This window comes from Alligator mississippiensis, chromosome 15 (assembly GCF_030867095.1).
Source record: "Alligator mississippiensis isolate rAllMis1 chromosome 15, rAllMis1, whole genome shotgun sequence".
In the NCBI taxonomy this organism is placed as follows: Eukaryota; Metazoa; Chordata; order Crocodylia; family Alligatoridae; genus Alligator; species Alligator mississippiensis.
The window spans coordinates 29822765-29890997 of record NC_081838.1 but is presented as its reverse complement, the minus strand read 5'-3'; the positions used below and the strand labels follow the sequence as shown (position 1 = coordinate 29890997).

General features: G+C 53.4%; 6 protein-coding genes across 14 annotated transcripts in view; all 6 read left to right on the top strand.

Moving 5' to 3' along the window:
- The window catches only part of PPP2R1A (protein phosphatase 2 scaffold subunit Aalpha), a 10933-nt gene extending 7011 nt beyond the window's left edge, over positions 1–3922 (top strand). The window contains exons 11-15 of the mRNA XM_006262479.4: positions 658–718; positions 1122–1276; positions 2097–2239; positions 2571–2662; positions 2967–3922. Coding sequence (XP_006262541.1) covers positions 658–718; positions 1122–1276; positions 2097–2239; positions 2571–2662; positions 2967–2983 — 468 coding nt within the window. The 3' untranslated portion in view covers positions 2984–3922. The remainder of the gene's footprint in view (positions 1–657; positions 719–1121; positions 1277–2096; positions 2240–2570; positions 2663–2966) is intronic.
- A 9991-nt stretch (positions 3923–13913) lies between these two features.
- On the top strand, positions 13914–15011 carry LOC102571165 (chemerin-like receptor 1). The gene has a single exon (XM_006262478.4). It carries the CDS (start codon positions 13914–13916, stop codon positions 15009–15011), a length of 1098 nt encoding a protein of 365 aa, XP_006262540.1.
- A 3100-nt stretch (positions 15012–18111) lies between these two features.
- Positions 18112–26340, top strand: LOC132245578 (chemerin-like receptor 1). Of its 3 annotated transcripts, none has more exons than XM_059718169.1 (2): positions 18112–20203; positions 24654–26340. In XM_059718169.1, the coding sequence occupies exon 2, from the start codon at positions 24687–24689 to the stop codon at positions 25713–25715; it is 1029 nt and encodes a 342-aa protein (XP_059574152.1). In that variant the 5' UTR covers positions 18112–20203; positions 24654–24686; the 3' UTR covers positions 25716–26340. The 3 variants fall into 3 exon arrangements, with proteins under 3 accessions (XP_059574152.1, XP_059574151.1, XP_059574150.1); XM_059718168.1 differs by lacking the exon at positions 18112–20203 and adding an exon at positions 22973–23172; XM_059718167.1 differs by lacking the exon at positions 18112–20203 and adding an exon at positions 22974–23176.
- A 7199-nt stretch (positions 26341–33539) lies between these two features.
- On the top strand, positions 33540–44069 carry LOC132245502 (chemerin-like receptor 1). 3 transcript variants are annotated; one of them, XM_059717938.1, is made up of 2 exons: positions 33540–35597; positions 40045–44069. In XM_059717938.1, exon 2 carries the CDS (start codon positions 40078–40080, stop codon positions 41104–41106), a length of 1029 nt encoding a protein of 342 aa, XP_059573921.1. In that variant the 5' UTR covers positions 33540–35597; positions 40045–40077; the 3' UTR covers positions 41107–44069. The 3 variants fall into 3 exon arrangements, with proteins under 3 accessions (XP_059573921.1, XP_059573920.1, XP_059573919.1); XM_059717937.1 differs by lacking the exon at positions 33540–35597 and adding an exon at positions 38366–38563; XM_059717936.1 differs by lacking the exon at positions 33540–35597 and adding an exon at positions 38367–38567.
- A 2793-nt stretch (positions 44070–46862) lies between these two features.
- LOC132245500 (chemerin-like receptor 1) lies at positions 46863–52199 on the top strand. 3 transcript variants are annotated; one of them, XM_059717932.1, is made up of 2 exons: positions 46863–47759; positions 50513–52199. In XM_059717932.1, the coding sequence occupies exon 2, from the start codon at positions 50546–50548 to the stop codon at positions 51572–51574; it is 1029 nt and encodes a 342-aa protein (XP_059573915.1). In that variant the 5' UTR covers positions 46863–47759; positions 50513–50545; the 3' UTR covers positions 51575–52199. The 3 variants fall into 3 exon arrangements, with proteins under 3 accessions (XP_059573915.1, XP_059573914.1, XP_059573913.1); XM_059717931.1 differs by lacking the exon at positions 46863–47759 and adding an exon at positions 48935–49061; XM_059717930.1 differs by lacking the exon at positions 46863–47759 and adding an exon at positions 48991–49057.
- An 8398-nt stretch (positions 52200–60597) lies between these two features.
- On the top strand, positions 60598–65920 carry LOC132245501 (chemerin-like receptor 1). 3 transcript variants are annotated; one of them, XM_059717935.1, is made up of 2 exons: positions 60598–61480; positions 64234–65920. In XM_059717935.1, the coding sequence occupies exon 2, from the start codon at positions 64267–64269 to the stop codon at positions 65293–65295; it is 1029 nt and encodes a 342-aa protein (XP_059573918.1). In that variant the 5' UTR covers positions 60598–61480; positions 64234–64266; the 3' UTR covers positions 65296–65920. The 3 variants fall into 3 exon arrangements, with proteins under 3 accessions (XP_059573918.1, XP_059573917.1, XP_059573916.1); XM_059717934.1 differs by lacking the exon at positions 60598–61480 and adding an exon at positions 62656–62782; XM_059717933.1 differs by lacking the exon at positions 60598–61480 and adding an exon at positions 62712–62778.
- The last annotated feature ends 2313 nt before the right edge of the window (positions 65921–68233 follow it).

Sequence of the window (68233 nt, the reverse complement as noted above, 5' to 3'; positions counted from 1 at the left end):
GGGGCACTAGAGCATCATCATATGGTTAAGGGCTTGCAGACCAAGCCCTACGAGGGGAGACTAGAGAACCTGGACCTTTTCAGCCTCCGCAAGAGAAGGTTGAGAGGCGACCTTGTGGCTGCCTATAAGTTCATCACGGGGGCACCGAAGGGAATTGGTGAGGATTTATTCACCAAGGCGCCCCCGGGGGTTACAAGAAATAATGGCCACAAGCTAGCAGACAGCAGATTTAGATTGGACATTAGGAAGAACTTCTTCACAGTTCGAGTGGCCAAGGTCTGGAACGGGCTCCCAAGGGAGGTGGTGCTCTCCCCTACCCTGGGGGTCTTCAAGAGGAGGTTAGATAAGCATCTAGCTGGGGTCATCTAGACCCAGCACTCTTTCCTGCCTATGCAGGGGGTCGGACTCGATGATCTATTGAGGTCCCTTCCAACCCTAACATCTATGAATCATCAACCCAGCTGCAGTGACCAGTGTGGGCCAGTAGGGGGTGCTAGAGCCCCTGCAATACCTCCAGGGGTCATTACAGTGTAGAAAGTACTAAGGGGTGCTGTAGGCCAAGTGGGAGCTAGGTGCCTGAGTTCCTTCCTGGCCTTGAGGGGGGGTCTCTGGGGAGGGGGTCCTGGGGCTGCCCTTCACCCCCTCCCCCCCCTGCAGGGTGTGGAGTTTTTCGACGAGAAGCTGAACTCGCTGTGCATGGCCTGGCTGGTGGATCATGGTGAGTTTCTTCCCCCCCCCCCCCCCCCCCCCCCCCCCGGTGGGGGCAGATCCCCTAATTGCCCTAGGCAGGTGGGAGGGGGCAGATGAGGCTGCTCTGGGGGGCTGGTGTTAGAACAGCAGGGTCTGGGTGCCTGGGTTCCCTCCAACTGTGGGAAGTGGGGTTGGGGGATGTGAGCTGGGCCAGAGGCTGGTAGACATCCTAGGTCTGGGAGGTGGTGAGCAGAGCATGCTAGAAGCTAGGGTTCCTCTCTTCTTTGTGAAGGGTCTGGCAAGATGGGAGAATAAGAATCCTGGATGCCTGGGTTCTCTTCAGACTGCAAGGGAGAGTGTGGGTTAGAGTGGGGTGGGGAGCCCAGGTGCCTGGGTCCCTTCGTGACCCTTCTGCTCTTCCCCTTTTCCAGTTTATGCCATCCGGGAAGCGGCCACCAGTAACTTAAAGAAATTGGTGGAGAAATTTGGCAAGGATTGGGCCCACGCCACCATCATCCCCAAGGTGCTGGCCATGGCTGGGGATCCCAACTACCTACACCGCATGACCACGCTCTTCTGCATCAATGTGAGTCTGGGTGCCTGGGTTCTCTGCGGGGAGGGGAGCGGGGGTGGGGGCTAAGGGCCCGCACGCCTGGGTTCTTCCAGGCTCGAGAGGTGAGAGCATTGGGGAGCTGGGAGCCCAGATGCCTGGGTTGTCAGGGGGGGTGGGATGACAACCCAGATGCCTGGGTTCCCCCAGGCTCCAGAAGTAGACAGGTGAGCATTGGGGTCTAGAGGAGCCCGGACACCTGGGTTCTCTTGAGCACCATGTCTCCTGGGGGGGGTACTAAGGGGTGCTGTGTTGGGGAGGAATGATTTGGGGGGGGGGGCTGTGCAGTGGCCAATAGGAACCTCCAGAGGGCACCAGACCAGCATCAGCTCAGCTTCAGTGGCCTGTGGGGCTCACTAGGGAGCTCTAGATCTACTGCAATGCCTCTTGGGGGTGCTGGGGCCCTTTTGGGGGTTGTTACAGTGGGGGGGCACTGTAGGGGCAGGCTGGTGTAGAGTGGGGTCAGGGACCGTAAAGCCTGGGTTCTCTGGGAAGGGAAGGGGGCTGGTGCTGAGAGCAAGGAGCTGGGGATCTGGACTCCTGGGTTCTCTTGGGAGGGGAGGGCGAGCAGGGGAGCTAGGATTCCTGGGTTCTCTCCTCCGTGAAGGGCAGGAAGGTGAGGGGGGCTGCGCCTGGGCCCCCTCCTAGGTCTGGCAGCTGGGGGTCAGGGCAAGGCTGCGAGCCTGGATGCCTAGGTTCTCTTGGAGGCCAGCGGGACTACAACAGAGGAGCTAATCACCCAGATGCCTGGGTCCCCTCACCACCCCCCCCCCTTCCCGCTCCCTCCTCCCCCCAGGTGCTGTCAGAGGTGTGCGGCCAGGAGATCACCACCAAGCACATGCTGCCCACGGTGCTGCGGATGGCAGCAGATGCTGTCGCCAATGTGCGCTTCAATGTGGCTAAGTCCTTGCAGAAGATCGGCCCCATATTGGACAACAGGTGTGGGGGGGGGGGGGGGACAGCCTGGGGCTGGGGCAGTGTGCTAGGGATGGGGCTTAGCAGGGGGTGGTGGGGTTAGGCTTAGGGAAGGAAGTTGCTGATTGGTGCCAGGTCAGGCTGTGGGGGTTTGGAGGGAGGGGTGGTAGGAGGGGCGGAGCTAGGCCTCAGAAGGAAGTGGAGGGGAAGACTGGGCTAAACGGAGGGGTGGGGCTAAAGGTTGGAGCCAAGGGACTGAGCAGGGGTGTGGGGAGGGAGAATGATCTGGCCTGAGTGCCTGGGGCTCCGGTAGTGGGTGGGCCTAACCCCGCCCCCTCCTCGGCCCCACCCCTAGCACGCTGCAGAACGAGGTGAAGCCCGTGCTGGAGAAGCTGACGCAGGACCAAGATGTGGATGTCAAGTACTTTGCCCAGGAGGCCCTGACAGGTGCGGGGGTGGGGCCAGGGTGGGGCCCAGACACCTGGCTTCTCTGAGATGGGGGCGAGAGGATTCTCCCCCAAAACCCCTGATGCAGCCTCTTGGGGGTCATTAGGCCCTGCCCACCAGGCTGGGGATCCTGCATCAATTGAGTGGGTTGAGCCCTTGCCAGCCATTGGGGAGATCCATAGGGAAGGGGGCAGGGCCTCAACCACCCTGTCACCTGGGGGCTGGGGCTTCTGGGTCAGTGGGGATAGGGCTAACATCCCCCAATAGTAGGCAGGGCTCTGATCACACCTCTTCCTTCCCACAGTGCTGGCCCTGGCCTGAAGCTGAGGACTCCTTCCCACCCTCCAGGGATCTCCAGGCTCCGCCCCTTCCCCCATTGGCTCCTCCCATCTCCATGCATGTGGATGACTTCTCCCCCTTCCCTGTCTGGCCACCAGGGGGAGCAGCAGCATCAACCCTGACCCCCAACTTGTCCTGCCCCAGCTGCACCCCCACCTTTGGGGTGCAGCATCTCCATTCCCAGCATGCCCTGGGCCCTCCCCCTTGTGAGTGTAACTCTTGATCCTTTCCTTCATGGTGGAGGAGGATCAGTGGCACCTCTAACTCCCCTGGGCAGGTTTCCCAGCTGCTAATTAAGTCTCCTTAATCCTGGGATTGGGTTGGCCCCAGACCCAGGCACTGCTGGAGGGAGTGGGGGTCATTTCTCAGCTCAGGGTCCTCCCATGATTCTCTATTCAGGGCTTCTGCCTTCCTTTCTGGGGGTCCCTAGCACCAGGATGCAGCTAGTTCTGGGGTAGGGGAAGCAGAATAGAACAGGGATTCTCCTAGGGCTGAGTTGCAGCTAGTTCTGGGGTGGCAGAAGCGTGGCTGAGTGTAATGGGCTTGGTCTGTAGATACAGCCAGTTCTGGGGTGGGAGAAGCAGAGTAGAACAGGGATCCTAGGCCTAAGGTGCAGCTAGTTCTTGGGTGAGCTTGGCCAAGTACACCATGGACCTGGTGCTGGGATGCAACTGCCTCTGGGCTTGTCTGTGCAGGGGAAATAGGTTGAATAGTGCATCCAGGGCACCGGGAATCTGCCCCTTCCCTCCCCCCGCTGCCCTGGTGGCCACACACGGAACAAATGCGTCACAGGGGCCGTTCTCGGTCCCATCCCCACCATTAGTGAAGTGTCACTTTTTACATTTGTTTGGTTTTTTTTGTGTAACTTGAGTTTGACTATTTTCTGTTTCTCTCCATGGTCAATAAACTGCTCGGCCCGTCTCTACGGGGTCCCGGCTGTTGGAGTGTGTAAGCGCAGAGCCAGCCACGCACTGCAGCTGACTCGGGGGCGAGACTGGGGTGGGTGTAACGGTGCTGGGGGTGGCTGGCCCTGGGAGGGGGCTGAGCGTAACAGTGCTGGGGGAGGCTGGTTCGGTGCGGGGCTGGGCTGGGTGTAGCAGCATTGGTGGTGGCTGGCTCTGGGCAGGTGTGGGTAGCTGAGCTGGCATTCCCCCACCAGCGTCTGGGGGGCAGGGGAGGGCAGGGTATAGGGACTCGGGACTTGGCGGCTGATCCCACTACTCTCTTGTGTAGCTTCCTGGCACAATAAGTTCTACTTGGGCCTGGGCTCCACCTCCGTGTGCGTGTCACTGCTGAGGTCCCTGATTTTTGGCCAACTGGGGAGCCATGTTCTTCATGGGAGGGGGAGGTCAGATTTTTCTTTAAATACTGTGTTTTCCATCCATGGAGTAGCGTGTGCACTCTTTTCACATCCCCCAGGTCCCCCATGCAACTTTTTCTCCCCTCACCCCTCAAAAACCAGCTGCTGGAAATCACAGGGTGCATTACCTCTGAGAAATATGGTAAGAGTAGTTTTTAACCACTCTGCTGAGCTGTAGGCATCTCTACGGATCCAGGCTGGAGCGGAAAGTCATCCTTAATGAGGGGAGGGTCCCTTGAGCTGCCCTTAATTAGGGGGTGGATTTGGTGGGACTTCAAGCTGGCACAACCCTCCCAGGAGCCTCATCCCCAGAGGGACCACGACCCCATGGCTACATGAGCTGCCCCTTCCCAGTTTCCTTGGGGGGGGCAGGGGGACCACATCTCACCCACCCCCTGCTCAGGCAGGGTCGTCCCTGACCTTGACTGTCCCATGCAACCTGCTGTTGGAGGTCCTATGATCTTGGGTGTATAAATGACTGGCAGGGAAGTACTGTCAAGAAGGCTCCATTTCACTGAATTCATAGATTTCATAGACATTTGGGCTGGAAGGGACCCCGGAGGATCACCGAGTCCAGCCCCCTGCCCCAGGGGCAGGAAGTCAGCAGGGCTCATAGAATCCCTGCAAACTAAATGTCCAAAAGTGTCTTGAAGGCGTTCAAAGTGGGTGCTTGAACCACCTCTGGCGGCAGTCTATTCCAAACCTTGGGGGCTCGGACAGTAAAGGAGTTCTTCCTTATGTCCAGCCTTAAACGGTAATGGAGCAGTTTGTGACTGTTTGACCTTGTCATCCCTTGAGGTGCTCTGATGAACAGACGTTCCCCCAGGTCCTGGTGAACACCCCTGATAAACTTATAGGTGGCTACCGGATCACTCCTGAGCCTGCGCTTTTCTAGACTAAAGAGTCCCATGGCTTTCAGCCTCTCATAATAAGGTCTGACCTCTGATCACATGCATGGCTCTTCTCTGGACTCTCTTAAGCTTCTCCACATCCTTTTTGAATTGTGGGGCCCAAAACTGGACGCAGTACTCCAGCTGCGGCCTCACCAAGGTTGAGTACAACGGGAGAATGACGTCCCAGGATTTGCTTGAGAAGCATCTATGGATGCAAGCCAGCATTTTGCTTGCTTTACTAGTTGCAGCATCACATTGAAGGCTCATGTCCATCTCATGGTCAATGATGACCCCCCAAGTCCCTTTCATCTGTAGTGCTAGCCAGTGTATCACTGGCGAGCCTATAAGTATGCTGCAGGTTTTTCCTCCCAAGGTGGAGAACTTTGCATTTTTCAGTGTTAACCACCATCAGGTTTTCAGCCACCCATTTCATGAACTTGTCACGGTCAGCCTGGATCAACCTCCTGTCCTCAGGTGTGGATGGTTTACACCAGAGTTTGGTGTCATCGGCAAACTTGGCCAGTCCACTTCTGATACCAATGCCCACATCATTGATGAAGATGTTAAACACTACAGGCCCTAGGACAGAGCTTTGGGAGACCCCACTGGTCACAGGGCACCAAGACAACTGGCTTCCATCAACCACCACCCTCTGGGTCCTACCGTGGAGCCAATTCCCCAACCAGAAGATCATGGTGAGGTCAAGGACGCAGTTAGCCAGTTTCACCAAGAGGTGATCATGGGATACCAGATCGAAGGCTTTTTTAAAATCAAGATATATGACATCAATCTCTTCCCCCTTGTCCCGGTGATAGGTCACCTGGTTGTAAAAGGAAATGAGACTGGTCAAGCAAGACCTACCCACAAATGGTAATCTTGTGGCTACGCCAGATGAGAGAGCTGAAATTTTTAACAAGTTATTTGCCTCTGTCTTCTTGGAAAGGGATCAGGACAGCTTTCCCATCACAGGTAGGAGCAATCTTGGGGATAGCACTGCCAGGCCTCGGGTCTGTGCAGATGTAGTTAGGGATCTGCTGAAAGGGCTGGATGTTTTTAAATCTGCAGGCCCTGATGCCCTCCACCCACAGGTGTTGAGAGAGCTGGCAGGGGTCATTACTGTGCTCTTGGCCCAGCTGTAGGAGCAATCGTGGTCCAAGTGCCCAGAGTCTGGAAACTAGCTAATGTGGTCCCCATTTATAAGAAAGGGAGAAAGGAGGACCCAGGGAACTATAGGCCCATAAGCCTCACATTGGTCTTGGCTAATTATTTCAAGCCTGGGGAAAATCCTTGAAATAATTATCAAGGATCACATGTGTGAGGGGCCGGCAGGGGCGATCATGCCCAACGGGAAATCAGCATGGGTTCATCAAAGGCAGGTCCTGCCTGACCGACCTGATTGCCTTTTATGACCAAGTAACTAAATCCCTGGATGATGGTGTTGCCATGGATATAGTCTTTCTGGACTTTAAGAAGGCCTTTGACACTGTCTCTCACCCCATTCTCATTAATAATTTGAGTGACTGCGGCATTGATGCCTCCACAGTTGGATGGGTAAAAAATTGACTGATGGGGCGCACCCAGAGAGTAGTGGTGGACGGGGTCGTACTCAACCTGGTGGGATGTAACTAGTGGGGTCCCCCAGGGCTCAGTCCTGGGGCCTTCATTCTTCAACATTTTCATCAGCAACTTGGACGAGGGGGTAGAAAACACGTCCAAGTTTGCCGATGACACCAAGATGTGGGGAGAGGGAGGCACGCTTGAAGGGAGAGAGAAGCTGCAATCAGATTTAGATAGACTACAGAACTGGGCAGATGGAAATAGGATGGGATTCAATGTAGATAAATGGAGGGTGCTGCACTTTGGGAGAAGGAATCCACAGCATACGTACAAGCTGGGGAGCTCCCCACTTATAAGTACAGAGGGGGAAAGGGATCTTGGATTCATTATTGACTCCAAGATGAACATGAGCCACCAATGCCAGACCACAGCCGGCAAAGCCAACCACACCTTGTCATGCATCCAAAGGTGCATCTCAAGCCAGTCCAGAGAGGTGATCCTCCCCCTCTACGTGACATTGGTCAGGCCACAATTGGAGTACTGCATCTAGTTCTGGGTGCCGCACTTTAAGAAGGATGTGGCCTGCCTTGAGAGGGTTCAATGGAGGGCCACCCTCTTGGTTGGAGGGCAACAGGGTGTGGCGGCCGAGTACGCGTGGGGGGCTGTGGCCAGTAGCCCGAAGCGGCAGGTGGGTACTTTTCCCCGATGGAGCGGAATTAGGCACAGAAGCGTATTGGTTAAACTAAAATTGCTTTACTTACACTGTCGATGTACACAGCGTAGGCAGAAAGTTAACTTCAGTTACAGTTGCAAACCGAGATGAGAGCTCTAGAAACCGAGGTGAGATGTCCGTGAACAACTCAATGAGCATGCAGGGCACGGGGTACGTCAGGACCGGTCGGTGACGGGGAGTCATTGGTGGGTGATCAGTCTGCCAAGTTCACTCCGAGATGTGCGCGGAGTTCTCCGACTTGGGCGGAAACTGCTTTAACTTTTATACGGCTAGCGAGCCAATTGCTAGTCGCCATGTAGAAATAATTTGTAACCAGCCAATGGGTGGTGTGCGCATTTGCATAAAGTCGGCGGGAACTTTTCTGCACCGGGGTTTTCCACTGTAGCGGAAACTCCTCCGTGCCGAGAAATTCCACTGTACCATGTCGAGAAATTTTAACGTGCTAAGAAATTCCAATGTGCCATAGGCATCTAACTACTGGGTTCTGACACAGGGCAGACCCTAGGAGGAGAGGCTGAGGGACCTGAACCTGTTCAGCCTCAGCAAGTGGAGGGGATTTGGTGGCTGCCTACAAACTCATTAGGGGAGATCAACCAATTCCCTGGCAAACTTCTGGTCAAGGTCTTGACCCTGGGTAGGGGTCTGCAGTAGACTCCCACCATAGTATCCCCTCTGCCGTGTTCCCCATGGATTTTAACCCAGAGGGTCTCAAGTCTTCCACCGTGGGTGGCAATATCGGCTTGAAGGGATGCGTAGCTTTCCTTGACATAGAGAGGTACGTCCCCGCCCCTTTTGTCCACTCGATCCCTCCTGTACAGGGTATAGCCATCTATACCCATGGTCCAGTCATGGGTGGAGTCCCACCAGGTCTCCGTTATCCCTATGACATCATAATTATTTGTGTTGAGCAGGAGGACAAGTTCCTCCTGTTTATTCCCTAAGCTCCTGGCATTGGTCACATTTAGTCCAGCCTCTTGGTCAGGGCAGGATCAGCCCTGACTAAACCATCCCAGCCATGTGTCCATCCAACCTGGTCTTGAAGGTCTCCAAGGATGGAGGCTTCACCACTTTTTTAGGTGACCTTGACAATTACTGGACCATCCTCAGAGGTGGGAGAGGCCCAGACCATTGCTAGACCGTCCTCAGGGGTAGGAAGTTCCTCCTCATCTCCAGCCTCAGTTTCCCCTCCTGCAGCTTGAGTTTGTTGCTTCTACCCTGGTCCCCCACAGCTACTGAGAAAAGTCCATCTCCTTTCTTTGTCATATTCCTCCAGGTCTTTGAAAACTATTATCAAGTCTTCTCTTTGGTCATCACTTCTCCAGACAAAGCCACCCTGATTCTTCCTGCCTCTCCTCCTTCAGGATGAAACTTGGTACGTGTCAAGCCACTTCTCTTTGTGTCAGTGCCTCCCAAATGCTCACCCACTGATTTATCGTCTCTACCTTTCCCTGCCTTGGTCAACCCTGGCTCCCAGTCAGCCACTGCATAGTTCATTTGTGTTTCTGAGAGATGGTCATGTTAGCCTGTTGCTTTCAGTTTCAGGGGTCTTCCTTCGGGACCGTGGGAAGCCTAGGACTAATTTTTGCCCCCCAACTGCAGCACCATAGGGAACCTCCTTTCCACAAAAAGTAAGAGCTGGGGGAAAACTGAGGCTGGAGATGAGGTAAGTGCTTATACCAAGGGTATGGGGGTGATGGGAGAGGACAGGCAGGCTGGGGTGCCTTGGGCTGTGCTGCACCCCAGCTCCCATCTAGGGCTCCGATCTGCACTGGAAGGGTCAGTAGAAGTAAAAAAGAAGGGTGGGAAGCACTTAGAGAGGTGTTGGAGGTGGATTCTTGTGTGGGGGTCCTGACGGGGGTCTGAGACTCCATTCAAGGCTTCTCTGGGATGCAGAGGTGCCGTGTGACCCCATGGAAGTAACAGTGAAGCCAGGCTACTGTTACCCTATGTGGCTTTTGCTCTCCCCAGCTCCCCCTGCTTATTATCAACCAACCTCAGCCCACTCCCAGGGTCTGTAGAGAACCCAGGAGTCCTGATCCACAGCTCCTGTGCTCTAACCCACTCACTCCTCCAAGCTGGGACCAGGTGTCTGGGCTTCCAGCCCCCCTGCTCTAATCCACCAGACTCCACTCCCTCCCCAGAGCGAGGGATAGAACCCAGGTGCCTGGGCAACCATTTGGGGCTTTGGGAGGGGAGGGGAGGGAGGGGTGTGTTTGGTTAGCGCAGTGGGGTAGAGAGACATGATGCCTGGGTTTTCTTCCCAGACCTGGAGAGAGTGATGCGGCTGAAACTGGTAAAAGAAACAACACTGGAACCTGGGCCTTATGACTGTCCCCACTATCCCAGCATCCCATTATATGACCTACCGAGCATCGGATCCCTGATTTTCAGTCATAGGTTCATAGATTGTGGGGCTGGAAGGGACCTCGCAGATCATCGGATCCAGTCCCGTCCCCGTCCCGCCCCCCACCCCCGCTCTAGGCAGGAGGACAACTGGGGTTAGGTGAGCCCAGCAAGGTGACTGTCCAGTCTCCTCTTGAAAACCTCCAGGGTAGGTGACTGCACCACCTCTGGTGGGAGCTTATTCCAGTCTGTACACCCTGACTGTAAAGGAGTTTTTCCTGGTATTAAGCCTGAAGTGTTCTTCCAGGAATTTATATCCATTGGTCCTGGTCTTCTCCAGGAGTGCCCTAGTGAACAGTTGTTCACTGAGCTCCTGATGCTCTCCTCTGATACAGTGATAAGCCACTATCAAGTCCCCTCTCAACCTTCTCTTTGTTAGGCTAAAGAGGCCCAGGTCCCTCAGCCTTTCCTCGTATGGCTTGCCTTGCAAGTCCTTGATCATGCAGGTGGCTCTTTTCTGGACCCTCTCAAGTTTTTCCACATTCTTATTGAAGTGCGGCACGCAGAACTGGATGCAGTACTCCAGCTGCGGTCTCACCAGTTCTGAGTACAATGGAAGTATCACTTCCTTAGTTTTACATGAGATGCATCGGTTGATGCATGCCAGCATGTTATTCGCCCTGCTAGCCTCTACATTGCATTGACGGCTCATGTTCATGTGATGGTCAATCATTACACCTAGGTCCCTTCCAGCTGTGGTGCAAGTCAGGCTGTCACCTCCAAGCTTGTATGTATATTGAAAGTATACCACCACTGGCCGCTTCATGCCAGGATGACACACATCCATTCATGAGAACTCTCTGGGTCCTACCCTGTAGCCCGTTTCCCACCCAATGAACCATAGAGCAGCTGATCCCACAATCCTCCAGTTTTTCCACAGGGATATCATGGGATACAAGATCAAAAGTCTTTTGGAAGTCTCAGTATATAACATCTACCTTGTCTCCCATGTCCAGGTGGTGAGATACCAATCTCATCTCCTACGACCAAGTAAAACAAGACCAATCCACGACAAAGCTATGCTGACTGTCATTCAAAATCTTACCTTCCACAAGTGTATTGCACATGGATTCTTTAATGAGGTTTTCCAGGTTTTTCCCTGGGATGGAAGTTAGGCTGATTGGCCTATAGTTGCCCGGGTCCTCCCTCTTCCCCCTTCTTGAAGATGGGTACAATGTTGGTCCTCTTCCAATCCTCAGGGATCTCCCCCAAGTTCCACAAATTCTGAAAGAGCTTTGCCAGGGGTTCTCTGATGACCTCAGCCAGCTCCATCAGCACTCTCGGGTGAAGCCCATCTGGTCCCACTGACTTATAAATGTCTAGCTTTTCTAGCTGGTATTGCACCAGCTCAGCATCCACAGTGGGGAGGCTGTCAGTCCCGGCATGTCCTCTATGAGCCTTATCTCGCTTGACTTTCCCCATGCTCTGGTGAAATACGGAAGCAAAGTGGGCATTCAGGAGTTCAGTTTTTTCCTGAATGTCAGGTACCAGCTGTCCCAAGGTGTTAAGCAGGGGTCCCACACTTCCATTTGTTTTCCTTCTACTGCTTACATGCCTAAAGAAGGACTTCTTATTGTCCTCGACTCCTGTGGCTAACCTAATCTCAGTCACTACCTTGGCTTTCCTGATCACTTCCCTACAAGTGCTGGCCACTAAAGTATAGTCCTCCTTGAGGACTGTCCCTAGCTTCCACTGTGAGTATACCTCTTTTTTTTCATAAGGACATGGCAGATGTGGATATGAAGGCCTATCAGGAGGTGGAATCCAGTTGCTATGATGTCATCATCGTGGTCTGCAACTGGTTCCGATCTGGCCATGCCCAGGAGATCCAGAGGATGAAGAAGATGCTCTATCTCGTGCATGCCAAAATGTATCAAGTCATAGAGAATGGAAAAAAAAAAACACTCCCTATTCTCTTGCCCTTCTGCCGTTGGTGGCTTCTCCTGGGCATGGAGCTCTGATTTCACAGTCCCTACCCCCAGGTTGTTTCGACCTCAAATACAAATAAGGGCTCCTGGCTTCTGCTTCCACCTCCATTGAGACAACATGGCCATGGGCCCTTTGTGTGTTTGGGAAGCCTGTCCCATGAGATGACACATTTCAGCATGGGCACTCCCTGCTGTAAGCCCTAGAGCCACTGATGCTGGGGTATGGAGCAGCAAGGGGTCCGTGGATCCAACGGGGTACTCTGCAGTAGTGATGAACACCCAAATTAGTTCTGCTGCCCTCACATTTCTGTAACGACACCAGCTAACAGGGGAAGGACTGATAAGCGGCTGCAGTGTGGGGGGGAGGGGTGGGGGGAGGTGTTGTGGGGTGATGGGTTCCTGTTGGCTGGGCTGTGACATCTGTTCTGTTTTGCATTTCTAGAACAGATGAGATAACAGGCCTGGTGGAGGAAGATAATGGAAGTGGGGGAAGGGTGATAGCAGCATCTGGCCACTGGGGTATTGGAGGCTGATAAGGAGGAATTCCTGACCATGAGGGTGTCCAGCAGGGGGGGCAGGCTTCCCAGAGAGATGGTGGGGTCTCTATCCTTGGAGATCTTCAAGAGCAGGTTGGATGAATGCTTGGTTTGGGATGGTTTAGTTGGAGCTGATCATGCCCTGAGATGCAACCTCCTGGGGTCCCTTCACACCCATGGTCCTATGATGTAGGCAGGGAGGATGATTGAAAGAAGTAGCTCTTACAACCATGAGGTCATGGTCCCTCCAACATGACCATCCCTGTAACCTCATCTCCAACCAACCCTGTCTCCTCCATCTGCTCTTGCAGTCTCACTCAGGTGCCACCAGACCTGACCATGCCTTGAGCAGAAGCTGGCCTTGATGCCACCTCCTGAGGTCCCTTCCAGCCCGATGTTCCCGTGATCCTCTAGGAGCAGGTGAATGAACCTGGACGTTGTCATGCATGTGGCTTGGATGACCAAGGGCACACAGCTAGTGTGTGGGTCTGTAGCTCAGTTTGACCCATCCTGCCTTGAGCTGTGTGAGAATTAGCTGCAGCTGCTGGTTTCTAGCAAGGGCGTATGGCTGTGATCTATTCCTTGATGGTCCATCCTGGGACCTAGGTCAGTTAGCTTGAGGGAAAGTGACCCTGAGGTACGTATCACTTGAGGTCTGTGGCTTCTCTTGGCCACTTCCCTGTTCTGTCACTCACGTAAGCCCCGATTAAAGCAGGAAATGAAAGCGCTGAGGTCATTGTCCTGGAGTCTGTTCTTAGGACTGCATCTCTAAACCCCAGTGCCTCTCTGGGACATTTCTCCAGCAGGTTCCTGCCCTGGACATGGTGCACTGTGCATCTAGGATCTCTCTGCAAGCTATTTAGTGTCCTGATACCCAGGTAAGAAAACCATGGGTCTGCCCTGAACCCGTCTGATCCCATTCTCTCTTTCTGGGGTGGGGATGGAACCCAGGAGTCCCGGCTCCCCTCACCAAGCTGGGGTACAACAGAGGAACCCCCCCCCCCCCCACACACACTCACCCACCCAGCTCTGACCCATTAGACTCCTATACCCCCCCCAAAAAAAAAATTAGGAATAGAAGATGGGTGTCTGGGCTCCCAACCTCTCCTATGCTACTTCTCTCTAAGGCTATGCTCCCTTCCCAGAGCTGGGAGAGGACCCAGGCATCCAGGCTCCCATCCCACCTTGCTCCAATTCATTTGACCTCAACTCTGTTCCTGGAGCTGGAGGTGGAACCCAGAAGTCCTGATTTTACAGCTTCTCCTACTCAAACCTATGGGCCTCCAATACTCCCCTGTCAAAGCTGGGAGAGAACCCAGGTGTCTGGGCTCCCAGCTCCCCCATCTCTCATCCCCCAGACCTTGCTCTTCTCCCAGAGCAGGGTGTGAACCAATGTGTCCAGGCTCCCAGCTCTTAGCCTCTAGACTCTACTTCACTCCCTGAGCTCCTCACCCTGGAAGTGAAATTAGATCTGGGTTCCTATGTGACAGGCTGCTGGGACAATGATGGAGGGGAACTCGTCCTTCTTGTTCAACTCCACCTCTACATACCTGAACATCTCCATTTCCTCGGCCTACCCCAATGCCTACAAGAACCAGGAAGACATCACCACACAGATGCAAAGGAAATCGGTAATCTTTGCCATCCTCTACATGCTGGGCTTCCTACTGGGAATAACTGGGAATGGTTTGGTCATCTTTGTGATCGGCTTCCGGATGCCAAAGACTGTGGTCACCATCTGGTATCTCAACCTGGCCGTGGCTGACTTTGCCTTCACCTTGTTCCTCCTTGTTGAGGTGGTTTATTCTGCCCTGGGTTTCCACTGGGCCCTTGGGCTGGTGCTATGCAAGATGTATGGGGCCATTACCTACCTCAACCTCTATGCCAGTGTCTTCTTCCTCACACTCATCAGTGCTGACCGCTGCGTCTCTGTGTGTCTCCCCATCTGGGCTCTCCAGCACCGCTGCCCCCACCGGGCTTCTCTGGTGGCTTTGGTTGTGTGGTTAGTGGCCGTAGCTCTGAGCATCCCATCTCTGGTTTTCCGGGACATTAAGACCAACTTGAACTCAGGGAGAGAAATCATTTCTTGCTATGAAAACTACATTCTTGTTTATGGTTCTTCTCCAGAGGAGGAGGACAGGCTATGGACATGCCGGGAGCAGGCGATGGTTCTCACCAGCTTTGTGGTTGGCTTTCTGGTGCCTTTCATCCTCATCTTGAGCTTCTATGGGGTCTTGGCAGCTGCTATGAAGAGAAGCCACTTGACCCGGTCTTCCAGGCCTTTCAAGATCATGGTAGCAGTGGTGGTCACTTTCTTCATCTCCTGGTTCCCCTTGCACATTGCTCGGCTTCTTGCCCTCGCAGGCCACTACGAAAAGCCAGGGGTGCAACATTTTTTTGAGGTGGCTGTGCCCTTAGCCTACCTCAGCAGCTGCCTCAACCCGCTGCTCTATGCCTTCATGGGAGGCGGCTGCCGGGACATGCTCCAACACTCCATACTGGCCACCTTCCATACAGCTTTTGAGGAGGACTTAGGTCAGAACTCCCCATCTCGCACTGGGGACTCAGGGATCCACCTGGAGCAGGCATCACACATCTGAGCAGGAAGTAGTGGCTCTCTTGGAATGCAGGGAGAACTCGGGCATCTAGACGGGAACACATCTGGGGGTGGAGGGAGGCAGTCACAACTCTCACTTTGATGCCTGCCCCACCCAATGTCCAGTAGAGACAGTGACATTTCTACTCGGGCAGTGTGGTGGGCCAGTAGGAGGTGCTTCTGCATTGAGCCACCCACCTCACTGCGCCTGACCACTTTCCAGGCTCCAAGTGCCCTCCCTGGGGTGCCTCACGTCTGGCCCACCCCTTCCCTGGAGCACACCTGCTAGCCTGGGATTCCTGTTGCCACCATCCAAGGCTCTGGACTCAATTGTGGCTCTGCGCACCTTGGAAAACACAGACCTGATTGTCCAATGAGTACTAGACCCAATACAGGCACTTGGGGCACTTCCCCAAGTCTGGGGCTTATTAGGAAAGTCTCCCTTAGTCCACAGACCTAAGGGGCCTCCTCAGCATAATTTAGACCCCACCTCAATAAGTTTCCCACACCGGTCACAAAGGAGAACTTTATTGATTACAGAGGGTAGGGTGAAAATGGGGTAAAAGTAGAGCAGTATCATAGAAATATCAGAGGAATCCCATAGAGCAAACTAGAATGGTTGAGGTAGCCTTTTGATCTCGCATCTGAGTTACTGTAAGCTACATATCTAGTCTGATCTCGAGTAGCTTACTCACACGCATCATCCAGAGGTGGTTGGAGTTTTCCTCTGGAGGCAGGGCACTGTTTGAGCATGCGGTTATGAGGAGGGAGCCTGTTTCAGATTTACCTGGGTGACCACATGGCTAATGGCTGCCTTCTTCCTGGCCCGGGCCTTTAAATAACCTCTCTGACCTCAGCAGCCCGGTCCAATCGAAGCTGCCAGTGCCGGCCACAAGCCAACCAATCTAAAAAAGCATCACTGGCTACCTGGGCCGGTGAGCGGGGCTTTTCCCTCTCCCCTCCCCCAGGTGACCAAAGAATCCACCTCCGAGGCACCAGGCTTTTGTCATGTAAGCAGGGAGGAAGATCCCCGCCCTGAGGAATTCAACACCAGCCTGTCACGCTGGCAGAGACACATTTCTGGAGAGGGGCACCGACGGTGGCATTTCTGCCACAGGCAGCACTGAGGGGGGTCTACTGATTTCCCATTTTATTATAGCTTACCCAATCCCTGCTAATATTTTTATTCTGTAGGTGTTAATGCCACCCCCACCCTTTGAATAATCTTGATGTTCCACTAATCATGCTCTTCATTCTTCTGCCCTGTTGCTCTCTGTTGGCCACTTCCAGTAATGTCTCTCTTCTATTCCGTAGCCCTTCATACCTGTTTTTACTTGTACCTAAATACCTTGATGCAGGGGTGGACCTATCTGATGCAGGCATGGTGATGATGGACAGTGACATATTGGAGGCATTGTCAAGAAGGCGAGGCTTTGTTTTCCTGATTTCTGACTAAGTGACAGACATTTAATTAAACTAACTTTTGGGTAAACAAAATGATTTCTCTGGACTATTTTGGCCCAGGTAGTCATTGGGTTTTTTTTAAGCCTTTCATATACGAAGCTAGTGAAGTTGTGCCCATTCCAGCAAGGTCTGTGGTTGGTTTTTTCTAAAACAAAACTGGACTGAGGCAGGGCCAGGCTCTGGAAATCTCAGTAGAGTTTGAAATGCTCTTTAATTGGAGGAAAAGATGCATTGTGTTTTTACATATGGTAAAAGGGGCTTGAAGAAGCATCAAAACCCTATATCCACCCAGGATCCTGGCCCCCAAGACCCCACTCCCCCTCCACAGAACCCAGGCATCCGAGCTCCCAAATCCCCTTTCTCCAACCCCCGCTCCTCCCCATCCACACTCCTCCCCAAGAGCTGGATAGAGAACCCAGGTGTCTGGGATCCCAACTTCCCATACTGTAATCCACCAGTGCCTTCTCCTCTCCTGTAGCTGGGGAGAAAACTTGGGCATCTTAGCCCCCTCCTCCAGCCCCACATGCCTCACTTCTCTCCCAGAGCTGGGATTAAACCCAAATGTCTAGGCTTCAGGCACCCATGTTTTAATACCCCAAGCCCCACACTTTCCCCCTGGACTGTGGGGAAAGCCCAGGTATCTGGCCTGCCAGCAGCCCCAGGTCCCAGCTCCCAGTCCCCTCCCAGAGATATGGAGAAATGGTATTGGTGTTTATGGAGCTAGGGTTGGAAAGCTCAGACCCAGACACCTGGCATCTCTCCAGCTCTGGGAGTTCAGTGTGGGGTGTGGGGGTTGCAGCAGGGGGGCCTGGGAGCCCAGACACCTTGGTTCTCTCCCAGGTTTGGGAGAGAGATGGGATCTAGTGGATCAGAGGAAGGGGCTTGAGACTCGGGACTACTGGGTTGGTGTCACTTCTGGGAAGTGGGGGCTGGGGGGAAATCTCCCAGGACCCTTGGGTTCTCCTGAGTGGAGTGGGAATTTCTGGGTTCATGGGGAGAGGGGTTGGAGGCGAGGTTGGGAGCCAGGACCCCTGGGTTCTGCCTCCAGCTCTAGGCTAGGAAGTGCGGTGAGGCTGGGAGGCAGGATGCCTGCTTCCTTCCCCTTCCTCCCCCCACCCAGGATGCCTGCGTCCCTCCCTTCCTCCCCCAGCCTTTCAGATTGCCTGGGTCCATACCGCCCTCCTCCCTGCCTCGGACCCCTGGGCTCTTTTCCAGGCCAGTAGCTGTGAAAGGCAGCAGCTTGTCTTAAGCGTGGCCTTCTGCTGTCCCCTAGTGGCTGCCCCGGGGAATACTGCTTGGGCACCTCGGGGTGGACGGATTCCCCCTACCGGGCACCCGGTCTCCACTGTTCTGCGCCCCCCCCCCTCCCATCTCTCCCTGATTGGGAAAGGGAAAGAGATGGGGGGCGAGGAGCCCAGACACCCGGCCTCTATCCCAGCCTTAGGAGGGAAATGGGCCCTGGCGGTTTGGTAGGGAGGGGTCCGGGAGCCCGGGCTCCTGGGTTCTCTCCAGTTGTGGGAGGGACTGGGGACTGGGGCAGGGGGGATGCAGGGCTCCTGGGAGCCGGGAATCCTGGGTTCTCTCCCTGTGCTGGCAGCTGGTAGGTCATTACTGCTGCCCCAACGTCCCCGGCCCTGCTCGAGGACCTCCAGCCCCTGTCCATCTGCCCTGGCCTTGTCCAGTGGCTGTGTCCATGGTGCTGAAGGCAGCATCCAAAGCAGCTGGATCCCAGGAGCACTGGGACAGCAGGGCTGGAAAGGACCCACTGGAGATTTATTAGGATCATGGTGTTTGAAGGGATCTCCCAGGATTGTGGGAACAGTGGCGCTTGAAGGGGTCCAGCAGGGATCTCCCAGCATCGTGGGGACTGCTGGGCTGGAAGGAATATCACAGGGATCCACAGGATCATGGAGACAATGAGGGTGGAAGGTATATCCCATATCCTAGGAATCTACGGGGATCATGAGAACTGACAGGCTGAAAGGGATATCACAGGGATCTACCAGGATCATGGGGACAGAGGAGTTGGAAGAAACGCACCAGGGATCTCCCAGGATCATGATGACCATGAGGCTGGAGGGGGTATCACAGGGATCTACGAGGATCACGGTGACAGGGGCCAGAAGAGATCTACCAGGGACCCACAGGATCATGGGGACAGTGGAGCTGGAAGGGATCTCCCCGTCACGGGTGATTTCCCCACACACTCAGACCAGGTCATGGCATGCCCAGGCTCCACAGGGGCTCACGTGCGTGGTGCTCTTGTCTGTGGCCACCAAAGAGCAACAGGGCTTGGCCATGAGCTGAGAGCCTGGATGCCTGTTTCTTTTGCCCCCTAAGCAAAGCCACAGTGCATGTGGTTAGCAAGGTGGTTTCCTCTGCGCTCCAGAGTTCTTGCCACTCCCTGCCCACTTCCTGCCCCAGAAGCATCTCCCCACCAATAAGGACCTCCTCTCCTCTCCCCTCCCCAACTTGGTTCATGACAGGAAACTAGGCCACCTCCAACCTCTCCCCTTTCCCCCTCCCACTACCCTCAGGGTTATAAAAGTCCCTGGTCCCTATGCACCACTCAGGTCCACCCAGCTTGGGGTAGCTTAGGCCAGAGGCCAGAAGGTCCTTTTGCATCCTTGTCTTCCTCACGTTTCCGGCAGCTCTATGGTGTAGGTGAGCAAGTGTCAGCTTCTGGGTGGGGTTTGGGAGACTTTTGCAGTGGGAGCAGATGAAACTAGGATGGAGTATTGGTGGATGAATGGACTGTGGGTGGGTCAAGGTTGGATGGATGGATGGATGGATGGATGGATGGAAAGTCTGAGGATAGATGGGTAGGTGGGTGTATATGGGGATGGATGAAGTGTGGGGTTGGTGGATGGATGGAGGGGAGTATCTGGGGATGGATGGTGGGTAGATGGATGGAGGAAATGTGGAAAGGGATGGGTAGATAGACAGGTACTTGGCTGTATATGGCTAAATGTGGTATTTAGGGATGAGGTTATAGATAGAGAGGATGTGCAAGTGGATGGGTAGATTGATATACGTGTATATGAGGATGGGTAGATGGATGGAGAGATGGATGGGGTATGGGGGCATGGATGGATGGAGGGTATGAGTGGGAAGGAATGCAGAGATAGAAAGGTATGTGGGTGTATATGGGGATAGATAGATGGAGAAACTATATAGGGATGGATAGGTAGAGGGGCAGCAGCATTAAAAATGGACCCACCTGAAGGAATAGGAAGGGCTGCCCTGCAGAGGGACACCAAAGAGACAGAGCACGAAGAGACAGAGTTTGCCCCAGTAGGGATACCGTTTGCCCTGGTGGCGACTGAAGCCGCTTTGAAGGTAACTCTCTTGGAAGTGGGAAGGGTGATGTAACCCCAGCAGGGTTAGAATGAGAGACAGTAGCAACAGGCCAAGAAGAGCCCTGGCCTGGGATTGGCTGAGAGGCTTGGTTAAAAGAGGGGAGCAGTTTTCCCGGGAAGAGAACGAAGGAGAGAGGGGCGGTGAGAGACAGGCTGGAGACCAGGGAAAGGATCTCCCCACGGCCATCCCTCCGAGAGCTCCTGGCAGAGTCCTGCAGAAGTAGCAGCAAGAAGCATTGGAGAAGAGCGCTGCACTGTGTCCTGTTCTCCCTCCCTTCTCCTCGGAGCCGCACCGGGGCAGGACAAGAGAGGAGCTGCCTGTGAGGAGACTCCAAGCCTGGGAAAACCCTCCTGCAAGCCCCTGTGTGGCTGGGTGAGTGCAGCAGGGGAGAGGGATGCAGGGCCAGGGCAAGAGGCTGGAGACTGCCCAGGTTTTTCCCCTGTGAGTGGGAAGGCACTGGGAAGGGGCTGCATTTCCTGGGTGCTGTGAGGCTGTGCTGGGCAGGGGAAACTGTTACAACCTGCAACCCAGACACTGCTCCCTGCTGAGCCAGGACCGGGGTCTGGGCAGGAATCAGCTCCCTTGCAGGGACTGCTGGGGAGGAGCCACCGCCTGCTGCACCAACACTCCCGGAGCTTGTGCGAGGATCACCAGCACCAGGGACCACCTTCAGATCCTGTGCAGGGACACAGACAGTCCTAGTCCCTGAGTCGCCCCACCAGGAGCAGTGCACATGGGGTCCTCAGCACTCACTGTACGAGTTATAGACTGTGTAAATAAGTTATTGATGGTTTATTACTTGGAGCATCAATGTATTTATATATTGGTTCCTTATTTATCATGGGTAATTTGCATACCTTTGTCTAGTGTAAAGTCTATCCAAGAAGCATTAACCCTCAAGCCACCATCACCAGGTCGTGCAGTGTAACATTTGTTCTATTGTATTGGTTATATGTTACCTTGTAAATAGTTGAATCCTGTAAATAGTTTTATAACAGTCTGCAAGGTTGTTTAATTGTAAGGGGAGGCTCTCCGCTTGGGGACCCTGCAGCAGCTACCCAGGGAGCTGAGCGGGGCCACTGGCTACTGGGTACCCACTATTCAGGTGAGAGCGCGAGTAGTATCACGCTCACAGTTACAGAGGGTTTGAGGTGGAAGGATGGATAGATGTTGGTGTATGTTGGGATGAGTGGATGGAGGGAATGTATGGGAAGGGGTGAAGGGATAGAAAGGTACATGGGGATAGATGGGTAGAAAGGGTGTGGGATGGAGGAATGTGTAGATATCAGCGTATATACAGACAGATGGTTAGATGGATGGATAGAGGGTGTAAGTATGGATGCATGAATGGATGGATAGAAGAAGCACAAGGGAGATATCCATCCATCCATCCACCCATCCATTCATCCGTGCATCCATCCATGGTCATAGATGGATGGGCAGGGTGTGTGGGGATGGACTGATGGATAAATGGGGGATATAGCAAGATCCATGGAGAGATGCATGGATGGATAGAGGAGGGATGTGAGGAGATGGATGGAAGGTGTAGGATGGATGGACGGAGGAGATCTCTCCCTGCCCTGCAGAGCAAGTGGTGGCTGGGGGTGAGAGCTGGGAGCTTGGTTGCCTGGGTGCTATCTGCAGGCTGAGGGGAGTGGGGTGTGGGTGGATCAGGGAGAGCAGGAGCCCGGACACCTGGGTTCTCTCCCCGGGCCGGGGGCTGTGGGCTTGGAGCAGACTCTGCCTCAGGTGCGACTGGTGAACTCTGGGGCAGGTGGGGCAGGTGGACCATCACACTGTATCATCCAGTTTCACATCTTTTAAAATTTTATTTTATCTGTTCAGTTTTTGTTTGGTTATGACAACAATGCTATAAAGCACAACATAGGTTGTTTATGTTTCTCAAAACTATAACCTCCCCCCAGCTTCCTGGCTCCCAGCCAGAGTGCCCAGCCAGTTGCAAACTTCTCCATGCCCTCAGCACCCAGCCAGCTTCGTCTCCTGCCCCGCTTCCCGCCCTGTGCCCAGGCCCCTGCAAGCACCACTCACCTCACAGGCTCCAGAAGGAAAGCGAGCTGAAGACTAGCATTGGATGACTGAGGGCGTCAGGCCCCACCCTTTCCCCTCCGGGCAGGGTTGTGGTTTCCCATGGGTTCCTGGGAAACTGGTCTTTGCCCAGGCCGGGGCATCAGAAGAGGCACCCCACTGCCTGCTTAAACAAGTGGTTATTGCCATCCATTCAAACTGTTCAGGTGTTTCTACTGCTCATGTGCCACTTGGGCAGTAAGGAGCTCACCCCAAGGTGCTTACTGCACATACACAACTTGTTGTTGTGTATGCGTAGTGGGCGAGTATAATCATTGATTATGTTACAAACAGATGTAGGCAAGAAATAAATACGATCACTTGTGTTTACATTGTTAATTCCACTGGTGCTGTTTTGGATCCTTCCAATTAACGATACTATTACTTTTATTTAATTGTTTAGCTGATGCAGTTTTTGTGTGTTGAAACTAGTGGGGAGGTACCAAACACGCCCTATTGGCCATCCGCCCTGCCTTACACCTCTCCCCACTGGGCTGGTGGATGTCTCTGGTCATGTTCATCCCCTGCCAGTCAGGCACACTCCCTTCACACCATGCTCAGTGTCTCCAAAATATCTTCTTCTTCCCTGGGGCAGGGTAGGAGCCACTGAGGCTTCGCCCTTTCTACCTCCACCCTCATTGAGCACCCCATCTCCAGCCTTCCTGGACCTCCAGCAGGTGCCCAGCTCCGTTCCCACACACCCAGAATCCTTGGGGAGGAGAGACAACAGCCTGCCAGGCATCCCACCTTTTCTGGAAGCCTGGAGTCAGGCTTGAGGTACCTTCCGGGCTGCTGAAGGGAACCCAAGCCTCCGGGCTCACCCACCCTGACTAGCTGCCTAAGAAGATTGGGAGGGACTCCTGGCGCCTGCATTCCCTCCAGCCCCTGGCCCTCATTCCCCTCCCAGAGAACCCAGGCGTCCAGGCTCCCAGCCCCCTCAGCTCTCACAACCTCCCCCTGACCCTACTCTGCTCCCAAAGAACCCAGGCATCCAGGCTTCCAGTCTCACTGCTGTTACCCAGGACCCCACTTACCTTCCAGAATTGGGGCAGAAACCAGGCGTCGGGCTCCCAGCCCCTGCCCCTGCCTGCTGGGTTACAATCCCCAGCTGTGTGCCTCTTGGGTTACTTCACTCCTGTTTCCTGTCTCAAGGGGCTGTGGAGTGGAAAAATAAAACTGTTCTTCCTGTGTTGGCCAATCTTCAGCCTCCCAGGAACTCAGAGCCCAGTGCGAGCAGAGAGGACCAGGGGCACCTAGTAGGTAATGGCTGAGGGCAAGGGGGCTCTGGACACCGGGGTTCTCTCCCCACTCTGGGAGGGGAGTGAGGGCTGGGGGGTTAGAGGAAGTGGGGCTGGGAGCCTGGACACCTGGGTTTTCCCTTGTGGGGGGCGGGCTGCGGAGTGTGAGCAAGGGGAGCCTGGGAGCCTGGAAGCCTGGGTTGTCTCCAGCTCTGGGAGGGGTGTGGGGACTGGGGGGAGAGAGCAGGGATCCAGGACACCTGGGTTCTCTCCTACATCAGGTCAGGGAATAGGGACTCCATGGGCTAAAGGTGCCAGAGACCTGGGTCCTATGACAGCTCAGAGGGGGGAGAAGGTATGGGGGGCAGGCCTTATAGGGCATGAGACTGGTGGGATAGGAACCCCTGGGTCCTATACCAGCTCTGGGAGGGCAGAGGTCTGGTGAGGTAGAGCACGGTGCTCGGACACCTGGGTTCTCTCTGAGATTGGGCAGGGGAGTGGCACCTGTTTGGGCAAAGCAGAGTGGGGCTAGGATCCTGGATGCCCTCAGCTCTGGGAAGTGAATAGGGCTTGGTGAGTGCTCCCTAGAGTGAGGCAGCACAGACACCTGGGTCCTATTCTCATGGGGCCGTGGCTGAAAAGGTAAAGCTATTCACGTTGCCTCCTTCGCAAAAGAGGAACTGCTGGCTGGTTGGGCTGAGCTGGCCCCTACTTCCCCTCCTCTGCCTCTCCCCCTTCACACCACAGCTGCTTTCTAACTGCCAGTTCTCACACCCCACCCCGAGCAAGGGGAGAACCCAAGTGTCCTGGCACCCAACCCTCCCCCTTCACCTGGGCCTGCACCTGGATGCAGATCTCAGATGTCCCATACTCAAGTTACTTGCTGAGGTATGGAGGATGGGGCTGAAGATATTGTGACCCGCAGGCATGGAAGGATCAAGCAACCATCTCTCAAGCTCAGTACAAAGGGCTGAGAACCCAGGTGTCCTGTTTTCCCATAGCCAATGGACATAGAAAACCTGGAGGCTCCTGGCTAGAGGGTCTTGCCCCTCTGCTCAGTCTGACACCTTGATGGGTTGGACCCCCATGGACCTGGGAGGCCTTCACTTGCCTTTGGAGTGGAGAACATGGATCCCTGGAGGGGATTTGAACGTGTGCCTTCCTGGCCTGGCAGGGGCAGGACCTGGGTGGAGGCCTCAGCCCCCAGCTTGACCAAGGGCAAGTCCAACAGTGGTGTTCATGGCTTGGCAATGGGTATGATCACTGAGTGAGAAATGGATCCTTAGGCTGGCCACCCTGCTGTCTGGTTTGCTTCAGAAGGTACTGTGCCTTCCTGGAGCAGGGGGCTGGAGCAGGGGGCTGCACTAGGGGGCTGGACTAGGGGGCTGTGCCTTCCTGGAGCAGGGGGCTGGGCCCCCCTGAGGGACCTACTATCCCCAAATTTCTATGATGCCCCCTTGGGGCCTGGAGACATGTGGTGAACAATCCGTCTTCTTCAGGTGAGGACAGAGCCAGGGACAGCTCCCACCGGCATGGAGACCTCAAGCCCTACAAGCTCCCCAGGCACTGGCAACCATGACAAGCTTACGAGGGGCATTCATATCTTCAGCATGATCATCTACAGCATTGCCTTCCTGCTGGGTGTGACGGGAAATGGGCTGGTGATTTGGGTCACAGGCTTCCACATGAAGCGAACAGTCAACACTGTGTGGTTCCTCAACTTGGCCATCGCGGATTTTATCTTCACCTTCTTCCTCCCCTTGAACATCACCAGCATAGCTATGAACTTCCACTGGCCATTTGGGAGAGCCCTCTGCAAACTCAACGGGGGATTGGCTTCCCTCAACCTTTATGCCAGTGTCTTCTTCCTCACGGTCATCAGCCTGGACCGTTGTGTCTGCGTGGTGTCTCCTGTGTGGACACAGAACCATCGTCAGCCCCGCCTAGCCTCACTTGTGGCCTTGGGCATCTGGATCCTGTCCTTGATCCTTTGCATTCCCTACTGGTACTTCCGGGAGATAGATCACGATGACTCCAAGAATGTCACCTACTGCTATAAGGAGTTTGACACAACTGGTGAGGAGGCCACGGAGGAGGAGTGGAAGTGGGTGAGCACCTCCAACAGCCGAGCCACAGTCATCAGCCGCTTCATCTTTAGCTTCATCATCCCCTTCTACATCATTGTCATCTGCTACGGGGTCATTGTGGTCAAGCTCCTCACCAGCCAACTGGCACTCTCCAGCAAGCCCTTCAAGATCATTGCTGTGGTGATCGTGGTCTTCTTCCTCTGCTGGTTCCCCTTACATGTCTTCTCCTTCCTTGAGATGGATGACCTGCCTAAGTTTAGGACAGCCGTCCACATCGGCATGCCATTGGTTTCCAGCCTGGCCTTCGTCAACAGCTGCCTCAACCCCATCCTCTACGTTTTCATGGCTCATGACTTCAAAGAGAAGCTACGACACTCACTGTTCTTGGCCTTTGAGAAGGCCTTCACTGAGGATGCCCCCATAGTGGCTGTCCAGACTCAGTCCACCATGAAGTCAGACTCCCAGGCCTTATAGACTCCTCCTCCAGGCCTCTCCCATTCCCACTATCTCTGGAGTAGGAAGAGAAGTTGTCAACCAATAGACCTTCTCCTGCAGCTTCATCTCCATGGAGATAGTAACAGTGGCCTGGTAGGAATTGTCCTAGGTCTCATCCTTGCTTTTCCAGGAAGAAACTTTGGTGTTGAACCTTTTCAGTTGACCAATGGGCTCCATCTGAATGCTGATGGAATTTCTTACTACTATTGGATGTTTCTTCCAGCCCCAGCCCTTTCAAGCTACTTCCAGCCTCTACATATGCCCCTTTGATGTTATTCCAATGTTTTGTTCACTAGTTTGATGAGACCCCCATGTTCTGTATTAGGTGAAGTGATTTCCATATTTCCTGACATATGACCTGCAACTGTCCCTCAAAATTAGCTACTCGTGGTGCATTTGCTTGCATATTTCATGGGCTTTACTGGCCAATGGTTTCTCATGTAATGACCCATCCTGGGATCAGCCCCATCAGAGGTGTATTCTACCAGGCAAAGGAACTTTGTGGAGAAGCCTCTTTGGAAGCCTTGTTTCCTTTTTCCTTGAGATGGGTTTGGGATCCATTAAGTCTTGTTAACTGTTGATGGAATGAAAGCAGTCAATAACAGTGAGTTTCTGATGGATGTCTGTTCATGCAACCAAGTGGCTAAGACAATAAGGAAGGTGCAGGGAATCCATAGTTATGGGGATGGGGATGCCTGGATCCCAATGACTCACAGTCCTTGCCTCTTATCAGCCCTAAATCATTGGCCAGCTGGGATGAGTCCAGATAGCCACACCCCTCAGCCTCCCAGTTGGCTGGGTAGGGTCATCCGTGCTCCCATTACAACCCAGTTGGGCCAATCCCCCAACACCATCCAAGTCTCAGCAGCCAAGGAGTCACTTCCCCTTTTTCAGTTTTAGGGAAAACGCAGGGAATTCCCATTACCCGTGGTGATTGCTTATTGGTGTCTGGAGCAGACTCAGGGAGGAACCCAAGCATCCAGGTCCCTCCAGCATTAGTCAGAAGCCAAATCAGGCTTCCTCTTCTTCTCTGAGCAGAAGAGTTTTAGGAGACACCAAGGAAAAGAGGGAGGAGATGATGCAAGTGGGGAAGTGAGAGAGAATCTCCATGCCATGGTCTTGGCCATATGTTGCTCAGTCACATGGGTCTCAGCAATGTAACAGACCATAGGATCATGGGGAATTTGAGCTACAAGGAACCTTATGAGGTTACATCTAGTGCAGCCCCTTGCTCACAGCAGGATCACCCCTAACTCAACAATCCCAGCCATGTGTCCATCCAACCTGCTCATCAAGATCTCTAAGGATGCAGATTCCACCACATCTCTAGGTAATCTGGTCCACTTCAGGGAGTTCCTTCCCATCTCCTGCCTCAGTTTCCCCTGCTGCAGCTTGAAGCCCTGTTGCTCCAAGTCCTGTCCCCTATGGTCATAGAGAAAAGCCCATCTCCATCCTCTCTGTCATTGCCTTTCAGGGATTGGAAGACCGCAATCCAATCCCCACCTCAGTCTTCTCTTCTCTTCTCCACATTCAGTGACCCTAGTTCTTTCAGCCTGGCTTCATCAATTGTCCCTTTCAAAGCATGGTGGAAACTCTTCTCCTACTGAAAGGTGCCCACATCTGCAAGAAGGCAACTTGGAGTGGAAGGGTGGAGGGAGGTGTAATATGGGGAGACCCTTGTCTCATCAGCCCTGTTGCTTCCAGGGATCAGTGAAGTTGTGCTACAGGTGATCTGATACCTGGCTACTCAGCCCAGTCTCTGGGTGATTTTTTTCATGTTTTAGATGGTTGTTGTGAGGGGGTTTGGACAAGGACAGATCCTCAGAGGTCAAAAATGGATTGTACCAACTGTGGTCTCAGCAGAGGTGAGGGATTCATGATGGAGTCATCTCCAGGTGTCAGCTGACTTGTTCTTCTCCATGAATCTAATGGACCCTGTTAGACCCCGACTCCATGCAGCACCCAACAACTAGAAAGACAATGGTCCAATTGCCCATGGATCCTGTTGCTCATTAGCCAGAGCAGAGCAGGGAGCAAACACAGCACACATTGCTCGCAACAGCTTTTTGGGTACTAAATGGGTACTGTGCATCAGTTTTTCACCAGTCCCATGGGACAACCCTGCCCACTGCGAGACAGGGAGGCCCGAGTGAGGGAGATTACTTACCATCCATCAAAGCTGACCTTGTAAAGGAACACCTTGAGAGGATGGATACCTTCAAGTCAGCCGGTCCTGACCATTTACACCCAAGGGTACTCAAAGAGCTGGCAGGAATCATAGCTCAACCCCTGGCATGGATCTTTGAGCACTCTTGGTGCTCTGGTGAAGTGCCCAACAATCGGAAGAAGGCCAATGTGGTGCCTATCTTCAAAAAAGGGTGGAAAGTCGATCCAGCAAGCTACAGACACACCAAACTGTCCTTTATCCTGGGCAAGGTCTTGTAAAAGATTATCAAAGAGGCCATCCTATACAGGCTAGCTGACAGCAATATCCTGAGGGATACCCAGCATGGGTTTGTTGTGGGTAGGTCTTGCTTGACCAATCTCATTTCCATTTATGACCAGGTGACCAGTTGACCTGTCACCTGGACAAGGGGGAAGAGATTGATGTTGTATATCTTGACTTTTAAAAAGCCTTCAGTCCGGTATCCCATGATCACCTCTTGGCAAACCTGGCTAACTGCGGCCTCAACCTCACCACGATCCGCTGGCTGGGGAATTAGCTCCATGGCAGGAACCAGAGGGTGGTGGTTGATGGAAGTCAATCGTCGTGGTGCCCAGTAACCAGTGGGGTCCCTCAGGGCTCTGTCCTGGGGCCCTTACTTTTTAACATCTTCATTAATAAGGTAGACCATGGTGTCAGAAGTGGGCTGGTCAAGTTCGCCAATGACACCAAACTCTGGGGTAAAGCATCCACACCTGAGGACAGGAGGGTGATCCAGCCAGATCTTGAAAGGCTCAGGAAATGGGCGGATGAGAACCTGACGGTGTTTAACACCGAAAAATGCAAGGTTCTTCACCTTGGAAGGAAAAACCTGCAGCATTTTTCTAGGCTCGGCAGTGCTACGCTGGTTAGCACTATGCATGAAAGGGACTTGGGGGTCATGATTGACCACAAGATGAACATGAGCCCTAAATGTGATGCTGCAGCTTGTAAGGCGAGGAAAACGCGGGCTTGCATCCATCGATGCTTCTCAAGCAAATCCCGGGACGTCAATCTCCCCTTGTACCCAGCCTTGGTGAGGCTTCAGCTGGAGTACTGCGTCCAGTTTTGGGCTCCACAATTCAAAAAGGATGTGGAGAAGTTTGACAGAGTGCAGAGAAGAACCACGCATATGATCAGAGGTCCGGATAACAGACTTTATGATGGCAGGCTGAGAGCTATGGGACTCTTCAGCCTGGAAAAGCACAGGCTCAGGGGTGATCTGGTGGCTGCGAATAAGTTTATTAGGGGTGCTCAGCAGGATCTGGGGAAACATCTGTTCACTGGAGCGCCCCAAGGGATGACAAGGTCGAACGGTCACAAACTCTTCTGCGACTGTTTCAGGCTGTACATAAAGAAGAACTCCTTTACTGTCCAAGCCCCCAAGGTTTGGAATAGACTGCCGCCAGAGGTGGTTCAAGCACCCACTTTGAACGCCTTCAAAACACTTTTGGATGTTTAGTTTGCTGGGATCCTATGATCCCTGCAGACTTCCTGCCCCTGGGGCAGGGGGCTGGACTCGGTGATCCTCCGGGGTCCCTTCCAGCCCAAATGTCTATGAAATCTTTGAAATATATTCAGAATGGACACAGCTTCGGGCCAGCTCCCTCACTGATAGAATACGTGGAGCCGCCCTGAACAACAGTTCTTTGCAATATTTATGCACTTTGGTTTATACATATTTACATTTACCCTGCCTTGTTCCACCTCTGGTCCACCCATTTTTCCTCCCATCTCAAGCTCCACCTCTCTTTACTTCATTAACATGGAATTGCTTATGCATTTCCTTCATTTACATGCGCCTCTACTAAAAGCGCACATGTAAGACCATGAACTCGGGCACTCTCAGTCACTTGCTGGTTCTTTCTTGTTCTTTCCTGATTTCAGCACCATCTCCAAGGTTTGGCTTCTGTCTTATCTCCTGATACTAGCTGGTGGGTTGCATCTTGTTCTTCTTACATAATGGACTCTAACACTACCTTGTTTAGAAAATCACTTCCTTAAACATTTACAAAGTTAGTTACTTTTCATATAGCATCCAGCCTTGTGACCAGCAGCTTTTTGCTGAGACACAGGAAAAAAACCTTCATTCAGCTTTACATTTAGCACCCCCAGATTTCATATCCTAGCCCCAACATCTAAAATCCATTTCATTACCCTAACAGACCCACTCATCAGCTTTTAGCAGCATCACCCCCATCCCTTCCTTTAGTCCACAAAACCCTTCCTTTCTGCCCACCCTTCCTGGCACCACATGCAGTAGATTGTTGCTGACAGAATCTCCTGCCCACTCCGTCCCCCAAGCCAGTTGGTCTCCAAACTAACTAGTGGTGCTCAGCTGAGGTGAGATGGATGGATGGGAGCAGTGAGAAGGGGAATGCATGAATGGAAGGCTGGAATGATGGAATGGGATTAAAGGAAGAAGGGTGGATTGAAAGGCGAAAGGGTGTGTGGGTGGATGGAGACAAGGGAGGGGTGGAAGGCTGTGGGTATGGCTGGATGTGTGGGTGTGGAGATAGAGGCAGGGGTGGCAGTGCTCAAGCTGGGCCACCCACGGCGAGTGGGTGAACTAGTGCTCCTGCTTGCACAAAACATCTATGACTTAGTGGGGCTACCGGAAACCTGGTGGGATTCATCCCATGACTGGGCGGTACATATTGAGGGCTATGGATTGTACAGAAAGGACAGGGTGGGGAAGAAAGGGGGAGGGGTTGCGCTCTATGTCAGTGAGCAATATACATCAACCCTCATCAAGACAGAATCCGAGGTTGAGGAAGTAGAAGGATTGTGGGTTAGGCTACGTGGGGGGCAGAGAGAAAGGGATTTGGTGGTAGGGGTCTGCTACAGACCCCCACATCAAGGGGAAGAAAGAGATTCGGGATTCCTGAGGCAACTCTCGGAGACCATAAAAGCTAAAGAGGCGGTAGTCATGGGGGACCTAAACTACCCGGACATCTTCTGGGAGACGCAGACAGCAAAGTCCCATCGCTCACGCAGGTTTCTAACCTGTGTACAGGACCTCCACCTGACACAGGAGGTACACGGTCCCACTAGGGGGAATGCCATACTGGACCTGGTATTGGCAACGGGGGATGACATGGTAGGGGACCACCAGATCGGTAGCCATCTGGGGGACAGTGATCACCTAATAATTGAATAAACCATAAGACATCGAGTGGGTAAGGTAACTAGTAGGGTGAAAGTGCTAGACTTTAGGAAAGCTGATCTCAATGCACTCAGGCGATTAGTCAAGGACGCACTGCAGAGTAGGAGTTTTGATGGGATGGGAGCCCAAGAAGGGTGGCTGTGCCTAAAGGAAACGATCCTTCGGGCACAAAGCAAGACGATCCCCGAGCGAGGCAAAAGAGGGAAAGGGGCCAGGAGGCTTCCCTGGCTGACCAGAGAAATCCAGGGCAGCCTAAGGGACAAAAGGGGAGCACATAAAAAGTGGAAACAGGGAGAGATCACCAAAGACGAATATACCTCCTCTGCTCGCGCTTGTAGGGAGGCAGTTAGACGGGCCAAAGCTACCATGGAGCTGAGGATGGCAACCCAAGTAAAAGACAACAAGAACTTGTTTTTTAGACTGAGGGGGGTCTACTGATTTCCCGTTTTATTATAGCTTACCCAATCCCTGCTAATACTTTTATTCTGTAGGTGTTAATGCCACCCCCACCCTTTGAATAATCTTGATGTTCCACTAATCATGCTCTTCATTCTTCTGCCCTGTTGCTCTCTGTTGGCCACTTCCAGTAATGTCTCTCTTCTATTCCGTAGCCCTTCATACCTGTTTTTACTTGTACCTAAATACTTTGATGCAGGGGTGGACCTATCTGATGCAGGCATGGTGATGATGGACAGTGACATATTGGAGGCATTGTCAAGAAGGCGAGGCTTTGTTTTCCTGATTTCTGACTAAGTGACAGACATTTAATTAAACTAACTTTTGGGTAAACAAAATGATTTCTCTGGACTATTTTGGCCCAGGTAGTCATTGGGGGTTTTTTTAAGCCTTTCATATACGAAGCTAGTGAAGTTGTGCCCATTCCAGCAAGGTCTGTGGTTGGTTTTTTTTTAAACAAAACTGGACTGAGGCAGGGCCAGGCTCTGGAAATCTCAGTAGAGTTTGAAATGCTCTTTAATTGGAGGAAAAGATGCATTGTGTTTTTACATATGGTAAAAGGGGCTTGAAGAAGCATCAAAACCCTATATCCACCCAGGATCCTGGCCCCCAAGACCCCACTCCCCCTCCACAGAACCCAGGCATCCGAGCTCCCAAATCCCCTTTCTCCAACCCCCTCTCCTCCCCATCCACACTCCTCCCCAAGAGCTGGATAGAGAACCCAGGTGTCTGGGATCCCAACTTCCCATACTGTAATCCACCAGTGCCTTCTCCTCTCCTGTAGCTGGGGAGAAAACTTGGGCATCTTAGCCCCCTCCTCCAGCCCCACATGCCTCACTTCTCTCCCAGAGCTGGGATTAAACCCAAATGTCTAGGCTTCAGGCACCCATGTTTTAATACCCCAAGCCCCACACTTTCCCCCTGGACTGTGGGGAAAGCCCAGGTATCTGGCCTGCCAGCAGCCCCAGGTCCCAGCTCCCAGTCCCCTCCCAGAGATATGGAGAAATGGTATTGGTGTTTATGGAGCTAGGGTTGGAAAGCTCAGACCCAGACACCTGGCATCTCTCCAGCTCTGGGAGTTCAGTGTGGGGTGTGGGGGTTGCAGCAGGGGGGCCTGGGAGCCCAGACACCTTGGTTCTCTCCCAGGTTTGGGAGAGAGATGGGATCTAGTGGATCAGAGGAAGGGGCTTGAGACTCGGGACTACTGGGTTGGTGTCACTTCTGGGAAGTGGGGGCTGGGGGGAAATCTCCCAGGACCCTTGGGTTCTCCTGAGTGGAGTGGGAATTTCTGGGTTCATGGGGAGAGGGGTTGGAGGCGAGGTTGGGAGCCAGGACCCCTGGGTTCTGCCTCCAGCTCTAGGCTAGGAAGCGCGGTGAGGTTGGGAGGCAGGATGCCTGCTTCCTTCCCCTTCCTCCCCCCACCCAGGATGCCTGCGTCCCTCCCTTCCTCCCCCAGCCTTTCAGATTGCCTGGGTCCATACCGCCCTCCTCCCTGCCTCGGACCCCTGGGCTCTTTTCCAGGCCAGTAGCTGTGAAAGGCAGCAGCTTGTCTTAAGCGTGGCCTTCTGCTGTCCCCTAGTGGCTGCCCCGGGGAATACTGCTTGGGCACCTCGGGGTGGACGGATTCCCCCTACCGGGCACCCGGTCTCCACTGTTCTGCGCCCCCCCCTCCCATCTCTCCCTGATTGGGAAAGGGAAAGAGATGGGGGGCGAGGAGCCCAGACACCCGGCCTCTATCCCAGCCTTAGGAGGGAAATGGGCCCTGGCGGTTTGGTAGGGAGGGGTCCGGGAGCCCGGGCTCCTGGGTTCTCTCCAGTTGTGGGAGGGACTGGGGACTGGGGCAGGGGGGATGCAGGGCTCCTGGGAGCCGGGAATCCTGGGTTCTCTCCCTGTGCTGGCAGCTGGTAGGTCATAAGTGCTGCCCCAACGTCCCCGGCCCTGCTCGAGGACCTCCAGCCCCTGTCCATCTGCCCTAGCCTTGTCCAGTGGCTGTGTCCATGGTGCTGAAGGCAGCATCCAAAGCAGCTGGATCCCAGGAGCACTGGGACAGCAGGGCTGGAAAGGACCCACTGGAGATTTATTAGGATCATGGTGTTTGAAGGGATCTCCCCGGATTGTGGGAACAGTGGCGCTTGAAGGGGTCCAGCAGGGATCTCCCAGCATCATGGGGACTGCTGGGCTGGAAGGAATATCACAGGGATCCACAGGATCATGGAGACAATGAGGGTGGAAGGTATATCCCATATCCTAGGAATCTACGGGGATCATGAGAACTGACAGGCTGAAAGGGATATCACAGGGATCTACCAGGATCATGGGGACAGAGGAGTTGGAAGAAACGCACCAGGGATCTCCCAGGATCATGATGACCATGAGGCTGGAGGGGGTATCACAGGGATCTACGAGGATCACGGTGACAGGGGCCAGAAGAGATCTACCAGGGACCCACAGGATCATGGGGACAGTGGAGCTGGAAGGGATCTCCCCGTCATGGGTGATTTCCCCACACACTCAGACCAGGTCATGGCATGCCCAGGCTCCACAGGGGCTCACGTGCGTGGTGCTCTTGTCTGTGGCCACCAAAGAGCAACAGGGCTTGGCCATGAGCTGAGAGCCTGGATGCCTGTTTCTTTTGCCCCCTAAGCAAAGCCACAGTGCATGTGGTTAGCAAGGTGGTTTCCTCTGCGCTCCAGAGTTCTTGCCACTCCCTGCCCACTTCCTGCCCCAGAAGCATCTCCCCACCAATAAGGACCTCCTCTCCTCTCCCCTCCCCAACTTGGTTCATGACAGGAAACTAGGCCACCTCCAACCTCTCCCCTTTCCCCCTCCCACTACCCTCAGGGTTATAAAAGTCCCTGGTCCCTATGCACCACTCAGGTCCACCCAGCTTGGAGTAGCTTAGGCCAGAGGCCAGAAGGTCCTTTTGCATCCTTGTCTTCCTCACGTTTCCAGCAGCTCTATGGTGTAGGTGAGCAAGTGTCAGCTTCTGGGTGGGGTTTGGGAGACTTTTGCAGTGGGAGCAGATGAAACTAGGATGGAGTATTGGTGGATGAATGGACTGTGGGTGGGTCAAGGTTGGATGGATGGATGGATGGATGGATGGATGGAAAGTCTGAGGATAAATGGGTAGGTGGGTGTATATGGGGATGGATGAAGTGTGGGGTTGGTGGATGGATGGAGGGGAGTATCTGGGGATGGATGGTGGGTAGATGGATGGAGGAAATGTGGAAAGGGATGGGTAGATAGACAGGTACTTGGCTATATATGGCTAAATGTGGTATTTAGGGATGAGGTTATAGATAGAGAGGATGTGCAAATGGATGGGTAGATTGATATACGTGTATGTGAGGATGGGTAGATGGATGGAGAGATGGATGGGGTATGGGGGCATGGATGGATGGAGGGTATGAGTGGGAAGGAATGCAGAGATAGAAAGGTATGTGGGTGTATTTGGGGATAGATAGATGGAGAAACTATATAGGGATGGATAGGTAGAGGGGCAGCAGCATTAAAAATGGACCCACCTGAAGGAATAGGAAGGGCTGCCCTGCAGAGGGACACCAAAGAGACAGAGCACGAAGAGACAGAGTTTGCCCCAGTAGGGATACCGTTTGCCCTGGTGGCGACTGAAGCCGCTTTGAAGGTAACTCTCTTGGAAGTGGGAAGGGTGATGTAACCCCAGCAGGGTTAGAATGAGAGACAGTAGCAACAGGCCAAGAAGAGCCCTGGCCTGGGATTGGCTGAGAGCCTTGGTTAAAAGAGGGGAGCAGTTTTCCCGGGAAGAGAACGAAGGAGAGAGGGGCGGTGAGAGACAGGCTGGAGACCAGGGAAAGGATCTCCCCACGGCCATCCCTCCGAGAGCTCCTGGCAGAGTCCTGCAGAAGTAGCAGCAAGAAGCATTGGAGAAGAGCGCTGCACTGTGTCCTGTTCTCCCTCCCTTCTCCTCGGAGCCGCACCGGGGCAGGACAAGAGAGGAGCTGCCTGTGAGGAGACTCCAAGCCTGGGAAAACCCTCCTGCAAGCCCCTGTGTGGCTGGGTGAGTGCAGCAGGGGAGAGGGATGCAGGGCCAGGGCAAGAGGCTGGAGACTGCCCAGGTTTTTCCCCTGTGAGTGGGAAGGCACTGGGAAGGGGCTGCATTTCCTGGGTGCTGTGAGGCTGTGCTGGGCAGGGGAAACTGTTACAACCTGCAACCCAGACACTGCTCCCTGTTGAGCCAGGACCGGGGTCTGGGCAGGAATCAGCTCCCTTGCAGGGACTGCTGGGGAGGAGCCACCGCCTGCTGCACCAACACTCCCGGAGCTTGTGCGAGGATCACCAGCACCAGGGACCACCTTCAGATCCTGTGCAGGGACACAGACAGTCCTAGTCCCTGAGTCGCCCCACCAGGAGCAGTGCACATGGGGTCCTCAGCACTCACTGTACGAGTTATAGACTGTGTAAATAAGTTATTGATGGTTTATTACTTGGAGCATCAATGTATTTATATATTGGTTCCTTATTTATCATGGGTAATTTGCATACCTTTGTCTAGTGTAAAGTCTATCCAAGAAGCATTAACCCTCAAGCCACCATCACCAGGTCGTGCAGTGTAACATTTGTTCTATTGTATTGGTTATATGTTACCTTGTAAATAGTTGAATCCTGTAAATAGTTTTATAACAGTCTGCAAGGTTGTTTAATTGTAAGGGGAGGCTCTCCGCTTGGGGACCCTGCAGCAGCTACCCAGGGAGCTGAGCGGGGCCACTGGCTACTGGGTACCCACTATTCAGGTGAGAGCGCGAGTAGTATCACGCTCACAGTTACAGAGGGTTTGAGGTGGAAGGATGGATAGATGTTGGTGTATGTTGGGATGAGTGGATGGAGGGAATGTATGGGAAGGGGTGAAGGGATAGAAAGGTACATGGGGATAGATGGGTAGAAAGGGTGTGGGATGGAGGAATGTGTAGATATCAGCGTATATACAGACAGATGGTTAGATGGATGGATAGAGGGTGTAAGTATGGATGCATGAATGGATGGATAGAAGAAGCACAAGGGAGATATCCATCCATCCATCCACCCATCCATTCATCCGTGCATCCATCCATGGTCATAGATGGATGGGCAGGGTGTGTGGGGATGGACTGATGGATAAATGGGGGATATAGCAAGATCCATGGAGAGATGCATGGATGGATAGAGGAGGGATGTGAGGAGATGGATGGAAGGTGTAGGATGGATGGACGGAGGAGATCTCTCCCTGCCCTGCAGAGCAAGTGGTGGCTGGGGGTGAGAGCTGGGAGCTTGGTTGCCTGGGTGCTATCTGCAGGCTGAGGGGAGTGGGGTGTGGGTGGATCAGGGAGAGCAGGAGCCCGGACACCTGGGTTCTCTCCCCGGGCCGGGGGCTGTGGGCTTGGAGCAGACTCTGCCTCAGGTGCGACTGGTGAACTCTGGGGCAGGTGGGGCAGGTGGACCATCACACTGTATCATCCAGTTTCACATCTTTTAAAATTTTATTTTATCTGTTCAGTTTTTGTTTGGTTATGACAACAATGCTATAAAGCACAACATAGGTTGTTTATGTTTCTCAAAACCATAACCTCCCCCCAGCTTCCTGGCTCCCAGCCAGAGTGCCCAGCCAGTTGCAAACTTCTCCATGCCCTCAGCACCCAGCCAGCTTCGTCTCCTGCCCCGCTTCCCGCCCTGTGCCCAGGCCCCTGCAAGCACCACTCACCTCACAGGCTCCAGAAGGAAAGCGAGCTGAAGACTAGCATTGGATGACTGAGGGCGTCAGGCCCCACCCTTTCCCCTCCGGGCAGGGTTGTGGTTTCCCATGGGTTCCTGGGAAACTGGTCTTTGCCCAGGCCGGGGCATCAGAAGAGGCACCCCACTGCCTGCTTAAACAAGTGGTTATTGCCATCCATTCAAACTGTTCAGGTGTTTCTACTGCTCATGTGCCACTTGGGCAGTAAGGAGCTCACCCCAAGGTGCTTACTGCACATACACAACTTGTTGTTGTGTATGCGTAGTGGGCGAGTATAATCATTGATTATGTTACAAACAGATGTAGGCAAGAAATAAATACGATCACTTGTGTTTACATTGTTAATTCCACTGGTGCTGTTTTGGATCCTTCCAATTAACGATACTATTACTTTTATTTAATTGTTTAGCTGATGCAGTTTTTGTGTGTTGAAACTAGTGGGGAGGTACCAAACACGCCCTATTGGCCATCCGCCCTGCCTTACACCTCTCCCCACTGGGCTGGTGGATGTCTCTGGTCATGTTCATCCCCTGCCAGTCAGGCACACTCCCTTCACACCATGCTCAGTGTCTCCAAAATATCTTCTTCCCTGGGGCAGGGTAGGAGCCACTGTGGCTTCGCGCTTTCTACCTCCACCCTCATTGAGCACCCCATCTCCAGCCTTCCTGGACCTCCAGCAGGTGCCCAGCTCCGTTCCCACACACCCAGAATCCTTGGGGAGGAGAGACAACAGCCTGCCAGGCATCCCACCTTTTCTGGAAGCCTGGAGTCAGGCTTGAGGTACCTTCCGGGCTGCTGAAGGGAACCCAAGCCTCCGGGCTCACCCACCCTGACTAGCTGCCTAAGAAGATTGGGAGGGACTCCTGGCGCCTGCATTCCCTCCAGCCCCTGGCCCTCATTCCCCTCCCAGAGAACCCAGGCATCCAGGCTCCCAGCCCCCTCAGCTCTCACAACCTCCCCCTGACCCTACTCTGCTCCCAAAGAACCCAGGCATCCAGGCTTCCAGTCTCACTGCTGTTACCCAGGACCCCACTTACCTTCCAGAATTGGGGCAGAAACCAGGCGTCGGGCTCCCAGCCCCTGCCCCTGCCTGCTGGGTTACAATCCCCAGCTGTGTGCCTCTTGGGTTACTTCACTCCTGTTTCCTGTCTCAAGGGGCTGTGGAGTGGAAAAATAAAACTGTTCTTCCTGTGTTGGCCAATCTTCAGCCTCCCAGGAACTCAGAGCCCAGTGCGAGCAGAGAGGACCAGGGGCACCTAGTAGGTAATGGCTGAGGGCAAGGGGGCTCTGGACACCGGGGTTCTCTCCCCACTCTGGGAGGGGTGTGAGGGCTGGGGGGTTAGAGGAAGTGGGGCTGGGAGCCTGGACACCTGGGTTTTCCCTTGTGGGGGGCGGGCTGCGGAGTGTGAGCAAGGGGAGCCTGGGAGCCTGGAAGCCTGGGTTGTCTCCAGCTCTGGGAGGGGTGTGGGGACTGGGGGGAGAGAGCACGGATCCAGGACACCTGGGTTCTCTCCTACATCAGGTCAGGGAATAGGGACTCCATGGGCTAAAGGTGCCAGAGACCTGGGTCCTATGACAGCTCAGAGGGGGGAGAAGGTATGGGGGGCAGGCCTTATAGGGCATGAGACTGGTGGGATAGGAACCCCTGGGTCCTATACCAGCTCTGGGAGGGCAGAGGTCTGGTGAGGTAGAGCACGGTGCTCGGACACCTGGGTTCTCTCTGAGATTGGGCAGGGGAGTGGCACCTGTTTGGGCAAAGCAGAGTGGGGCTAGGATCCTGGATGCCCTCAGCTCTGGGAAGTGAATAGGGCTTGGTGAGTGCTCCCTAGAGTGAGGCAGCACAGACACCTGGGTCCTATTCTCATGGGGCCGTGGCTGAAAAGGTAAAGCTATTCACGTTGCCTCCTTCGCAAAAGAGGAACTGCTGGCTGGTTGGGCTGAGCTGGCCCCTACTTCCCCTCCTCTGCCTCTCCCCCTTCACACCACAGCTGCTTTCTAACTGCCAGTTCTCACACCCCACCCCGAGCAAGGGGAGAACCCAAGTGTCCTGGCACCCAACCCTCCCCCTTCACCTGGGCCTGCACCTGGATGCAGATCTCAGATGTCCCATACTCAAGTTACTTGCTGAGGTATGGAGGATGGGGCTGAAGATATTGTGACCCGCAGGCATGGAAGGATCAAGCAACCATCTCTCAAGCTCAGTACAAAGGGCTGAGAACCCAGGTGTCCTGTTTTCCCATAGCCAATGGACATAGAAAACCTGGAGGCTCCTGGCTAGAGGGTCTTGCCCCTCTGCTCAGTCTGACACCTTGATGGGTTGGACCCCCATGGACCTGGGAGGCCTTCACTTGCCTTTGGAGTGGAGAACATGGATCCCTGGAGGGGATTTGAACGTGTGCCTTCCTGGCCTGGCAGGGGCAGGACCTGGGTGGAAGCCTCAGCCCCCAGCTTGACCAAGGGCAAGTCCAACAGTGGTGTTCATGGCTTGGCAATGGGTATGATCACTGAGTGAGAAATGGATCCTTAGGCTGGCCACCCTGCTGTCTGGTTTGCTTCAGAAGGTACTGTGCCTTCCTGGAGCAGGGGGCTGGAGCAGGGGGCTGCACTAGGGGGCTGGACTAGGGGGCTGTGCCTTCCTGGAGCAGGGGGCTGGGCCCCCCTGAGGGACCTACTATCCCCAAATTTCTATGATGCCCCCTTGGGGCCTGGAGACATGTGGTGAACAATCCGTCTTCTTCAGGTGAGGACAGAGCCAGGGACAGCTCCCACCGGCATGGAGACCTCAAGCCCTACAAGCTCCCCAGGCACTGGCAACCATGACAAGCTTACGAGGGGCATTCATATCTTCAGCATGATCATCTACAGCATTGCCTTCCTGCTGGGTGTGACGGGAAATGGGCTGGTGATTTGGGTCACAGGCTTCCACATGAAGCGAACAGTCAACACTGTGTGGTTCCTCAACTTGGCCATCGCGGATTTTATCTTCACCTTCTTCCTCCCCTTGAACATCACCAGCATAGCTATGAACTTCCACTGGCCATTTGGGAGAGCCCTCTGCAAACTCAACGGGGGATTGGCTTCCCTCAACCTTTATGCCAGTGTCTTCTTCCTCACGGTCATCAGCCTGGACCGTTGTGTCTGCGTGGTGTCTCCTGTGTGGACACAGAACCATCGTCAGCCCCGCCTAGCCTCACTTGTGGCCTTGGGCATCTGGATCCTGTCCTTGATCCTTTGCATTCCCTACTGGTACTTCCGGGAGATAGATCACGATGACTCCAAGAATGTCATCTACTGCTATAAGGAGTTTGGCACAACTGGTGAGGAGGCCACGGAGGAGGAGTGGAAGTGGGTGAGCACCTCCAACAGCCGAGCCACAGTCATCAGCCGCTTCATCTTTAGCTTCATCATCCCCTTCTACATCATTGTCATCTGCTACGGGGTCATCGTGGTCAAGCTCCTCACCAGCCAACTGGCACTCTCCAGCAAGCCCTTCAAGATCATTGCTGTGGTGATCGTGGTCTTCTTCCTCTGCTGGTTCCCCTTACATGTCTTCTCCTTCCTTGAGATGGATGACCTGCCTAAGTTTAGGACAGCCGTCCACATCGGCATGCCATTGGTTTCCAGCCTGGCCTTCGTCAACAGCTGCCTCAACCCCATCCTCTACGTTTTCATGGCTCATGACTTCAAAGAGAAGCTACGACACTCACTGTTCTTGGCCTTTGTGAAGGCCTTCACTGAGGATGCCCCCATAGTGGCTGTCCAGACTCAGTCCACCATGAAGTCAGACTCCCAGGCCTTATAGACTCCTCCTCCAGGCCTCTCCCATTCCCACTATCTCTGGAGTAGGAAGAGAAGTTGTCAACCAATAGACCTTCTCCTGCAGCTTCATCTCCATGGAGATAGTAACAGTGGCCTGGTAGGAATTGTCCTAGGTCTCATCCTTGCTTTTCCAGGAAGAAACTTTGGTGTTGAACCTTTTCAGTTGACCAATGGGCTCCATCTGAATGCTGATGGAATTTCTTACTACTATTGGATGTTTCTTCCAGCCCCAGCCCTTTCAAGCTACTTCCAGCCTCTACATATGCCCCTTTGATGTTATTCCAATGTTTTGTTCACTAGTTTGATGAGACCCCCATGTTCTGTATTAGGTGTCCAAGCCCCCAAGGTTTGGAATAGACTGCCGCCAGAGGTGGTTCAAGCACCCACTTTGAACGCCTTCAAAACACTTTTGGATGTTTAGTTTGCTGGGATCCTATGATCCCTGCAGACTTCCTGCCCCTGGGGCAGGGGGCTGGACTCGGTGATCCTCCGGGGTCCCTTCCAGCCCAAATGTCTATGAAATCTTTGAAATATATTCAGAATGGACACAGCTTCGGGCCAGCTCCCTCACTGATAGAATACGTGGAGCCGCCCTGAACAACAGTTCTTTGCAATATTTATGCACTTTGGTTTATACATATTTACATTTACCCTGCCTTGTTCCACCTCTGGTCCACCCATTTTTCCTCCCATCTCAAGCTCCACCTCTCTTTACTTCATTAACATGGAATTGCTTATGCATTTCCTTCATTTACATGCGCCTCTACTAAAAGCGCACATGTAAGACCATGAACTCGGGCACTCTCAGTCACTTGCTGGTTCTTTCTTGTTCTTTCCTGATTTCAGCACCATCTCCAAGGTTTGGCTTCTGTCTTATCTCCTGATACTAGCTGGTGGGTTGCATCTTGTTCTTCTTACATAATGGACTCTAACACTACCTTGTTTAGAAAATCACTTCCTTAAACATTTACAAAGTTAGTTACTTTTCATATAGCATCCAGCCTTGTGACCAGCAGCTTTTTGCTGAGACACAGGAAAAAACCTTCATTCAGCTTTACATTTAGCACCCCCAGATTTCATATCCTAGCCCCAACATCTAAAATCCATTTCATTACCCTAACAGACCCACTCATCAGCTTTTAGCAGCATCACCCCCATCCCTTCCTTTAGTCCACAAAACCCTTCCTTTCTGCCCACCCTTCCTGGCACCACATGCAGTAGATTGTTGCTGACAGAATCTCCTGCCCACTCCGTCCCCCAAGCCAGTTGGTCTCCAAACTAACTAGTGGTGCTCAGCTGAGGTGAGATGGATGGATGGGAGCAGTGAGAAGGGGAATGCATGAATGGAAGGCTGGAATGATGGAATGGGATTAATGGAAGAAGGGTGGATTGAAAGGCGAAAGGATGTGTGGGTGGATGGAGACAAGGGAGGGGTGGAAGGCTGTGGGTATGGCTGGATTTGTGGGTGTGGAGATAGATGGAGGGGTGGCAGTGCTCAAGCTGGGCCACCCACGGCGAGTGGGTGAACTAGTGCTCCTGCTTGCACAAAACATCTATGACTTAGTGGGGCTACCGGAAACCTGGTGGGATTCATCCCATGACTGGGCGGTACATATTGAGGGCTATAGATTGTACAGAAAGGACAGGGTGGGGAAGAAAGGGGGAGGGGTTGCGCTCTATGTCAGTGAGCAATATACATCAACCCTCATCAAGACGGAATCCGAGGTTGAGGAAGTAGAAGGATTGTGGGTTAGGCTACGTGGGGGGCAGAGAGAAAGGGATTTGGTGGTAGGGGTCTGCTACAGACCCCCACATCAAGGGGAAGAAAGAGATTCGGGATTCCTGAGGCAACTCTCGGAGACCATAAAAGCTAAAGAGGCTGTAGTCATGGGGGACCTAAACTACCCGGACATCTTCTGGGAGACGCAGACAGCAAAGTCCCATCGCTCACGCAGGTTTCTAACCTGTGTACAGGACCTCCACCTGACACAGGAGGTACACGGTCCCACTAGGGGGAATGCCATACTGGACCTGGTATTGGCAACGGGGAATGACATGGTAGGGGACCTCCAGATCGGTAGCCATCTGGGGGACAGTGATCACCTAATAATTGAATAAACCATAAGACGTCGAGTGGGTAAGGTAACTAGTAGGGTGAAAGTGCTAGACTTTAGGAAAGCTGATCTCATTGCACTCAGGCGATTAGTCAAGGAAGCACTGCAGAGTAGGAGTTTTGATGGGATGGGAGCCCAAGAAGGGTGGCTGTGCCTAAAGGAAACGATCCTTCGGGCACAAAGCAAGACGATCCCCGAGCGAGGCAAAAGAGGGAAAGGGGCCAGGAGGCTTCCCTGGCTGACCAGAGAAATCCAGGGCAGCCTAAGGGACAAAAGGGGAGCACATAAAAAGTGGAAACAGGGTGAGATCACCAAAGACGAATATACCTCTTCTGCTCGCGCTTGTAGGGAGGCAGTTAGACGGGCCAAAGCTACCATGGAGCTGAGGATGGCAACCCAAGTAAAAGACAACAAGAACTTGTTTTTTAGACTGAGGGGGGTCTACTGATTTCCCGTTTTATTATAGCTTACCCAATCCCTGCTAATATTTTTATTCTGTAGGTGTTAATGCCACCCCCACCCTTTGAATAATCTTGATGTTCCACTAATCATGCTCTTCATTCTTCTGCCCTGTTGCTCTCTGTTGGCCACTTCCAGTAATGTCTCTCTTCTATTCCGTAGCCCTTCATACCTGTTTTTACTTGTACCTAAATACCTTGATGCAGGGGTGGACCTATCTGATGCAGGCATGGTGATGATGGACAGTGACATATTGGAGGCATTGTCAAGAAGGCGAGGCTTTGTTTTCCTGATTTCTGACTAAGTGACAGACATTTAATTAAACTAACTTTTGGGTAAACAAAATGATTTCTCTGGACTATTTTGGCCCAGGTAGTCATTGGGGTTTTTTTTAAGCCTTTCATATACGAAGCTAGTGAAGTTGTGCCCATTCCAGCAAGGTCTGTGGTTGGTTTTTTTTAAACAAAACTGGACTGAGGCAGGGCCAGGCTCTGGAAATCTCAGTAGAGTTTGAAATGCTCTTTAATTGGAGGAAAAGATGCATTGTGTTTTTACATATGGTAAAAGGGGCTTGAAGAAGCATCAAAACCCTATATCCACCCAGGATCCTGGCCCCCAAGACCCCACTCCCCCTCCACAGAACCCAGGCATCCGAGCTCCCAAATCCCCTTTCTCCAACCCCCGCTCCTCCCCATCCACACTCCTCCCCAAGAGCTGGATAGAGAACCCAGGTGTCTGGGATCCCAACTTCCCATACTGTAATCCACCAGTGCCTTCTCCTCTCCTGTAGCTGGGGAGAAAACTTGGGCATCTTAGCCCCCTCCTCCAGCCCCACATGCCTCACTTCTCTCCCAGAGCTGGGATTAAACCCAAATGTCTAGGCTTCAGGCACCCATGTTTTAATACCCCAAGCCCCACACTTTCCCCCTGGACTGTGGGGAAAGCCCAGGTATCTGGCCTGCCAGCAGCCCCAGGTCCCAGCTCCCAGTCCCCTCCCAGAGATATGGAGAAATGGTATTGGTGTTTATGGAGCTAGGATTGGAAAGCTCAGACCCAGACACCTGGCATCTCTCCAGCTCTGGGAGTTCAGTGTGGGGTGTGGGGGTTGCAGCAGGGGGGCCTGGGAGCCCAGACACCTTGGTTCTCTCCCAGGTTTGGGAGAGAGATGGGATCTAGTGGATCAGAGGAAGGGGCTTGAGACTCGGGACTACTGGGTTGGTGTCACTTCTGGGAAGTGGGGGCTGGGGGGAAATCTCCCAGGACCCTTGGGTTCTCCTGAGTGGAGTGGGAATTTCTGGGTTCATGGGGAGAGGGGTTGGAGGCGAGGTTGGGAGCCAGGACCCCTGGGTTCTGCCTCCAGCTCTAGGCTAGGAAGTGCGGTGAGGCTGGGAGGCAGGATGCCTGCTTCCTTCCCCTTCCTCCCCCCACCCAGGATGCCTGCGTCCCTCCCTTCCTCCCCCAGCCTTTCAGATTGCCTGGGTCCATACCGCCCTCCTCCCTGCCTCGGACCCCTGGGCTCTTTTCCAGGCCAGTAGCTGTGAAAGGCAGCAGCTTGTCTTAAGCGTGGCCTTCTGCTGTCCCCTAGTGGCTGCCCCGGGGAATACTGCTTGGGCACCTCGGGGTGGACGGATTCCCCCTACCGGGCACCCGGTCTCCACTGTTCTGCGCCCCCCCCCTCCCATCTCTCCCTGATTGGGAAAGGGAAAGAGATGGGGGGCGAGGAGCCCAGACACCCGGCCTCTATCCCAGCCTTAGGAGGGAAATGGGCCCTGGCGGTTTGGTAGGGAGGGGTCCGGGAGCCCGGGCTCCTGGGTTCTCTCCAGTTGTAGGAGGGACTGGGGACTGGGGCAGGGGGGATGCAGGGCTCCTGGGAGCCGGGAATCCTGGGTTCTCTCCCTGTGCTGGCAGCTGGTAGGTCATAAGTGCTGCCCCAACGTCCCCGGCCCTGCTCGAGGACCTCCAGCCCCTGTCCATCTGCCCTGGCCTTGTCCAGTGGCTGTGTCCATGGTGCTGAAGGCAGCATCCAAAGCAGCTGGATCCCAGGAGCACTGGGACAGCAGGGCTGGAAAGGACCCACTGGAGATTTATTAGGATCATGGTGTTTGAAGGGATCTCCCAGGATTGTGGGAACAGTGGCGCTTGAAGGGGTCCAGCAGGGATCTCCCAGCATCGTGGGGACTGCTGGGCTGGAAGGAATATCACAGGGATCCACAGGATCATGGAGACAATGAGGGTGGAAGGTATATCCCATATCCTAGGAATCTACGGGGATCATGAGAACTGACAGGCTGAAAGGGATATCACAGGGATCTACCAGGATCATGGGGACAGAGGAGTTGGAAGAAACGCACCAGGGATCTCCCAGGATCATGATGACCATGAGGCTGGAGGGGGTATCACAGGGATCTACGAGGATCACGGTGACAGGGGCCAGAAGAGATCTACCAGGGACCCACAGGATCATGGGGACAGTGGAGCTGGAAGGGATCTCCCCGTCACGGGTGATTTCCCCACACACTCAGACCAGGTCATGGCATGCCCAGGCTCCACAGGGGCTCACGTGCGTGGTGCTCTTGTCTGTGGCCACCAAAGAGCAACAGGGCTTGGCCATGAGCTGAGAGCCTGGATGCCTGTTTCTTTTGCCCCCTAAGCAAAGCCACAGTGCATGTGGTTAGCAAGGTGGTTTCCTCTGCGCTCCAGAGTTCTTGCCACTCCCTGCCCACTTCCTGCCCCAGAAGCATCTCCCCACCAATAAGGACCTCCTCTCCTCTCCCCTCCCCAACTTGGTTCATGACAGGAAACTAGGCCACCTCCAACCTCTCCCCTTTCCCCCTCCCACTACCCTCAGGGTTATAAAAGTCCCTGGTCCCTATGCACCACTCAGGTCCACCCAGCTTGGGGTAGCTTAGGCCAGAGGCCAGAAGGTCCTTTTGCATCCTTGTCTTCCTCACGTTTCCGGCAGCTCTATGGTGTAGGTGAGCAAGTGTCAGCTTCTGGGTGGGGTTTGGGAGACTTTTGCAGTGGGAGCAGATGAAACTAGGATGGAGTATTGGTGGATGAATGGACTGTGGGTGGGTCAAGGTTGGATGGATGGATGGATGGATGGATGGATGGATGGATGGATGGATGGATGGAAAGTCTGAGGATAGATGGGTAGGTGGGTGTATATGGGGATGGATGAAGTGTGGGGTTGGTGGATGGATGGAGGGGAGTATCTGGGGATGGATGGTGGGTAGATGGATGGAGGAAATGTGGAAAGGGATGGGTAGATAGACAGGTACTTGGCTGTATATGGCTAAATGTGGTATTTAGGGATGAGGTTATAGATAGAGAGGATGTGCAAATGGATGGGTAGATTGATATACGTGTATATGAGGATGGGTAGATGGATGGAGAGATGGATGGGGTATGGGGGCATGGATGGATGGAGGGTATGAGTGGGAAGGAATGCAGAGATAGAAAGGTATGTGGGTGTATATGGGGATAGATAGATGGAGAAACTATATAGGGATGGATAGGTAGAGGGGCAGCAGCATTAAAAATGGACCCACCTGAAGGAATAGGAAGGGCTGCCCTGCAGAGGGACACCAAAGAGACAGAGCACGAAGAGACAGAGTTTGCCCCAGTAGGGATACCGTTTGCCCTGGTGGCGACTGAAGCCGCTTTGAAGGTAACTCTCTTGGAAGTGGGAAGGGTGATGTAACCCCAGCAGGGTTAGAATGAGAGACAGTAGCAACAGGCCAAGAAGAGCCCTGGCCTGGGATTGGCTGAGAGGCTTGGTTAAAAGAGGGGAGCAGTTTTCCCGGGAAGAGAACGAAGGAGAGAGGGGCGGTGAGAGACAGGCTGGAGACCAGGGAAAGGATCTCCCCACGGCCATCCCTCCGAGAGCTCCTGGCAGAGTCCTGCAGAAGTAGCAGCAAGAAGCATTGGAGAAGAGCGCTGCACTGTGTCCTGTTCTCCCTCCCTTCTCCTCGGAGCCGCACCGGGGCAGGACAAGAGAGGAGCTGCCTGTGAGGAGACTCCAAGCCTGGGAAAACCCTCCTGCAAGCCCCTGTGTGGCTGGGTGAGTGCAGCAGGGGAGAGGGATGCAGGGCCAGGGCAAGAGGCTGGAGACTGCCCAGGTTTTTTCCCCTGTGAGTGGGAAGGCACTGGGAAGGGGCTGCATTTCCTGGGTGCTGTGAGGCTGTGCTGGGCAGGGGAAACTGTTACAACCTGCAACCCAGACACTGCTCCCTGCTGAGCCAGGACCGGGGTCTGGGCAGGAATCAGCTCCCTTGCAGGGACTGCTGGGGAGGAGCCACCGCCTGCTGCACCAACACTCCCGGAGCTTGTGCGAGGATCACCAGCACCAGGGACCACCTTCAGATCCTGTGCAGGGACACAGACAGTCCTAGTCCCTGAGTCGCCCCACCAGGAGCAGTGCACATGGGGTCCTCAGCACTCACTGTACGAGTTATAGACTGTGTAAATAAGTTATTGATGGTTTATTACTTGGAGCATCAATGTATTTATATATTGGTTCCTTATTTATCATGGGTAATTTGCATACCTTTGTCTAGTGTAAAGTCTATCCAAGAAGCATTAACCCTCAAGCCACCATCACCAGGTCATGCGGTGTAACATTTGTTCTATTGTATTGGTTATATGTTACCTTGTAAATAGTTGAATCCTGTAAATAGTTTTATAACAGTCTGCAAGGTTGTTTAATTGTAAGGGGAGGCTCTCCGCTTGGGGACCCTGCAGCAGCTACCCAGGGAGCTGAGCGGGGCCACTGGCTACTGGGTACCCACTATTCAGGTGAGAGCGCGAGTAGTATCACGCTCACAGTTACAGAGGGTTTGAGGTGGAAGGATGGATAGATGTTGGTGTATGTTGGGATGAGTGGATGGAGGGAATGTATGGGAAGGGGTGAAGGGATAGAAAGGTACATGGGGATAGATGAGTAGAAAGGGTGTGGGATGGAGGAATGTGTAGATATCAGCGTATATACAGACAGATGGTTAGATGGATGGATAGAGGGTGTAAGTATGGATGCATGAATGGATGGATAGAAGAAGCACAAGGGAGATATCCATCCATCCACCCATCCATTCATCCGTGCATCCATCCATGGTCATAGATGGATGGGCAGGGTGTGTGGGGATGGAATTGGGGCAGAAACCAGGTGTCGGGCTCCCAGCCCCTGCCCCTGCCTGCTGGGTTACAATCCCCAGCTGTGTGCCTCTTGGGTTACTTCACTCCTGTTTCCTGTCTCAAGGGGCTGTGGAGTGGAAAAATAAAACTGTACTTCCTGTGTTGGCCAATCTTCAGCCTCCCAGGAACTCAGAGCCCAGTGCGAGCAGAGAGGACCAGGGGCACCTAGTAGGTAATGGCTGAGGGCAAGGGGGCTCTGGACACCGGGGTTCTCTCCCCACTCTGGGAGGGGAGTGAGGGCTGGGGGTTTAGAGGAAGTGGGGCTGGGAGCCTGGACACCTGGGTTTTCCCTTGTGGGGGGCGGGCTGCGGAGTGTGAGCAAGGGGAGCCTGGGAGCCTGGAAGCCTGGGTTGTCTCCAGCTCTGGGAGGGGTGTGGGGACTGGGGGGAGAGAGCAGGGATCCAGGACACCTGGGTTCTCTCCTACATCAGGTCAGGGAATAGGGACTCCATGGGCTAAAGGTGCCAGAGACCTGGGTCCTATGACAGCTCAGAGGGGGGAGAAGGTATGGGGGGCAGGCCTTATAGGGCATGAGACTGGTGGGATAGGAACCCCTGGGTCCTATACCAGCTCTGGGAGGGCAGAGGTCTGGTGAGGTAGAGCACGGTGCTCGGACACCTGGGTTCTCTCTGAGATTGGGCAGGGGAGTGGCACCTGTTTGGGCAAAGCAGAGTGGGGCTAGGATCCTGGATGCCCTCAGCTCTGGGAAGTGAATAGGGCTTGGTGAGTGCTCCCTAGAGTGAGGCAGCACAGACACCTGGGTCCTATTCTCATGGGGCCGTGGCTGAAAAGGTAAAGCTATTCACGTTGCCTCCTTCGCAAAAGAGGAACTGCTGGCTGGTTGGGCTGAGCTGGCCCCTACTTCCCCTCCTCTGCCTCTCCCCCTTCACACCACAGCTGCTTTCTAACTGCCAGTTCTCACACCCCACCCCGAGCAAGGGGAGAACCCAAGTGTCCTGGCACCCAACCCTCCCCCTTCACCTGGGCCTGCACCTGGATGCAGATCTCAGATGTCCCATACTCAAGTTACTTGCTGAGGTATGGAGGATGGGGCTGAAGATATTGTGACCCGCAGGCATGGAAGGATCAAGCAACCATCTCTCAAGCTCAGTACAAAGGGCTGAGAACCCAGGTGTCCTGTTTTCCCATAGCCAATGGACATAGAAAACCTGGAGGCTCCTGGCTAGAGGGTCTTGCCCCTCTGCTCAGTCTGACACCTTGATGGGTTGGACCCCCATGGACCTGGGAGGCCTTCACTTGCCTTTGGAGTGGAGAACATGGATCCCTGGAGGGGATTTGAACGTGTGCCTTCCTGGCCTGGCAGGGGCAGGACCTGGGTGGAGGCCTCAGCCCCCAGCTTGACCAAGGGCAAGGCCAACAGTGGTGTTCATGGCTTGGCAATGGGTATGATCACTGAGTGAGAAATGGATCCTTAGGCTGGCCACCCTGCTGTCTGGTTTGCTTCAGAAGGTACTGTGCCTTCCTGGAGCAGGGGGCTGGACTAGGGGGCTGTGCCTTCCTGGAGCAGGGGGCTGGGCCCCCCTGAGGGACCTACTATCCCCAAATTTCTATGATGCCCCCTTGGGGCCTGGAGACATGTGGTGAACAATCCGTCTTCTTCAGGTGAGGACAGAGCCAGGGACAGCTCCCACCGGCATGGAGACCTCAAGCCCTACAAGCTCCCCAGGCACTGGCAACCATGACAAGCTTACGAGGGGCATTCATATCTTCAGCATGATCATCTACAGCATTGCCTTCCTGCTGGGTGTGACGGGAAATGGGCTGGTGATTTGGGTCACAGGCTTCCACATGAAGCGAACAGTCAACACTGTGTGGTTCCTCAACTTGGCCATCGCGGATTTTATCTTCACCTTCTTCCTCCCCTTGAACATCACCAGCATAGCTATGAACTTCCACTGGCCATTTGGGAGAGCCCTCTGCAAACTCAACGGGGGATTGGCTTCCCTCAACCTTTATGCCAGTGTCTTCTTCCTCACGGTCATCAGCCTGGACCGTTGTGTCTGCGTGGTGTCTCCTGTGTGGACACAGAACCATCGTCAGCCCCGCCTAGCCTCACTTGTGGCCTTGGGCATCTGGATCCTGTCCTTGATCCTTTGCATTCCCTACTGGTACTTCCGGGAGATAGATTACGATGACTCCAAGAATGTCACCTACTGCTATAAGGAGTTTGGCACAACTGGTGAGGAGGCCACGGAGGAGGAGTGGAAGTGGGTGAGCACCTCCAACAGCCGAGCCACAGTCATCAGCCGCTTCATCTTTAGCTTCATCATCCCCTTCTACATCATTGTCATCTGCTACGGGGTCATCGTGGTCAAGCTCCTCACCAGCCAACTGGCACTCTCCAGCAAGCCCTTCAAGATCATTGCTGTGGTGATCGTGGTCTTCTTCCTCTGCTGGTTCCCCTTACATGTCTTCTCCTTCCTTGAGATGGATGACCTGCCTAAGTTTAGGACAGCCGTCCACATCGGCATGCCATTGGTTTCCAGCCTGGCCTTCGTCAACAGCTGCCTCAACCCCATCCTCTACGTTTTCATGGCTCATGACTTCAAAGAGAAGCTACGACACTCACTGTTCTTGGCCTTTGAGAAGGCCTTCACTGAGGATGCCCCCATAGTGGCTGTCCAGACTCAGTCCACCATGAAGTCAGACTCCCAGGCCTTATAGACTCCTCCTCCAGGCCTCTCCCATTCCCACTATCTCTGGAGTAGGAAGAGAAGTTGTCAACCAATAGACCTTCTCCTGCAGCTTCATCTCCATGGAGATAGTAACAGTGGCCTGGTAGGAATTGTCCTAGGTCTCATCCTTGCTTTTCCAGGAAGAAACTTTGGTGTTGAACCTTTTCAGTTGACCAATGGGCTCCATCTGAATGCTGATGGAATTTCTTACTACTATTGGATGTTTCTTCCAGCCCCAGCCCTTTCAAGCTACTTCCAGCCTCTACATATGCCCCTTTGATGTTATTCCAATGTTTTGTTCACTAGTTTGATGAGACCCCCATGTTCTGTATTAGGTGAAGTGATTTCCATATTTCCTGACATATGACCTGCAACTGTCCCTCAAAATTAGCTACTCGTGGTGCATTTGCTTGCATATTTCATGGGCTTTACTGGCCAATGGTTTCTCATGTAATGACCCATCCTGGGATCAGCCCCATCAGAGGTGTATTCTACCAGGCAAAGGAACTTTGTGGAGAAGCCTCTTTGGAAGCCTTGTTTCCTTTTTCCTTGAGATGGGTTTGGGATCCATTAAGTCTTGTTAACTGTTGATGGAATGAAAGCAGTCAATAACAGTGAGTTTCTGATGGATGTCTGTTCATGCAACCAAGTGGCTAAGACAATAAGGAAGGTGCAGGGAATCCATAGTTATGGGGATGGGGATGCCTGGATCCCAATGACTCACAGTCCTTGCCTCTTATCAGCCCTAAATCATTGGCCAGCTGGGATGAGTCCAGATAGCCACACCCCTCAGCCTCCCAGTTGGCTGGGTAGGGTCATCCGTGCTCCCATTACAACCCAGTTGGGCCAATCCCCCAACACCATCCAAGTCTCAGCAGCCAAGGAGTCACTTCCCCTTTTTCAGTTTTAGGGAAAACGCAGGGAATTCCCATTACCCGTGGTGATTGCTTATTGGTGTCTGGAGCAGACTCAGGGAGGAACCCAAGCATCCAGGTCCCTCCAGCATTAGTCAGAAGCCAAATCAGGCTTCCTCTTCTTCTCTGAGCAGAAGAGTTTTAGGAGACACCAAGGAAAAGAGGGAGGAGATGATGCAAGTGGGGAAGTGAGAGAGAATCTCCATGCCATGGTCTTGGCCATATGTTGCTCAGTCACATGGGTCTCAGCAATGTAACAGACCATAGGATCATGGGGAATTTGAGCTACAAGGAACCTTATGAGGTTACATCTAGTCCAGCCCCTTGCTCACAGCAGGATCACCCCTAACTCAACAATCCCAGCCATGTGTCCATCCAACCTGCTCATCAAGATCTCTAAGGATGCAGATTCCACCACATCTCTAGGTAATCTGGTCCACTTCAGGGAGTTCCTTCCCATCTCCTGCCTCAGTTTCCCCTGCTGCAGCTTGAAGCCCTGTTGCTCCAAGTCCTGTCCCCTATGGTCATAGAGAAAAGCCCATCTCCATCCTCTCTGTCATTGCCTTTCAGGGATTGGAAGACCGCAATCCAATCCCCACCTCAGTCTTCTCTTCTCTTCTCCACATTCAGTGACCCTAGTTCTTTCAGCCTGGCTTCATCAATTGTCCCTTTCAAAGCATGGTGGAAACTCTTCTCCTACTGAAAGGTGCCCACATCTGCAAGAAGGCAACTTGGAGTGGAAGGGTGGAGGGAGGTGTAATATGGGGAGACCCTTGTCTCATCAGCCCTGTTGCTTCCAGGGATCAGTGAAGTTGTGCTACAGGTGATCTGATACCTGGCTACTCAGCCCAGTCTCTGGGTGATTTTTTTCATGTTTTAGATGGTTGTTGTGAGGGGGTTTGGACAAGGACAGATCCTCAGAGGTCAAAAATGGATTGTACCAACTGTGGTCTCAGCAGAGGTGAGGGATTCATGATGGAGTCATCTCCAGGTGTCAGCTGACTTGTTCTTCTCCATGAATCTAATGGACCCTGTTAGACCCCGACTCCATGCAGCACCCAACAACTAGAAAGACAATGGTCCAATTGCCCATGGATCCTGTTGCTCATTAGCCAGAGCAGAGCAGGGAGCAAACACAGCACACATTGCTCGCAACAGCTTTTTGGGTACTAAATGGGTACTGTGCATCAGTTTTTCACCAGTCCCATGGGACAACCCTGCCCACTGCGAGACAGGGAGGCCCGAGTGAGGGAGATTACTTACCATCCATCAAAGCTGACCTTGTAAAGGAACACCTTGAGAGGATGGATACCTTCAAGTCAGCCGGTCCTGACCATTTACACCCAAGGGTACTCAAAGAGCTGGCAGGAATCATAGCTCAACCCCTGGCACGGATCTTTGAGCACTCTTGGTGCTCTGGTGAAGTGCCCAACAATCGGAAGAAGGCCAATGTGGTGCCTATCTTCAAAAAAGGGTGGAAAGTCGATCCAGCAAGCTACAGACACACCAAACTGTCCTTTATCCTGGGCAAGGTCTTGTAAAAGATTATCAAAGAGGCCATCCTATACAGGCTAGCTGACAGCAATATCCTGAGGGATACCCAGCATGGGTTTGTTGTGGGTAGGTCTTGCTTGACCAATCTCATTTCCATTTATGACCAGGTGACCAGTTGACCTGTCACCTGGACAAGGGGGAAGAGATTGATGTTGTATATCTTGACTTTTAAAAAGCCTTCAGTCCGGTATCCCATGATCACCTCTTGGCAAACCTGGCTAACTGCGGCCTCAACCTCACCACGATCCGCTGGCTGGGGAATTAGCTCCATGGCAGGAACCAGAGGGTGGTGGTTGATGGAAGTCAATCGTCGTGGTGCCCAGTAACCAGTGGGGTCCCTCAGGGCTCTGTCCTGGGGCCCTTACTTTTTAACATCTTCATTAATAAGGTAGACCATGGTGTCAGAAGTGGGCTGGTCAAGTTCGCCAATGACACCAAACTCTGGGGTAAAGCATCCACACCTGAGGACAGGAGGGTGATCCAGCCAGATCTTGAAAGGCTCAGGAAATGGGCGGATGAGAACCTGACGGTGTTTAACACCGAAAAATGCAAGGTTCTTCACCTTGGAAGGAAAAACCTGCAGCATTTTTCTAGGCTCGGCAGTGCTACGCTGGTTAGCACTATGCATGAAAGGGACTTGGGGGTCATGATTGACCACAAGATGAACATGAGCCCTAAATGTGATGCTGCAGCTTGTAAGGCGAGGAAAACGCGGGCTTGCATCCATCGATGCTTCTCAAGCAAATCCCAGGACGTCAATCTCCCCTTGTACCCAGCCTTGGTGAGGCTTCAGCTGGAGTACTGCGTCCAGTTTTGGGCTCCACAATTCAAAAAGGATGTGGAGAAGTTTGACAGAGTGCAGAGAAGAACCACGCATATGATCAGAGGTCCGGATAACAGACTTTATGATGGCAGGCTGAGAGCTATGGGACTCTTCAGCCTGGAAAAGCACAGGCTCAGGGGTGATCTGGTGGCTGCGAATAAGTTTATTAGGGGTGCTCAGCAGGATCTGGGGAAACATCTGTTCACTGGAGCGCCCCAAGGGATGACAAGGTCGAACGGTCACAAACTCTTCTGCGACTGTTTCAGGCTGTACATAAAGAAGAACTCCTTTACTGTCCAAGCCCCCAAGGTCTGGAATAGACTGCCGCCAGAGGTGGTTCAAGCACCCACTTTGAACGCCTTCAAAACACTTTTGGATGTTTAGTTTGCTGGGATCCTATGATCCCTGCAGACTTCCTGCCCCTGGGGCAGGGGGCTGGACTCGGTGATCCTCCGGGGTCCCTTCCAGCCCAAATGTCTATGAAATCTTTGAAATATATTCAGAATGGACACAGCTTCGGGCCAGCTCCCTCACTGATAGAATACGTGGAGCCGCCCTGAACAACAGTTCTTTGCAATATTTATGCACTTTGGTTTATACATATTTACATTTACCCTGCCTTGTTCCACCTCTGGTCCACCCATTTTTCCTCCCATCTCAAGCTCCACCTCTCTTTACTTCATTAACATGGAATTGCTTATGCATTTCCTTCATTTACATGCGCCTCTACTAAAAGCGCACATGTAAGACCATGAACTCGGGCACTCTCAGTCACTTGCTGGTTCTTTCTTGTTCTTTCCTGATTTCAGCACCATCTCCAAGGTTTGGCTTCTGTCTTATCTCCTGATACTAGCTGGTGGGTTGCATCTTGTTCTTCTTACATAATGGACTCTAACACTACCTTGTTTAGAAAATCACTTCCTTAAACATTTACAAAGTTAGTTACTTTTCATATAGCATCCAGCCTTGTGACCAGCAGCTTTTTGCTGAGACACAGGAAAAAAACCTTCATTCAGCTTTACATTTAGCACCCCCAGATTTCATATCCTAGCCCCAACATCTAAAATCCATTTCATTACCCTAACAGACCCACTCATCAGCTTTTAGCAGCATCACCCCCATCCCTTCCTTTAGTCCACAAAACCCTTCCTTTCTGCCCACCCTTCCTGGCACCACATGCAGTAGATTGTTGCTGACAGAATCTCCTGCCCACTCCGTCCCCCAAGCCAGTTGGTCTCCAAACTAACTAGTGGTGCTCAGCTGAGGTGAGATGGATGGATGGGAGCAGTGAGAAGGGGAATGCATGAATGGAAGGCTGGAATGATGGAATGGGATTAAAGGAAGAAGGGTGGATTGAAAGGCGAAAGGGTGTGTGGGTGGATGGAGACAAGGGAGGGGTGGAAGGCTGTGGGTATGGCTGGATGTGTGGGTGTGGAGATAGAGGCAGGGGTGGCAGTGCTCAAGCTGGGCCACCCACGGCGAGTGGGTGAACTAGTGCTCCTGCTTGCACAAAACATCTATGACTTAGTGGGGCTACCGGAAACCTGGTGGGATTCATCCCATGACTGGGCGGTACATATTGAGGGCTATAGATTGTACAGAAAGGACAGGGTGGGGAAGAAAGGGGGAGGGGTTGCGCTCTATGTCAGTGAGCAATATACATCAACACTCATCAAGACAGAATCCGAGGATGAGGAAGTAGAAGGATTGTGGGTTAGGCTACGTGGGGGGCAGAGAGAAAGGGATTTGGTGGTAGGGGTCTGCTACAGACCCCCACATCAAGGGGAAGAAAGAGATTCGGGATTCCTGAGGCAACTCTCGGAGACCATAAAAGCTAAAGAGGCGGTAGTCATGGGGGACCTAAACTACCCGGACATCTTCTGGGAGACGCAGACAGCAAAGTCCCATCGCTCACGCAGGTTTCTAACCTGTGTACAGGACCTCCACCTGACACAGGAGGTGCATGGTCCCACTAGGGGGAATGCCATACTGGACCTGGTATTGGCAACGGGGAATGACATGGTAGGGGACCTCCAGATCGGTAGCCATCTGGGGGACAGTGATCACCTAATAATTGAATAAACCATAAGACGTCGAGTGGGTAAGGTAACTAGTAGGGTGAAAGTGCTAGACTTTAGGAAAGCTGATCTCATTGCACTCAGGCGATTAGTCAAGGAAGCACTGCAGAGTAGGAGTTTTGATGGGATGGGAGCCCAAGAAGGGTGGCTGTGCCTAAAGGAAACGATCCTTCGGGCACAAAGCAAGACGATCCCCGAGCGAGGCAAAAGAGGGAAAGGGGCCAGGAGGCTTCCCTGGCTGACCAGAGAAATCCAGGGCAGCCTAAGGGACAAAAGGGGAGCACATAAAAAGTGGAAACAGGGAGAGATCACCAAAGACGAATATACCTCCTCTGCTCGCGCTTGTAGGGAGGCAGTTAGACGGGCCAAAGCTACCATGGAGCTGAGGATGGCAACCCAAGTAAAAGACAACAAGAACTTGTTTTTTAGACTGAGGGGGGTCTACTGATTTCCCGTTTTATTATAGCTTACCCAATCCCTGCTAATATTTTTATTCTGTAGGTGTTAATGCCACCCCCACCCTTTGAATAATCTTGATGTTCCACTAATCATGCTCTTCATTCTTCTGCCCTGTTGCTCTCTGTTGGCCACTTCCAGTAATGTCTCTCTTCTATTCCGTAGCCCTTCATACCTGTTTTTACTTGTACCTAAATACCTTGATGCAGGGGTGGACCTATCTGATGCAGGCATGGTGATGATGGACAGTGACATATTGGAGGCATTGTCAAGAAGGCGAGGCTTTGTTTTCCTGATTTCTGACTAAGTGACAGACATTTAATTAAACTAACTTTTGGGTAAACAAAATGATTTCTCTGGACTATTTTGGCCCAGGTAGTCATTGGAGGTTTTTTTAAGCCTTTCATATACGAAGCTAGTGAAGTTGTGCCCATTCCAGCAAGGTCTGTGGTTGGTTTTTTTTAAACAAAACTGGACTGAGGCAGGGCCAGGCTCTGGAAATCTCAGTAGAGTTTGAAATGCTCTTTAATTGGAGGAAAAGATGCATTGTGTTTTTACATATGGTAAAAGGGGCTTGAAGAAGCATCAAAACCCTATATCCACCCAGGATCCTGGCCCCCAAGACCCCACTCCCCCTCCACAGAACCCAGGCATCCGAGCTCCCAAATCCCCTTTCTCCAACCCCCGCTCCTCCCCATCCACACTCCTCCCCAAGAGCTGGATAGAGAACCCAGGTGTCTGGGATCCCAACTTCCCATACTGTAATCCACCAGTGCCTTCTCCTCTCCTGTAGCTGGGGAGAAAACTTGGGCATCTTAGCCCCCTCCTCCAGCCCCACATGCCTCACTTCTCTCCCAGAGCTGGGATTAAACCCAAATGTCTAGGCTTCAGGCACCCATGTTTTAATACCCCAAGCCCCACACTTTCCCCCTGGACTGTGGGGAAAGCCCAGGTATCTGGCCTGCCAGCAGCCCCAGGTCCCAGCTCCCAGTCCCCTCCCAGAGATATGGAGAAATGGTATTGGTGTTTATGGAGCTAGGATTGGAAAGCTCAGACCCAGACACCTGGCATCTCTCCAGCTCTGGGAGTTCAGTGTGGGGTGTGGGGGTTGCAGCAGGGGGGCCTGGGAGCCCAGACACCTTGGTTCTCTCCCAGGTTTGGGAGAGAGATGGGATCTAGTGGATCAGAGGAAGGGGCTTGAGACTCGGGACTACTGGGTTGGTGTCACTTCTGGGAAGTGGGGGCTGGGGGGAAATCTCCCAGGACCCTTGGGTTCTCCTGAGTGGAGTGGGAATTTCTGGGTTCATGGGGAGAGGGGTTGGAGGCGAGGTTGGGAGCCAGGACCCCTGGGTTCTGCCTCCAGCTCTAGGCTAGGAAGTGCGGTGAGGCTGGGAGGCAGGATGCCTGCTTCCTTCCCCTTCCTCCCCCCACCCAGGATGCCTGCGTCCCTCCCTTCCTCCCCCAGCCTTTCAGATTGCCTGGGTCCATACCGCCCTCCTCCCTGCCTCGGACCCCTGGGCTCTTTTCCAGGCCAGTAGCTGTGAAAGGCAGCAGCTTGTCTTAAGCGTGGCCTTCTGCTGTCCCCTAGTGGCTGCCCCGGGGAATACTGCTTGGGCACCTCGGGGTGGACGGATTCCCCCTACCGGGCACCCGGTCTCCACTGTTCTGCGCCCCCCCCCTCCCATCTCTCCCTGATTGGGAAAGGGAAAGAGATGGGGGGCGAGGAGCCCAGACACCCGGCCTCTATCCCAGCCTTAGGAGGGAAATGGGCCCTGGCGGTTTGGTAGGGAGGGGTCCGGGAGCCCGGGCTCCTGGGTTCTCTCCAGTTGTAGGAGGGACTGGGGACTGGGGCAGGGGGGATGCAGGGCTCCTGGGAGCCGGGAATCCTGGGTTCTCTCCCTGTGCTGGCAGCTGGTAGGTCATAAGTGCTGCCCCAACGTCCCCGGCCCTGCTCGAGGACCTCCAGCCCCTGTCCATCTGCCCTGGCCTTGTCCAGTGGCTGTGTCCATGGTGCTGAAGGCAGCATCCAAAGCAGCTGGATCCCAGGAGCACTGGGACAGCAGGGCTGGAAAGGACCCACTGGAGATTTATTAGGATCATGGTGTTTGAAGGGATCTCCCAGGATTGTGGGAACAGTGGCGCTTGAAGGGGTCCAGCAGGGATCTCCCAGCATCGTGGGGACTGCTGGGCTGGAAGGAATATCACAGGGATCCACAGGATCATGGAGACAATGAGGGTGGAAGGTATATCCCATATCCTAGGAATCTACGGGGATCATGAGAACTGACAGGCTGAAAGGGATATCACAGGGATCTACCAGGATCATGGGGACAGAGGAGTTGGAAGAAACGCACCAGGGATCTCCCAGGATCATGATGACCATGAGGCTGGAGGGGGTATCACAGGGATCTACGAGGATCACGGTGACAGGGGCCAGAAGAGATCTACCAGGGACCCACAGGATCATGGGGACAGTGGAGCTGGAAGGGATCTCCCCGTCACGGGTGATTTCCCCACACACTCAGACCAGGTCATGGCATGCTCAGGCTCCACAGGGGCTCACGTGCGTGGTGCTCTTGTCTGTGGCCACCAAAGAGCAACAGGGCTTGGCCATGAGCTGAGAGCCTGGATGCCTGTTTCTTTTGCCCCCTAAGCAAAGCCACAGTGCATGTGGTTAGCAAGGTGGTTTCCTCTGCGCTCCAGAGTTCTTGCCACTCCCTGCCCACTTCCTGCCCCAGAAGCATCTCCCCACCAATAAGGACCTCCTCTCCTCTCCCCTCCCCAACTTGGTTCATGACAGGAAACTAGGCCACCTCCAACCTCTCCCCTTTCCCCCTCCCACTACCCTCAGGGTTATAAAAGTCCCTGGTCCCTATGCACCACTCAGGTCCACCCAGCTTGGGGTAGCTTAGGCCAGAGGCCAGAAGGTCCTTTTGCATCCTTGTCTTCCTCACGTTTCCGGCAGCTCTATGGTGTAGGTGAGCAAGTGTCAGCTTCTGGGTGGGGTTTGGGAGACTTTTGCAGTGGGAGCAGATGAAACTAGGATGGAGTATTGGTGGATGAATGGACTGTGGGTGGGTCAAGGTTGGATGGATGGATGGATGGATGGATGGATGGATGGATGGATGGATGGATGGATGGAAAGTCTGAGGATAGATGGGTAGGTGGGTGTATATGGGGATGGATGAAGTGTGGGGTTGGTGGATGGATGGAGGGGAGTATCTGGGGATGGATGGTGGGTAGATGGATGGAGGAAATGTGGAAAGGGATGGGTAGATAGACAGGTACTTGGCTGTATATGGCTAAATGTGGTATTTAGGGATGAGGTTATAGATAGAGAGGATGTGCAAGTGGATGGGTAGATTGATATACGTGTATGTGAGGATGGGTAGATGGATGGAGAGATGGATGGGGTATGGGGGCATGGATGGATGGAGGGTATGAGTGGGAAGGAATGCAGAGATAGAAAGGTATGTGGGTGTATATGGGGATAGATAGATGGAGAAACTATATAGGGATGGATAGGTAGAGGGGCAGCAGCATTAAAAATGGACCCACCTGAAGGAATAGGAAGGGCTGCCCTGCAGAGGGACACCAAAGAGACAGAGCACGAAGAGACAGAGTTTGCCCCAGTAGGGATACCGTTTGCCCTGGTGGCGACTGAAGCCGCTTTGAAGGTAACTCTCTTGGAAGTGGGAAGGGTGATGTAACCCCAGCAGGGTTAGAATGAGAGACAGTAGCAACAGGCCAAGAAGAGCCCTGGCCTGGGATTGGCTGAGAGGCTTGGTTAAAAGAGGGGAGCAGTTTTCCCGGGAAGAGAACGAAGGAGAGAGGGGCGGTGAGAGACAGGCTGGAGACCAGGGAAAGGATCTCCCCACGGCCATCCCTCCGAGAGCTCCTGGCAGAGTCCTGCAGAAGTAGCAGCAAGAAGCATTGGAGAAGAGCGCTGCACTGTGTCCTGTTCTCCCTCCCTTCTCCTCGGAGCCGCACCGGGGCAGGACAAGAGAGGAGCTGCCTGTGAGGAGACTCCAAGCCTGGGAAAACCCTCCTGCAAGCCCCTGTGTGGCTGGGTGAGTGCAGCAGGGGAGAGGGATGCAGGGCCAGGGCAAGAGGCTGGAGACTGCCCAGGTTTTTTCCCCTGTGAGTGGGAAGGCACTGGGAAGGGGCTGCATTTCCTGGGTGCTGTGAGGCTGTGCTGGGCAGGGGAAACTGTTACAACCTGCAACCCAGACACTGCTCCCTGCTGAGCCAGGACCGGGGTCTGGGCAGGAATCAGCTCCCTTGCAGGGACTGCTGGGGAGGAGCCACCGCCTGCTGCACCAACACTCCCGGAGCTTGTGCGAGGATCACCAGCACCAGGGACCACCTTCAGATCCTGTGCAGGGACACAGACAGTCCTAGTCCCTGAGTCGCCCCACCAGGAGCAGTGCACATGGGGTCCTCAGCACTCACTGTACGAGTTATAGACTGTGTAAATAAGTTATTGATGGTTTATTACTTGGAGCATCAATGTATTTATATATTGGTTCCTTATTTATCATGGGTAATTTGCATACCTTTGTCTAGTGTAAAGTCTATCCAAGAAGCATTAACCCTCAAGCCACCATCACCAGGTCATGCGGTGTAACATTTGTTCTATTGTATTGGTTATATGTTACCTTGTAAATAGTTGAATCCTGTAAATAGTTTTATAACAGTCTGCAAGGTTGTTTAATTGTAAGGGGAGGCTCTCCGCTTGGGGACCCTGCAGCAGCTACCCAGGGAGCTGAGCGGGGCCACTGGCTACTGGGTACCCACTATTCAGGTGAGAGCGCGAGTAGTATCACGCTCACAGTTACAGAGGGTTTGAGGTGGAAGGATGGATAGATGTTGGTGTATGTTGGGATGAGTGGATGGAGGGAATGTATGGGAAGGGGTGAAGGGATAGAAAGGTACATGGGGATAGATGAGTAGAAAGGGTGTGGGATGGAGGAATGTGTAGATATCAGCGTATATACAGACAGATGGTTAGATGGATGGATAGAGGGTGTAAGTATGGATGCATGAATGGATGGATAGAAGAAGCACAAGGGAGATATCCATCCATCCACCCATCCATTCATCCGTGCATCCATCCATGGTCATAGATGGATGGGCAGGGTGTGTGGGGATGGAATTGGGGCAGAAACCAGGTGTCGGGCTCCCAGCCCCTGCCCCTGCCTGCTGGGTTACAATCCCCAGCTGTGTGCCTCTTGGGTTACTTCACTCCTGTTTCCTGTCTCAAGGGGCTGTGGAGTGGAAAAATAAAACTGTACTTCCTGTGTTGGCCAATCTTCAGCCTCCCAGGAACTCAGAGCCCAGTGCGAGCAGAGAGGACCAGGGGCACCTAGTAGGTAATGGCTGAGGGCAAGGGGGCTCTGGACACCGGGGTTCTCTCCCCACTCTGGGAGGGGAGTGAGGGCTGGGGGTTTAGAGGAAGTGGGGCTGGGAGCCTGGACACCTGGGTTTTCCCTTGTGGGGGGCGGGCTGCGGAGTGTGAGCAAGGGGAGCCTGGGAGCCTGGAAGCCTGGGTTGTCTCCAGCTCTGGGAGGGGTGTGGGGACTGGGGGGAGAGAGCAGGGATCCAGGACACCTGGGTTCTCTCCTACATCAGGTCAGGGAATAGGGACTCCATGGGCTAAAGGTGCCAGAGACCTGGGTCCTATGACAGCTCAGAGGGGGGAGAAGGTATGGGGGGCAGGCCTTATAGGGCATGAGACTGGTGGGATAGGAACCCCTGGGTCCTATACCAGCTCTGGGAGGGCAGAGGTCTGGTGAGGTAGAGCACGGTGCTCGGACACCTGGGTTCTCTCTGAGATTGGGCAGGGGAGTGGCACCTGTTTGGGCAAAGCAGAGTGGGGCTAGGATCCTGGATGCCCTCAGCTCTGGGAAGTGAATAGGGCTTGGTGAGTGCTCCCTAGAGTGAGGCAGCACAGACACCTGGGTCCTATTCTCATGGGGCCGTGGCTGAAAAGGTAAAGCTATTCACGTTGCCTCCTTCGCAAAAGAGGAACTGCTGGCTGGTTGGGCTGAGCTGGCCCCTACTTCCCCTCCTCTGCCTCTCCCCCTTCACACCACAGCTGCTTTCTAACTGCCAGTTCTCACACCCCACCCCGAGCAAGGGGAGAACCCAAGTGTCCTGGCACCCAACCCTCCCCCTTCACCTGGGCCTGCACCTGGATGCAGATCTCAGATGTCCCATACTCAAGTTACTTGCTGAGGTATGGAGGATGGGGCTGAAGATATTGTGACCCGCAGGCATGGAAGGATCAAGCAACCATCTCTCAAGCTCAGTACAAAGGGCTGAGAACCCAGGTGTCCTGTTTTCCCATAGCCAATGGACATAGAAAACCTGGAGGCTCCTGGCTAGAGGGTCTTGCCCCTCTGCTCAGTCTGACACCTTGATGGGTTGGACCCCCATGGACCTGGGAGGCCTTCACTTGCCTTTGGAGTGGAGAACATGGATCCCTGGAGGGGATTTGAACGTGTGCCTTCCTGGCCTGGCAGGGGCAGGACCTGGGTGGAGGCCTCAGCCCCCAGCTTGACCAAGGGCAAGGCCAACAGTGGTGTTCATGGCTTGGCAATGGGTATGATCACTGAGTGAGAAATGGATCCTTAGGCTGGCCACCCTGCTGTCTGGTTTGCTTCAGAAGGTACTGTGCCTTCCTGGAGCAGGGGGCTGGACTAGGGGGCTGTGCCTTCCTGGAGCAGGGGGCTGGGCCCCCCTGAGGGACCTACTATCCCCAAATTTCTATGATGCCCCCTTGGGGCCTGGAGACATGTGGTGAACAATCCGTCTTCTTCAGGTGAGGACAGAGCCAGGGACAGCTCCCACCGGCATGGAGACCTCAAGCCCTACAAGCTCCCCAGGCACTGGCAACCATGACAAGCTTACGAGGGGCATTCATATCTTCAGCATGATCATCTACAGCATTGCCTTCCTGCTGGGTGTGACGGGAAATGGGCTGGTGATTTGGGTCACAGGCTTCCACATGAAGCGAACAGTCAACACTGTGTGGTTCCTCAACTTGGCCATCGCGGATTTTATCTTCACCTTCTTCCTCCCCTTGAACATCACCAGCATAGCTATGAACTTCCACTGGCCATTTGGGAGAGCCCTCTGCAAACTCAACGGGGGATTGGCTTCCCTCAACCTTTATGCCAGTGTCTTCTTCCTCACGGTCATCAGCCTGGACCGTTGTGTCTGCGTGGTGTCTCCTGTGTGGACACAGAACCATCGTCAGCCCCGCCTAGCCTCACTTGTGGCCTTGGGCATCTGGATCCTGTCCTTGATCCTTTGCATTCCCTACTGGTACTTCCGGGAGATAGATTACGATGACTCCAAGAATGTCACCTACTGCTATAAGGAGTTTGGCACAACTGGTGAGGAGGCCACGGAGGAGGAGTGGAAGTGGGTGAGCACCTCCAACAGCCGAGCCACAGTCATCAGCCGCTTCATCTTTAGCTTCATCATCCCCTTCTACATCATTGTCATCTGCTACGGGGTCATCGTGGTCAAGCTCCTCACCAGCCAACTGGCACTCTCCAGCAAGCCCTTCAAGATCATTGCTGTGGTGATCGTGGTCTTCTTCCTCTGCTGGTTCCCCTTACATGTCTTCTCCTTCCTTGAGATGGATGACCTGCCTAAGTTTAGGACAGCCGTCCACATCGGCATGCCATTGGTTTCCAGCCTGGCCTTCGTCAACAGCTGCCTCAACCCCATCCTCTACGTTTTCATGGCTCATGACTTCAAAGAGAAGCTACGACACTCACTGTTCTTGGCCTTTGAGAAGGCCTTCACTGAGGATGCCCCCATAGTGGCTGTCCAGACTCAGTCCACCATGAAGTCAGACTCCCAGGCCTTATAGACTCCTCCTCCAGGCCTCTCCCATTCCCACTATCTCTGGAGTAGGAAGAGAAGTTGTCAACCAATAGACCTTCTCCTGCAGCTTCATCTCCATGGAGATAGTAACAGTGGCCTGGTAGGAATTGTCCTAGGTCTCATCCTTGCTTTTCCAGGAAGAAACTTTGGTGTTGAACCTTTTCAGTTGACCAATGGGCTCCATCTGAATGCTGATGGAATTTCTTACTACTATTGGATGTTTCTTCCAGCCCCAGCCCTTTCAAGCTACTTCCAGCCTCTACATATGCCCCTTTGTTGTTATTCCAATGTTTTGTTCACTAGTTTGATGAGACCCCCATGTTCTGTATTAGGTGAAGTGATTTCCATATTTCCTGACATATGACCTGCAACTGTCCCTCAAAATTAGCTACTCGTGGTGCATTTGCTTGCATATTTCATGGGCTTTACTGGCCAATGGTTTCTCATGTAATGACCCATCCTGGGATCAGCCCCATCAGAGGTGTATTCTACCAGGCAAAGGAACTTTGTGGAGAAGCCTCTTTGGAAGCCTTGTTTCCTTTTTCCTTGAGATGGGTTTGGGATCCATTAAGTCTTGTTAACTGTTGATGGAATGAAAGCAGTCAATAACAGTGAGTTTCTGATGGATGTCTGTTCATGCAACCAAGTGGCTAAGACAATAAGGAAGGTGCAGGGAATCCATAGTTATGGGGATGGGGATGCCTGGATCCCAATGACTCACAGTCCTTGCCTCTTATCAGCCCTAAATCATTGGCCAGCTGGGATGAGTCCAGATAGCCACACCCCTCAGCCTCCCAGTTGGCTGGGTAGGGTCATCCGTGCTCCCATTACAACCCAGTTGGGCCAATCCCCCAACACCATCCAAGTCTCAGCAGCCAAGGAGTCACTTCCCCTTTTTCAGTTTTAGGGAAAACGCAGGGAATTCCCATTACCCGTGGTGATTGCTTATTGGTGTCTGGAGCAGACTCAGGGAGGAACCCAAGCATCCAGGTCCCTCCAGCATTAGTCAGAAGCCAAATCAGGCTTCCTCTTCTTCTCTGAGCAGAAGAGTTTTAGGAGACACCAAGGAAAAGAGGGAGGAGATGATGCAAGTGGGGAAGTGAGAGAGAATCTCCATGCCATGGTCTTGGCCATGTGTTGCTCAGTCACATGGGTCTCAGCAATGTAACAGACCATAGGATCATGGGAAATCTGAGCTACAAGGAACCTTATGAGGTTACATCTAGTCCAGCCCCTTGCTCACAGCAGGATCACCCCTAACTCAACAATCCCAGCCATGTGTCCATCCAACCTGCTCATCAAGATCTCTAAGGATGCAGATTCCACCACATCTCTAGGTAATCTGGTCCACTTCAGGGAGTTCCTTCCCATCTCCTGCCTCAGTTTCCCCTGCTGCAGCTTGAAGCCCTGTTGCTCCAAGTCCTGTCCCCTATGGTCATAGAGAAAAGCCCATCTCCATCCTCTCTGTCATTGCCTTTCAGGGATTGGAAGACCGCAATCCAATCCCCACCTCAGTCTTCTCTTCTCTTCTCCACATTCAGTGACCCTAGTTCTTTCAGCCTGGCTTCATCAATTGTCCCTTTCAAAGCATGGTGGAAACTCTTCTCCTACTGAAAGGTGCCCACATCTGCAAGAAGGCAACTTGGAGTGGAAGGGTGGAGGGAGGTGTAATATGGGGAGACCCTTGTCTCATCAGCCCTGTTGCTTCCAGGGATCAGTGAAGTTGTGCTACAGGTGATCTGATACCTGGCTACTCAGCCCAGTCTCTGGGTGATTTTTTTCATGTTTTAGATGGTTGTTGTGAGGGGGTTTGGACAAGGACAGATCCTCAGAGGTCAAAAATGGATTGTACCAACTGTGGTCTCAGCAGAGGTGAGGGATTCATGATGGAGTCATCTCCAGGTGTCAGCTGACTTGTTCTTCTCCATGAATCTAATGGACCCTGTTAGACCCCGACTCCATGCAGCACCCAACAACTAGAAAGACAATGGTCCAATTGCCCATGGATCCTGTTGCTCATTAGCCAGAGCAGAGCAGGGAGCAAACACAGCACACATTGCTCGCAACAGCTTTTTGGGTACTAAATGGGTACTGTGCATCAGTTTTTCACCAGTCCCATGGGACAACCCTGCCCACTGCGAGACAGGGAGGCCCGAGTGAGGGAGATTACTTACCATCCATCAAAGCTGACCTTGTAAAGGAACACCTTGAGAGGATGGATACCTTCAAGTCAGCCGGTCCTGACCATTTACACCCAAGGGTACTCAAAGAGCTGGCAGGAATCATAGCTCAACCCCTGGCATGGATCTTTGAGCACTCTTGGTGCTCTGGTGAAGTGCCCAACAATCGGAAGAAGGCCAATGTGGTGCCTATCTTCAAAAAAGGGTGGAAAGTCGATCCAGCAAGCTACAGACACACCAAACTGTCCTTTATCCTGGGCAAGGTCTTGTAAAAGATTATCAAAGAGGCCATCCTATACAGGCTAGCTGACAGCAATATCCTGAGGGATACCCAGCATGGGTTTGTTGTGGGTAGGTCTTGCTTGACCAATCTCATTTCCATTTATGACCAGGTGACCAGTTGACCTGTCACCTGGACAAGGGGGAAGAGATTGATGTTGTATATCTTGACTTTTAAAAAGCCTTCAGTCCGGTATCCCATGATCACCTCTTGGCAAACCTGGCTAACTGCGGCCTCAACCTCACCACGATCCGCTGGCTGGGGAATTAGCTCCATGGCAGGAACCAGAGGGTGGTGGTTGATGGAAGTCAATCGTCGTGGTGCCCAGTAACCAGTGGGGTCCCTCAGGGCTCTGTCCTGGGGCCCTTACTTTTTAACATCTTCATTAATAAGGTAGACCATGGTGTCAGAAGTGGGCTGGTCAAGTTCGCCAATGACACCAAACTCTGGGGTAAAGCATCCAC

Bases quoted from the DNA above. Each gene is read 5' to 3' on its own strand.
- LOC102571165 (XM_006262478.4), top strand. From the start codon at position 13,914: ATGATGGAGGGGAACTCGTCCTTCTTGTTCAACTCCACCTCTACATAC.
- LOC132245578 (XM_059718169.1), top strand. From the start codon at position 24,687: ATGGAGACCTCAAGCCCTACAAGCTCCCCAGGCACTGGCAACCATGAC.
- LOC132245500 (XM_059717932.1), top strand. From the start codon at position 50,546: ATGGAGACCTCAAGCCCTACAAGCTCCCCAGGCACTGGCAACCATGAC.
- LOC132245502 (XM_059717938.1), top strand. From the start codon at position 40,078: ATGGAGACCTCAAGCCCTACAAGCTCCCCAGGCACTGGCAACCATGAC.
- LOC132245501 (XM_059717935.1), top strand. From the start codon at position 64,267: ATGGAGACCTCAAGCCCTACAAGCTCCCCAGGCACTGGCAACCATGAC.